The sequence below is a fragment of the Theropithecus gelada genome, chromosome 16, assembly GCF_003255815.1.
Source record: "Theropithecus gelada isolate Dixy chromosome 16, Tgel_1.0, whole genome shotgun sequence".
NCBI lineage: Eukaryota > Metazoa > Chordata > Mammalia > Primates > Cercopithecidae > Theropithecus > Theropithecus gelada.
The window spans coordinates 24,266,324-24,336,471 of NC_037684.1; the positions used below are offsets into that span (position 1 = coordinate 24,266,324).

Here is a 70,148-nt window from a genome sequence, read left to right on the forward strand (position 1 = left end):
TTGCAGATGAGGCCAGACAGAGGGCTCACTTGAGACTCCAGAAGTCTTCATTCTTCCCAAATTGACTCATTCTCAGTTTCCAGGGTATGGTGGGCAGAATAATGGCCCCTCAAAAATGTCCACATTCTCATCCCCAGAACCTGTAAATATGTTACTTATGTGGTAAAAGGGATTTTGCAGATGTAATTAAGGATCTTGAGGTGAGGAGAATATCCTGGATGGTCTGGATGAGCTCAGTGTCATCATAAGTACTCTTATCAGGGAAAGAGGGAGTCAAGAGACTCACAGAGACATGAGGACAGAAGCTGAGGTGGGAGTGATGTGAGGATGGGGCCATGAGCCAAGGGATGCAGGCAGCCTCTAGTCAGTGGAAAAGGCAAGGGATCAATTCTCCCCTTGAGAAGGAACCAGCCCTGCTGACCCATTTCAGACTTCTGACCTCTGAGCTCAATTTGTTTGTAAGCCACTAAATTTGTGGTAATTCGTCACAGCAGCAATAGGTAACTAATGCTAATTAATTGCAAACTAGTTACACAAGGCTTTGGGGTGAGAGGCTTTGTGGGCTCCAGTGGGGAACCCAGTGAGTCTTCCCCTCCACTTTCTTTCATCCTTACCCAGCATTAATTGCACATCCATGATGTGTCAAGCACATACCAACTTAATCATCACAGCCCTGCCTTCAAGGAGCTTCCAGTCTAGTGGGACTACAGACATGTAAACACACAAGAACCATATAGTAAAAGAGTGATTTTTGATGGTTGGTATGTACAAGCTGCAATCTGCATGGGGACAGGAGCCAGAAGTAAGGGAATACTTGGCTTTTGGAGCCAGAAAGGAGTGAGGTCTTGATCCTGACTGCTCATTTTGTGATGCTGGACAAGTTACTTATGGGGGACCTGGTTGCTCCCTGATCCACCTGGGGAGGTGAAGCGGGTGCTGCATTAGCTCATTGCATTATCCCTGTGAACCAGAGCCTCAGAGTGAGTGTGGGACAGGGGTGGAGGCTGGGGACAAGGAAGGATGCAGGTATTACTATGCCCTACCTATGCCTTAGTTTCCACATCTGTAAAGTAGGAAAAATAATCACTCCTATCTCATGGGGTTGTGAGAATTAAATGATGGTGCATGGAGACTGCTTGACACAGTGAGTGACGCCTAGTAAGTGCTCCAAAAACAGGGAAGGCTTTACGGAGGAGCTAGAACTTGAGCCAGACTTGAAGGCCAAATAGGAACTTGTGGGACAAACAAACAGGAGGAAGCTCTTCTGAGCAGGAAAAAAAAAAAAACAGCATGAGTGAGGCACAGGGATAGGACGTGAACCTTTTGGGGAATTGCAATGAGATTCAGGCAGCTGAAGCCTAATGTGGCCAAGAAGCAGGAGAGGTGCTTGGAGAGTAGGCAGAGGCTGGACCACCAAGGACCTTTTATGTCTTTCTAAAGATGCTTTTATCCTGAAGCCAATAGGGAGCCACTGAAGGCTGTTGAAGAGAGGAGTGACTCAACTACATTTTTATGTTGGAAACAAATCTGTTTTCCAGGTTGGTTCCAAAGAGAGACAGGAACTGAGGGAAAGGATCCCATTCCAATTCAACCTGTTGGGGCAGGGAGGAGAAGGTGTTTCCTTTTTCTTTTTCTTTTCTTTTTTTTTTTTTTTGAGACGGAGTCTCGCTCTGTCACTTAGGCTGGAGTGCAGTGGTGCAATCTTGGCTCACTGCAACCTCCACCCCTGGATTCAAGTGATTCTCCTGCCTCAGTCTCCCAAGTAGCCGGGACTACAGGTGTGCGCCACCACACCCAGCTAATTTTTATCTTTTTGGTAGAGATGGGGTTTCACCGTGTTGTCTGGGCTGGTCTCAAACTCCTGGCCTCAGGTGATCTGCCCACCTCAGCCTCCCAAGGTGTTTCCAATGTCCCCAACTGTGAACCCAGAGATGATCTCTGGAGGAAGGGGTTTCAGGAGAATCACAGCAAGTCAAAGGAAAAGATCCAAATACCTATTATCCATATGAGGAAACTGAGGCCCAGAGAATGTCACGCAGTAGTGGCAGAGACAGGACCAGATCCCAAATGTCCTGACTCACAGCCCAGTGCTTGCTCTAAAGTACCCTGACAGCCACAATCGCTGGATGAATAGCCAAGCTGCAGATGGAAGACTAAAGCAGAACAGGCAATCTCCCACATTGACTCTTTGGAGGGACAGTGAAGAGAGACTCTTGTGCTCTTGTCCAGTGTTTCTGGGGACCTGGTTGCTCCCTGATCCTCCTGGGGAGGGGGAGGGGGTGCAGCATTAGCCCATTACATTATCCTATGAAATGGAGCTGCAGAGTGAGTGCAAGATAGGGGCAGAGGCTAGGGGGCAGGAGGGGATGCAGATGTTATTATGCCCTACCTCTACCCTATGCCTGGCTGATGCTAAATTATCCTCAGTGCCACGGAACTGAACCTGTGACAACACAATAGACTAAAAATAAACTGGGCATTTACCACTTTAAAGCCTTAGAGCCAAGTCTCCCCATTCAGTTGCAATGCCCCAGTGAGGCAGTAGACTGACCCCACGTGACTTTTGGGAATGAACACTGAGACCATCAACCCTATCAATGAGGGTTAAAAAACAACAACGAAGTACCACCTGACAACTTCAAATTATTTATTGATTCCTGAAAAGGAAAATGAAAGGAAGCTGGCCAAAGCCACGGAGTGCCAGTTGAATAAGTTATCAGGAGTCTTCTTGGATTGACGATGTGGCTCCGTTTGCAGCACTTAGCATCTTCTGCCTCAGAGGAGAGCTCCTGGTGGGCGCTCAGCCTACCTGCTTCAACTGCAAGCTCACTGAAGACAGACACGCCAGTTTGGCACTGTGCCTGACTGGCAAGAGGGCTCTTTTCCTCTTTTGCAGACTGTTGATGCAGCCTCCTAAGTACCCTCTTTGCCTCCCGTCTTGGCTCCTCCAGTCCACCCTACAGTCTTCCTAAGACACTGACTGATCATATCCTCTGATTCTGCTGAAATGCTTCAGGGACTCTCCACAGCTACAGCAATGACTCCCCAAGTATGCCCTGGGGCACATCAGTCCCAAGAGATGCTCCTGAAGAAACAGCTTGGGGCCAAAATAAATTTAGAAAATGCTCTTTACTGAAGTCCCTCAGCCCTTGGAGATTCACATTCCACATGAGCGTAATACGGGATCTGAGAAGTCTTGCAAGGTTAGCATGCAGCCAGGTTAGCGTATTTGATACAGTTTTCCCAGGCTTTTTCCATCACAGGCAATCTTTTTGCAAGCAGTGTCTACAAACAGCCCAAGACATAGTCCCACAGAACGTACTTTGGGAAGCAGTGAGCTGCACGGTAGAGCCCGAAGTTCAGTCAGGGAGGGGAAGGGCAGCGGTTGTGTGATGAGTCCCTGCCCAAGGGAACATGGTCTGTGGGAGCACTGAGGTGGCCGCGATGGCTCAGGCTGCAAAAGGGAAGGTGCTGGCTGTGTGCAGACACGACAGAGATTTGTGGGTCAGGAAAGTCCATCGGCAGCTCTCCTCTCTGCCTTCAGTCTCTTCATCTGGACACAGATATCCTGGGCATGTGTGTGTTTCTGGGCCTGGCACATCCTGAGTGAATCTTGGCCTCTTGAACCCAGCAGCCTCCTGCTGCAGAGTCACTGAGATGCTATGCAGTTATGACATACCCTCCCACCACAAAAGAACATTGCAGCTTGTCCAGGGGATGGTCACAGAGGCCAGTGCTCCACTGGATCCCCAGCAGCAGGAGCCTTCTGTGGTAGTAAAAGCATGGGCATCAGAGGCCGAGTCCGGGGTTCCCATCCTGATCCATCACTGACTAGGTGCTGTGGGGCCTTGGGTAAGTCACTCAATCTCTCTAAGCCTGTTTCCTCATCTGTAAATTGGGAAATAATAGCTGCCTTCAGGGTTGTTGAGCCTGCAAGGTTTGTTGTCCTGTGGTATCAGCCTCACCACCTCCAAAGTTCTCGAAGATCCCGAAGGTAGGATTAAGTCTCAACATTCATTCATTCATTCCATGCAAATACTTGTCAGTCACCTTCCCCGTGCTAGGAACTGGAGAAATGGTGCTGAGGAGAAACAGGCTGGGTCTGCGCCTGTGGGGAACATACATTCTGGTAGAGATTAAGTAATTCATTCATTTATTCAATACTGAGCAGCCACTGTGGGCCCGGCACTGTGCTGAGCTCAGGCCTCCTGTAGGTTTTCAAACAGAGTTTACAAAGTACTTACAAAGCACTTTTGCCATCATTGGTTAGTTTGTTCTTCGTGACAGTCTGGTAAGATAGGAAGTAGAGATTATCACCCCATTTGGTAGACAAGGAACTAGAGGATCAGGAAGATTAAGAGGAAAATTGAACTGGGAACCAAAATCTCTCTTCTCTCCATAGGCATTCACTGGAGGCCCACTCTGGGCCAGGCGCTGTGTTCACAGTGAGATGCAAACGTCCCTCTGGCTGTGTGGGTGGTGCTGACGGCCATTTGTTTGCCCCTCTATTGCTGCAGTCCCTGTTCCTCTCTGAGGCAATACCCTCTCCCAGCCAAGCCCTCAGCCACGGACTTTCCATACAACAGGGAGCATATAAGTTGATTCCTTGAATTCCACACCCTCAGCTGTCCCCCTTTGTAGCCCAGGAAATCCTTCCTGCACTTGACTTCAACACCTAAGGCCAAGGTTGGTTCCCCTACCACCAGGGGCCTCCTTTGGGGTAGAGCAATGCTCAGGGAAGACCAAGATGACTCAGGCCCTCCTCAAATGCCAACATGTGAACCAGAGGCACACTAGACCCTGAGCTCCCAGCCAAGTGCGTGCTCGCTGTGGGGGCTACTCTGGGCCTTGGCCAGGGAGGAGCAGGTGGGAACAAGGAGCAGAGCATGCAGATCTTCCAAAGTGGATAGAGTTATAAACTGGAGCGGGAGAGGAGGAAAGGGTAATGAGGGGGCTGAATGATGAGCCCACCATCATTTTACTAAAGGCCTGGAAACTGACAGCAACGTGGGATCTTGGAGGGAGGTGCTGAATTGGGGGTGGGGTGGGGTGAGGGGTGTCAATATCACTCAACATCCAACTCACTGTCAGCTTAAATGAGCAAACCCCAGCTGAGCCAGAGAAGACTGACATATCCAGCATTCCCCAGATCCATCTGAATATCTCCTCCTTCTCCTCCACCTCTTCCTTCTCCTCTAGGAAGGCCCCTCAAGTCATCTCCATCCCCACAGGCATGTTCCCCGTGTGCCTGCCTAGCTCTTGTGCCTATACCCTGTATCTTGGCTACTCTGTCTCCCTGTGTTCTGGGCATGCTCTATTTCCTCCATCAACCAGGGGCTCCAGGAGGTGAGCTGTAAGAGGTGGAGGTTCTTTTTTTTTAATTTATTTTAGATAGAGTCTCACTCTGTCACCCAGCCTGGAGTGCAGTGGTGTGATCTCAGCTCACTGCAACCTCCGCCTCCCAGGTTCAAGCCATTCTCCTGCCTCAGCCTCCAGAGTAGCTGGGACTACGGGCATGTGCCACCATGCAGGGCTAATTTTCGTATTTTTTTTTATTTTTTAATTAGAGACAAGGCTTCACCATATTGGCCAGGCTGGTCTCGAACTCTTGACCTTGTGATCTGCCTGCCTTGGCCTCCCAAAGTGCTGGGATTACAGGCATGAGCCGCTGCACCAGGCCCAGGTTGAGGTTTTTGAAGAGCATCACCTTTGCAGGTTCAGAGTATGGAATCTCCTTTGAAGCTCCCTCCACCTCGGCTCTCTTAATTCCCAGGCCACTGCCAGCTTCACCAGATCCTGAACTGTTCTGTGAGGTGTTTACAGCCTTTCTCCTGTGCTCCAGGCATGTGGCCTTCCACCTGGATTCTGTCTGCTCTTTCATCCCCTGGCCCTGGTTCCACCAACAGCTTCCTCCAGCCCTGTTGGCAGCAGTCTAATCTAAATCATGCTCACTGCGGTTTTCAGTACAAGGTTTTATCATCAGGTTATGTATGGGTATGGGTAGCCTGAAGGATGTGGGGTAGAACCAAGAGACAACTACCTGCCTGGGGAGAGCAAGCGGCGCTACTCTCACAGCTCACACCAATGCCTGCCTGACAGAATTTTTGTCTCCGTTAATTCATTTATCGCCAGGAGAAAGTCGAGCTGTCTCTTTCCTCTTTACAGGTGAGAAACGCTGCAGGCAGGAATCCAACCGTCATTCTTGACACCACCCTTATCTAATCCCCTGCCAACTGCTAGTTCAAGCCAGCATCAGCTCTCTCCTGGACCACTGCCACCGCCTCCTAACAGGATTCCCACCTCCGCTCTCATTACCCCCGATCTGCAGCCAACTTGAGATGATCATGTCACCCCTTCCACACCCAACACAACTCCAAAATGCAAAGAGGCTTCCTCTGTTCTTGGATCAAGGGTTTAAACATGATCTAGAAGGCCTTGCATTGTCAGTCTGCATCCACCTCTCATTCCTCTCTCTGCACTCCAGCCTTGTCTGCCGTCTCCCAGCACATTGTATATGCTCCCTCCTGCCACTGGGCCTTTGCAAATACTGTTTCCTCTGCCTGGGCTGTTCTTCCATCCCTTGGGTTTCAACTCAGACATTACCTTGTTAGAGAAGGCCCCCAGCTTCCCTCGCCGGTCAAATCCCCCGTACATACTCTTAGGGCATCATGTTCTTCGTTTTCTTTGCACTGACCACAGCTGTCATCCTGACTGCATTTGGGTGGCTATTTGATTGATGTCTGCTCCCCACTAAACTGCAGGCTCCATGAGGGCAAGAGCCAGCCTAGCCCAGTGCCTGGCACATAGTAGGTGCTCAATAAATAGTTGTTTGAGTGGGGCCTGAATAAGTGAGCAAAGCCTTAACCAAGCCAGGACCAGGAGCTCAGAGCCTTTGGCTCCACAGGAAGGGAAGATGGTTAAGTCCCCGAGGCTAGCTGGGGAAGCCACAGTTTGTGCCCTACTGGAAGAGGATGCCACCAGCTCTGTGCTTGGGCTAGCAATTGGTCACTATTTGAAAACAGAGTTTGCTCCATAGCAAGCAGCCCCCCAGAGACTGGGTGTGGAGGGTGAGGAGGAGGGTGCCAGTTAGAGCGGTGAATCCCGCCACAGTTCCACTGCTGCTGTGCTCTTGCAGGGGTCTGGTCTTTGGGTTTTGGAAGTCCAGTCCTTGCTACCTCTTTACATTTGAGATGGTCCTCCCCAGGCACACCCCAGAGAAGAGAAGTGGCTGGCTTCAGTCCCTTGCTTACATGCTTACAGGGTGGAGGGAAGGTGCCTCTGGTGGGAAAGAGAAGGATGAAGAGGAAGGAAAGGGAAGACAGAAGTGTCCATGAAAAACTCAGGAGAAAGGCTTATGAGAGGCAGGATATTGGCTATTTGCGGAGGCACCTCTAGAAAATGACTCACCCTCCCCTGGTTCTTGAGTGGCCTCAGGGAGGCATCACCATCTCCCTTTTTAGCAACCTCCCCTGGTAAGGAAGAGAGAAAGAAAAGGATATCTACTGTCCAGGCAGAGCCAGTCAGACTCCTCTGAGCAATCCTGGAGGGCTTCCAGGAGGAGATGAGCTTTATAGAAGCCACAGGCTACCTGGGAGGGAGCTAGTCCAGGCAGAGAATCATAGGGAGAGAGGACCACATCCCAGGGTAATAGATGAGAAGCAGGAGACAGCAAGATAAGGAAAGACAGTGTGACCAGAGTGGAGGGGGCATTGCAAGGGAGGCAGGAATCACCCTGTTACATTAACAGGTCTGGTTGTGTCACTGTCTGCTCAGAACCCTGCAGAGGCTCTCATTCCACTCAGAAAAACCACAGACCTTCCTCCCTGCTCTCCTCTCCTATGCCCCTCACTGCCACTCCCACTGCTGAAGCCGTGCTGGCCTTCCTCCTGGTCCACAGTGCATCGTGTGCTTCTTAGGCTGTTCCTCTGCCTGGAACCTCCTTCCCTACCCAGCTCCACTCTCACTCTCTCCCCTCCTGCGAAGCTCTGCTCAAGTCTTGCCTTCTGACGCTGTTATGTAAAACTGCACCCCTTCCCTAGCCCCATTCTTGGCCCTCCTGACTTCTTTCGCCTTGCTTTTTTCCCCTCCTCATGGAACTTATAACTTTCTAACATCCCCCATGATTTATTGACTCTCTCCCACGAGAAAGCAAGTTCCACAGAGCAAGAATAATTGTCTGTCGTTTTGCTGACATGTCAGCACAAAAGACAGGGGCTGACACACAGTAGGTGTCCAACAAAAATTGGTTCAATAACTAAGAAGGGTAGAGGAGGAAGCGGGGCTGGGAGCCTGGGAATGGAGTGGAAAATCATGTTTCCAGGCTCCTTGGTGAGTGTGGGAATGGAGATCCAGGGTGGGTGGGCAGCTCCCAAGCAGCCACCCAACAGGCCAGGAACAGAACTGTCTCACCCCCTGTTATGTCTGTCCCTGCTCTCCCTCCTCCCCACCTTCAGAGTCATCCCTGGGTGATGGTGCTGCTGGCATCTGGTATCCATCAGTCCCTTCCAGGAGTCCCTGTGAAACAAAGCGGGGTGGCTAAAGTGATCCCAGATTGGGGGCAGGGGGGTAGTCTGCAGGCAAGCTGCCCCTGTTGCTGACCTACCCCTCCCCACACCCCCCTGCCCAACCCTTCCCAGAGCTACCAGCCCGCAGGTTTCACCACCCCCAACACCCAACCACACACAACTCCTGGCTCCGGATTTGAGGGATGAGGAGTGGAGCTGGCAGGAGGGAACAAGAGCATGCAAATGGGACCTGACAGGGGCTGGGCACCTCGGGCAAAGAATGTAAATAAAAATCAGTAAATATTTAGGAGAAATGGAGCGGGAAGTGGGAGAGGGAGGGTGGAGGGGACGTGTTGGATTTCCAACAACATCTGGAGGGCAGTCCTCTCCTCCATCCTCCCCATGCCCCATTCCACCCCATATGGGGGCTTGCAGTTGAGAGAGGGTGGTGGCTCTTGATGGGGAGGTGAAGTGTCTGCGCTGGGCTGTCTGGATGCTGGGGGTGGGCACAACTTTGACAGTCTAGAGTGTTTGCCTGGCCAAGCACACACAAGGCCTCACCCAACCTCAAACTGAGTGCTTCCCTCTGGGCCATTCATGTCTTCCCTTCCACAAGGCCCTGCTGTGAGCCAGGAAGCAGGGATTCTAGGATGAAAAGACAAGGTCCCTCTCCTCAAGGAGCTTCTAAGAGAAACAAGAGCTTTAAGAAGGCCCCACATAAGGAAGGCCTTGACAGAAGTCAGCTTAGGGAGCTAGGGGGAGTGACATAAAGTAGAGGTCAGGGAGGACTTCCTGGAGAAGGAGGATTATGAAAGTACAGACAGACATGGTTGAGAAAAGGATGCGTGTGCAGTGGGAGGTGAAGTTCATTTTCAGGGAGAGGTAAGAGTATGGAACCTCTGTGGGCAGGGTGATACAGGAGGATGGAGCAGGGGGGCAAAGAGAGTTGAAGCTTAGTTACCCCCAGAAGAAAATCTAAAGTAAGAGCCCCAATGGGGCAAGATGAGGGATGAGGAAAGGGGCTTGAGGAGGTCTCTGCCCCCTACCCCACCATCCCCACCACCTCAGCCAAAGTAGTTCCACCTTCATCTGCTTTACTGATCAGGCTTCTAGGAAAATTTTATTTGAAGGGTCTCAATACTTTTGAAAAAAAAAATTGAAAACTACTGCTCCCTCAGGAAATAAAAGAAAAGCTTCCTCCTAAATGGAGGCCAACGCTGGAAAAATGGAAGAGCAGAAAGCAGAGGATCTACCTCGAGCTTCAGAGCAGTGAGCCTTCACATCCCCGGACTGAGGTTAGACCCTAGGAGGGACTTCTTAACAGGTTTTTCAAGCCTTTCTCTTGCCATCCAAATTGGGTCAGGCCTGGCTCACTGCGCTGCCTGCCCACCCCATGCTAAGCCGCCCTGGGCAAGAGTGCAGGGGCTCCAAAGAGGGTCCGAGGACTGGAGTGTCATCCTCCGCCTCCTGCTTCCAGTGTGGGGAACAATTGGCCTTTTGTCCAACAGAGGATGCCCAAAGGGTGAGGTCACTCCCGACATGGCTTTCTTTGTCCCAGAGCCAAGGAGACACCAAGGCTGAGTCCAGGCAGTCTCCCCTGATCCTCTGTCCCCAAACCCCTGAGCACTGCCCCCCACCCCTCACTGTCCCCATGAAGGGCTTTTCCAGGGCCACAGGAAGGAACACTTGAAGGGAAGGAGGCTGGTGCAGCAGGCACGGGTGGAGGTGAAGAAGGCATGAGATGGGTACAGAGGAGAAGGAAGGGGAGCTGGCTAAGTCGCCAGTTTAGAGGGTGATCCTTCTTCACAAGGAGTTCCAGCCACTCATGTGGCTTGCCCTACAAAAATGGTTCCAGGCTGGGCACAGTGGCACATACCTGTAATCCCAGCACTTTGGGAGGCCGAGGTGGGAGGATCGCTTGAGTCTGAGGGACCAAGGCTGCAGTGAGCCTCGGTCACTGGCCAGAGAGGCCAAGAGGATGCTGGGAGCAGGGCCAGCACCACTGCACTCCAGCCTGGGCGACAGAACAAGATCCTGTCTCAAAAACCAACAACAAAAAAAGGTTCTAAACCTGAAAGGGGGGAAAAAAGCCAAAGGGGTCTGAGCCCCAAGGCCCCCATTGCTTGCATCAGCTTTAGACCAAGAGGCCCTTGGGTGATGTGGATGAACTGGAAGTTCCCCAGGTATTGCCAGAGGAAGGGCTTTAAATGGGATTCCCCTGTCCCAGGGGCCCCTCCCCCATGGAGGTGAAGAGCTTCCTGAGACAGGGAGAGTGCAAGGCCCAGAGGACAGCACAGTAGGGGAGGGAGAAGGCAGGGGAAAGGTGTCTGTGGCCTGGAGGAGCCAAAGGACCAGAGTCTGAGCCAGAGCATCGCTGAGGAGCTGCCATGGACGGGCCTCCAGGAGGCTCCATCATCAGGATGGGCCGAAGACAGAAACAACAGACACGGGCCATTGGCAGGGGTGTTCTAAAAAAGGAGAGGTCACTGTGGTGCCATGAGCACTAGACAGGGAAGCAAGGCTCCGAGTTCTAGTCCTGGCTCTGCCTCCAACTCATGGAGGAACCCTGGACTGGCTTCCTTTCCCTGGACCTCAGTTTCCTCCATCTGTGCAGTGAAAGGCTTCCAGAGGCACAGTTCTAGTAGTCTGGACTAAGATGCTGGGGCAGCAGTGTGCTGGAGGGCAGAGCAGGGGCTCGGGATGAGGGGATCCTGTGGCCACCTGCTGGGACAAGCTGGGACCTGGCAGGACAGGAAGGGCTACCCTGAGAGCTGTGGCTCTTGGAGCAGCTGCCTATGAGGAAGTGAGACAGAGCTATGGCGGGAGCCAACCACAACTGGGGGCTGGCCAGGGGGGACAGTAGTGCTATGGGTGGGGAGTACAGCTATCTGGAGGCCACCAAGGTTGGGAGTGTGGAGGGGCGGGTCCACCCCCAGGGCTGAATGGGCGGCCAAAGAGGCCAAGAGGATGCTGGGAGCAGGGGCCAGTGACAGGACACGGAGCGGTGTGACCAGGTCATCCTCTAAATGTGGGTTCTCAGACTTTGGGAGTTTCTGTCCCAACACCCTGCCTCCTCCCCTCCCGCCCCATTCATTCTGGACCAGCCCCCACACCCCGTCTTGGTGGAATGTTTTGTGAGCTGAGAATAGCCATTGCCAGGGTCAAGGAAGGGAGGGTCGCCAGGGACTAATTGCCCTAAATAAATGAGCAATTAAGGCTCTTACAGGAAGAATCCAGACCCCCCCCCTCCACCCACCACCCTGAAAGATCACCATGGCAACCGCTACTGGCTCCACCCCAGGAAAGGGTGAGCCACTTGGTTGGCCCACATTGCTGTCATCGGGCAGTAGAGGGTGGAAAGGGTGTGGCTTCAGTCAGGGGAAGCAGGAAGGGCAGGGGTGACTGGTGTGACTTTCTGGCTAAGGTCTCTGGGTGACTTCTCCCAGTCAGACCGTGGGGAAGAGGCAAAGAGTATGGTGCACACTCCATGGCAGGCTCACCCAATCCCAGCAGCCTGCAGGACTGAGGCCCCTGTGTCAGGGGCTGGGGGTGTGAGGAGTTGCCAGGAGAAGCAGACCCTGCCAGGTGTCCATCTCCTCTCAGCACCCCTCCCCCCGACACACTTCCTGTAATGGCGTCTCCAATGGGGAGGCCATTAGTCCTGCTTAGGGCAGCACCTAAGTACTGTGGCTGATAAATATAACATGAGCCCATCGATTAGAATCCTCCTAGTCCTACAGCAGCTCAGCTCCCTAATGGCTCCCCTCTCCTCAGCACTCTGACTACCCACCTCTCATCCCCCACCCCAGGCTGATTTTCTGGTTTACTTGAGGCTGTGGGGCAAACGTGAGAGAATCAGAAGCGAGGTGATGGGGGCAACACCCAGAGCCCAGTCAAAGGGGCTGCTGCTTGGAGACAGGCTGGACTGGTCTGGGCCCTGAGGGGGCCTGGAAGCCCCTCTGTCAGTTAGGGGCAGCTAGGGGAGGAGCACCCATGAGTTCCCAGGGCCCCATACCTGCAGTAGGACATGGAGCGGGGAAGGCAGAGGGCCCCTACTTTCTGTGAGGCATGAGACACAGCTCCTGCCCTTGGGGGCTCTCCTGGTAACTCCTCAGAGAAACCTGCAGTGATGCCAGCTCTGGTCCTGTCACCACACCCTCTTCTCCCTGGCATCTCCCACCCACGCCCCTGCTGCACCTGTCCCCGCCCAGCCGACCCTCTCTGTCTTCATTTCACTCATCTCCAGGGCGTCCACGCTTCCTCATCAGATCAGGGTTCTGAGGGCAGGGGCTGTGTCTCCTGCATCAGCTTAGGGCCCCTAAGGGGTAGGGACTGTCTTTCCCAGGGTGGGGGCTCTGGAAGTCATGAGCCTTTTCCCCAAAACCACCAAATCTGGACTGAGGACTGCGTAGGGTAGGGTCTGCCACACCCCCTACTCCCACCATAAGGTAATCAAACCAATTAGGCCTTCAGACTTGTTAACCATCAGTGCTGGGTGGGAGCTGAGACAGCAGAATGAGACAGCTCTGCCACATCTCCCCCTAACCTGAGACCCCTCGAGGCTCTGGCCTGCTGCTCAAAGACATCTGGAAGGGCCTCAGCAGAAGTGCAGGAACAGCTCCCGCCTGGGCGCCAGAGGGGGCTTGCTGGGTGGGTGGGGGCCCAGGCCTGGGAGGGGGCCTGTGGTTTTGCAGAGCTGTGTCTCTGGATGGAGGCTGCCCGCAGAATCCTCTAACAGGAAGGCTGAGCTAGGCTGGCTGCAGCCAGGAAGTGAATCCTTAATGTGCCTCTGGCCTTGCTGCTGTGCAAACTCACCACTTAAACACTCAGCAGGCTGGGTGGGGACGAGCCACAGAGCCTGCCTTCCTGGGGGTGGGTTTGGTGCCACAGCACACTGTGTGCCAGGGATGCCAGGTGTCTGTAGGTGATGCCGTGTGTGCTCCCAGGGTACCTGTCTGCCTGAATAACATTGTATGAGAGGGGTGGGTGTGCAAGAGGCCAAGGGTGAGGCTGGCCCATTCTCTGCTGTGTCCCCTGTCCCCACCCCATGCCTCTCTTAAGAGATGTGTTTTTGTGGGTTGGGGGTTCGGGCTCCATTCTTCTCATGCACATGTCTAGTTGCAGCTGTAGGGGTGGTGATTAAGTTGCAAGAACTTCCTAATGGGCACTGGGTGGGAGACTAGGATGAGCAACACTTAGGGAAGTGAAGGTGCGTTAGCACATGTTCTTCAGAGAAACAGAACCAACAGAAGAAAGAAAGAGAGGAAGGAAGGAAGGGAGGGAGGGAGGGAGGGAGGAAGGAAGGAAGGAGAATAAATGAAGGAAGAAGAAAGGAAGGAAAGAAGAAAGGAAGGAAAGAAGAAAGAAGGAAGGAAGGAAGGAAGGGAGGGAGGGAGGGAGGGAGGGAGGAAGGAGAATAAATGAAGGAAGAAGAAAGGAAGGAAAGAAGAAAGGAGGAAGGAAGGAAGGAAGGGGAATAAATGAAGGAAGGAGAAGGAAGGAAGGAAGAAAGGAGAAAAGACGGAAGGAGGGAAGGAAGGAAGGAGAATAAATGAAGAAAGAAGAAAGGAAGGAAAGAAGGAAGGAGGAAAGAAGGAAGGAAGGAAGGAAGGAAGGAAGGAAAACAGAGATAGATATAAACACACACACACTCACACATAATACAGAAATTTATTCTAAGAAATTGGCTCACGTGATTATAAAGGCTGAGAATTCCCATGACCTGCTGTCTACAAACTGGAGGCCAAAGCAGGTTGGTGGTATAGTTCCAGTCTAAGCCCAAAGGCCTGAACCAAGAGCACTGGTGGTGTAGGTTCCAATCAAAGGACAGTAGGACCAATGTCCTAGTTCAAGCATTCTGGTAGAAGAGTGACTTCTTCCTTATCCGTGTTTGTTTCATTCGGGTCTCTGATGGACTGCATGGGGCCCACCCACACTGGGGACGGCAATCTGCTTTAATCAGTCTATAGACATGACACAAATGTCAATGTCACCCAGAAACACTCTCACGGATACACCAAAAATAATGTTTAACTAAATATCTGGGCACCCTGTGACCCAGTCAAGTTGATACATAAAACCATCACAGGATCTCCCCTTTGAAGAAGTTTCTGGAAGGGACGTTGGGTCTGGGAGACATGGATAAAAGGATAAGGGATAGGCAGATTCTGCTTACAAGGTGTGTTGACTCAGGCTGCCACACCAAAACACCACTGACTAGGTGGCTTAAACAACAGAAATTGGGCCCGGTGCGGTGGCTCACGCCTGTAATCCCAGCACTTTGGGAGGCTGAGGTGGGTAGATCACCTGAGGTCAAGAGTTTGAGACCAGCCTGGGCAATATGCCAAAATCCTGTCTCTACTAAAAATACAAAAACTAGCCAGGCATGGTGCTACATGCCTGTAATCCCAGCTACTCCCAGTTACTCGGGAGGCTGAGACAGGAGAATCTCTTGAACCCAGGAGGTGGAGGTCGCAGTGAGCCAAGATTACGCCACTGCACTCCAGCCTGGGTGGCAGAGTGAGACTCCGTCTCAAAAAAAAGCAACAAACAACAACAATAACAAAAACCAGAAATAGATTTTCTCACAGTTCTGGAAATTGGAAGTCCAAGACCAAGGTTCCGGCCCATTCAGTGTCTGGTGAGGGCTCCCTTCCTGGCTGCCTTCTTGCTATGTCCCCACAAGGCCCTTCCTTGGTACATGTGCTAAGAGGTGGAAGTGGGCAGGGAGAATGGGGATGTGGGGGCAAGAGGAGCTGGGAGGTGCTGGGAGAGAATGCTCTAGTGTCTTTTCCTCTTATAAAGGCACTAATCCTGTGGCATCAGGGTCCCACCCTAATGACCCCATGTAACTTTAATGACCTCCTTAAAGGCCCTGTCTCCAAATACTGCCCCACTGTGGGTTAGAACTTTCACATAAATTTTGAGGGGACATAGTTCAGCACTAGGTAAGGAATATCTCTCTCTTTCCCCCTGACACTGCACCCTCATTTTAAAAGATAAACTTGTTCAGATTTCCCATTCCAACTGGCCAAGCAAACTACCTCCTGCCTCTTCCCCAACTCCTCACCCCTTCTCCCTTCTCTCCCAGCCTCCCCTTCCCCAGCCTCTCTCTGCATTCTGAGGCTGGGGCTGGGGCAATCAAGAGGCTTCAATAGCCTGAATTCAGCCCCCAGCCCGGGCTATATTTAGCCTAGTGGCTCAGACACTGGACAAAGCCACTTCCAAGAAGCTGGTGGGGACAGAGTTGAGAGGAGGCTGCCCTTCCTGCCCCTTTCCCTTCCTGATATGGATACCCCTTGGTTGCCCTCCTGGGGTTACCAGGAATGCTGTTCACAGGGCATGGGCTGGGACTTTGTGTGCACTGCATTCTATTTCTAGATCATCCACTGGGAAGGGAGTTCTGAGCCCCCTGCCCCAGCCTGAACGAGCACATTCTGCAGTGTTCTCCTTTCACATCCTGCCCATGCATCAGAGTCACTTGGGAGCTTTCAAAGCTATGGATGCCCAGGCCCCACCCCTAAAGATTCTGATTTAATTGGTCTGGGGTGAGGCCCTGGCATCCTTCTTTTTCTTTTCAAAACCTCCCCTAGGCGACTTGAATGCACTGCCAGGATGGCAGATCACGGTTCTAGATCTTTACCACTCAAAGTGTGGTTCCTGGATCAGCGGCACCAGCATGGTGAGGAAGGGAGGGCTTGGCTTGTTGGAAATGCACATTCCTAGGCCCCGCCCCAGCCTGCTGAATCAGAATCTGCCTTTTAACAAGGTCCCCAGGGGATTCCAGTGCGGGCTGAAGTTTGAGAATCACTGCTGCAGAGCCCCGCACTGTCATGGGCAAGACTCCAGATCTGTGTCTCCAAGGGTTTTGGTCAGGCTAGAGCAGTGAAGGGCCCTGGTGCTCACCCTGCCTGCCCCCGCTTTCTTCTTAGGACGAGATTCTGGCTTCTTGGGATTTATATCCTGTGGGGGATGCCTGGGTCTGTTTCTCCCAGGCCCATAGGGAGCCAATCTAAATTCTCAAGTTCTGGTTAGCTGAGAGTGTCTGATATGTAATTCACACTTTGCCTTTACCCAAAACGCTTCCCAACTGTCTATAAGACAAAATGCAGATTCCTTAGAAGAGCATGGAGGCCCCGCCAAGGTACAGAGCCTTACTCCTGCCACTATCCCCACCCAACACCCAACGCTAGAACCAGACCTAGCACCTCCTGGCTGCCAAAACCCATACTGCTCCCTTAAGGATACCTCCTGCGCACTAGAGCATTTGGCATTCGTTGTTCCCTTAGCTGGAATGGCTTTATCTCTCTCTCTTTTTTTTTTTTTTTTTGAGACACAATCTTGCTGTGTCGCCCGGGCTGGAGTGCAGTGTCACGATCTTGGCTCACTGCAACCTCCGATTCCTGGGTTCAAGCAATTCTCCTGCCTCAGCCTCCCAAGTAGCTGGGACTACAGGCGCCCGCCACCACGCCCAGTTAAGTTTTGTATTTTTAGTAGAGACAGGGTTTCACTATGTTGGCCAGGCTGGTCTCGAACTTCTGACCTCGTGATCTGCCCACCTCGGCCTCCCAAAGTGCTGGGATTACAGGCGTGAGCCACTGTGCCCAGCCGGCTTTATCTCTTCTTTTCCTATCTGTTTAATAGGTTCCTATTTATCCTTCAAGTCTCAGATAAGGTCACCTCCTCCGGGACGCCCTCCTTAGTCCTTCAGGCACAGTAAGTGTTCCAACGGCTATTCGTACAGGCCCCACTCCCGGCACCTATTACATTGTGTCTGTCTATCTCTATCTCTTCCACTAATCTCTTCAATCAAAGAGGCAGTCCCATTCGTCTGTGTAACTCTAGTACCTTAGCCCAGCACCTGGACAGAAGTATAAGTAATAATAATAATAACAGCTAATATTCATTGAGTGTTCATTCTGTACTAGGCACCATACAAACCACTTCCTATGCATTATAACATGCATTCTCACAGCAGCCCTACAAGATAGATGATTTGTTATCTTCATTTTATTGGTGAGAAGTCTGAGGCTCAGAGAAGTGAAGCAACGTGCCCAAGGTCACACAGGAAATCATGGCAGAACTGGGATTTGAATTCAGTCTGGCAGGCTCCAGAGCTCATGTTCTTTACACTCTATGGCTACTCAGCAGAGCTCCTGAGATGGATAATGCATTAATGAATGAACAACTCAATGACTCCTAGGTGGGAATTTCCTAGTCACCTGTTCATCAACACCTTCTTCACGGTTACCAATCTCCTGTTTCTATCTTCCTTGTTACCTTCATCAGCAAGAATCCTTTGTAGGAATCAAGCAATGAATTGGTCCTGGCTCAGTTGACCTGTTGCAGGGATCAGGATTCTATTCTCCGGTTGCTGTTTTTGGTGAAATGAATGTCGGGGTTTAGACTGCTTGGGTTCAAATCCTGGCTGTACTGCTAACTACCTGAACAACCTTGAGGTGGGTTACTTCACCTCTTCCAGCCATTGAGCAAGTCACTTGACCACACTAAGCTTCTGTTTCCTGTATTGGCAATAGCAATGGTACTTACCTCTTAGCACAAGGATTAAATGAGATAATGCACGTAAAGTTCTGGCCCCTAGCAAAAGCTCAGTTAATGTTAGCTGTTATTATTCTCCATGGCCTGAGAGGAGTGCTACTGGGGGAAGCTGAACTGCCTGGTTCAGACTTTTCTCCTCATTCTGCCGGAAGATCAGGGATAGCCACATCCCAGGACACCAGTCTTGATGAGGAAGATGGTTGTCACATGGTGCCAGAATTCCTTTACTCAGCCATGCTTCTCCCTGATAAATCCACGAAGACCTCCTGAAGGGGAGAAGATAATTTTGAGATTGCTGGAGATATTATTCAAGAGCTGGCTCAGCGGGCTGAGGACTGAGGGCGCAGGGAAAGAGGCAAGGGTCCCTGAGCCTGCAGCCCCCACAAGCTCCAACAGATGCTCTCTCCTGGTTGGCTGCCTGCCCACCTCTCCACTCACCCAGCAGCACTCGAGGAAATCCCTCACATCATCCAAGCCTCATGCCTTCCTTCATGGCCCTGGGACAGACCCTTGTTGGCACCATCCCCCGGGTGGGCACCGAAAGGACAGAGAGCAGGAAGAGGGGACCTTTGTCCAAGCCCCAGTGGCAATGGCTCCTCGGGTCAGGGCTGGGCCAAGGGGCCAATGCACAGCCTCCTCCCTTCATCCTTCTCTGCCCCATGAGGAATGCCTTCTCAGACTCACCAGCTTGGCGGTCGACTCTGCTTCACAGAAGGGGCTGTGTCCTGCCATCCAGTCTCCTCTGAAGCCCCCATTGTCGGGCCAGGGGGACTGGGGCAGGCAGGGGCCACATCTCAAAGGCCTGAATGTTCTCAGAGGTGGGAAGGCCGAGACGCCTCCCGGAAGCATTGGGCCAGGGGACACCTGGGTCTTCTCTGTCTCTCTGCACTGAGCCCTGGCTGGCCACAAAGAAGGGTTCCCAGGAAGTGGGACAGTTATGGGACATCCTCTGCATTTGCCTGCATTGGGTCAGGTTGTTCATCAATCTGGTAGATAGGCTAGAGAAGGGGGAAAAAAACCGAAAACATATAGTTAAAATAATATAGGCTCTTTGTGTAAAGTCCTGCTGAAGACCAAGCATGGTACCATGGATTTCCCAACCATCACAACCCACCTTGAAACAGCATGATAATTATCATCCTCCGGATATTTGCAGATGGGAAAATGAGACACAAGGACATTCGGTAAGCTGCCCACAGTTACACATGCAGTAAGGGACAGAGCTTCTGGGTTGAATCCAGGAAGATTCATTGCAGAGCCCATGTCTCCAATGACTATGCAAACCAGGAATGGCAGAATGCTCATGGGGAACACAAAGATAAATAATGCCCCACCTTGGCCGGGTGTGGTGGTTCATGCCTGTAATCCCAGCACTGTGGGACGCTGAGGTGGAAGGATGGCTTGAGCCCAGGAATTTTTTTTTTTTTTTTTTTTTTTTTGAGACGGAGTCTCGCTCTGTCGCCCAGGCTGGAGTGCAGTGGCGCAATCTCGGCTCACTGCAAGCTCCACCTCCCAGGTTCACACCATTCTCCTGCCTCAGCCTCTCGAGTAACTGGGACTACAGGTGCATGCCACCGCGCCCGGCTAATTTTTCGTATTTTCAGTAGAGACGGGGTTTTACCGTGTTAGCCAGGATGGTCTTGATCTCCTGACCTCGTGATCCTCCCGCCTTGACCTCCCAAAGTGCTGGGATTACAGGCGTGAGCCACTGAGCCCGGCCGAGCCTAGGAATTTAAGACCAGCCTGGGCAATGTGGCAAGACCCCATCTCTACAAAAATTTTTAAAAAGAGCCAGGTGTGGTGGTACACGCTGTGGTCTCAGCTACTCGGGGAAGCTGAGGTGGGAGGATCACTCAAGGCCAGGAGGTTGAGGTTGCAGTGAGCCGTGTTTGCACCACTGCACTCCAGCCTGGGCAACAGAGCAAGACCCTGTCTCAAAATAGTAATAATAATGCCCATCTTTTGCCCTTCAACAACCCCTGAGGCACCTGTAAGGATCCCACAGGTCTCCCAAACACAGCTGAAAATTCTGTGCTAAATCTTCTCCCAGGTTCCTTCCTTAGTGGGGTCTCCAACCTCTGATTCCTAGATTGCTTTAGTCTGGGGCCTGCTTGGAGGCAAAGGACAATGCCCACCCACCCCTTTACTGCAGCTCCACCAGCTTCCACTAAAGCCCCCTCCAGGCTGGGTGGAAAGTGCTAGTGCATTTTTATTCTGGGGCATGAGGCCAACACTGCTGGAGGAAATAAAGGCTCTGAAAGGAAAATACAAGATGTCACTGATGGTTTTGATAAAAGCACAAAGACTTGCTCATCTAACCACGTGTGGTCCATTTCAAAGTAATCATTCCATGAGGCCCCCAACACTTTGGGAAATTCCTGCTCTGGGCCATTCTTTGAGCTAGCAGCTCAGGCTTCTGGTGATCCTGGACAGAGCCAAAGCTCCCTGCTGTGGTGGGTGAACCTGAATTTTGGGGACAGCCAGGAGCCACTTGAGTCCAGCACGGCAAGTGAGAGGAGCCTCCTCCAGATGGACAGGTAAGCATCGCTCAGAACATAAACACAGGGCAGACATTACCCTGTGTGCAGTGCCAGGTGACGTGGCAGTGGGTATGACCCAAAGATGACTAGGGGGTTCAGGACACTTGCTGTTCAGTGAGGACAAGACCCATTCCGGAGCAGTCTAGGCCAATGTGGACAACACATGTGTGGCCTCCTGCAGGGTGGGTCTTCCCTCTATAGGAGGCTCCAGGAGAGGGCAAAGAGTAGAGAAAGTCCTGCCACAAGACTCAAAATCAACTATGCCCAAGAGATTACCTCCAGCATGTAGAGAGGGGCTTATAAAATCCAGGATGACTTCCTGAAGGAGGTAGGCTTTGCCCTGGGCTTAAAAGGACAGGTTGGATTTGGACAGAGTTGAAAAGGAAAGGGATTCCAGGTAGAGGGGACAATGGTTGGTGCCATTTTGATGAAAATAAATAAATCAATAAAACAAACCCAAGCCGAGCATAGTTGTCACAGGAGGTTGAGAGGTACTGCAAAGTCATGTTTAAAGTTCTGGCTGAGAAGTGAGACTTGAGCGCATCCAACCTCCGCTATTTACTAGCTGTATGGCTTTGGGCAGATGGCTTAATCTCCCCTAGTCTCAGTTTCCCCATGTGAAAACTGAAGATAATAATAGTGGCTTTCTCCTAGGAAGTTCTGAGGAGCTGGTGCTTGGTTACCAGCCCATGGTAAGGGCCCAGCCAGTGCCAATTCTTGATCAACTCCTTAAGAGGCTCCTAAAGAGACCAGGAGACTTAGTTCTCAAAAAGGGGTCCCAAGCTACTCTATGAGTCATGGAAAACAGGTGAAATGCCACCTGCCCTTCTCCCAACAGGGCTAGTGGGGAGGGGAGGATCCTTGTTGTCCTTGGAAGTCTATCATCACAGCCTTGGCACATCGTCCCCGGGGATGTCTCCTGCTTCCAATCCATCACCAAATCCTGTGGGTCCTTCTAAAACAATTCTCCCCCCGCGCCTCGTCCTCCTCTCTGCCTCCACCCCAAAAGCAGCAGCCTCCTGAGGGTTCACCCTGGCCTGGTTTCTCCCCTCACCAATCATCATCCTCACCATGGCCTCCAGAATGATCCCCCCAGGGCAGAGCAGATCATACCTTTCCCCAGCTCAAAAACCTTCCATGGTTCCCACTGCTTGGAGAATCAAACTCAGCCCTACCTACCTTTCCAGGCTCCTTTCCAGACCCTTCAGTCACACTGGGCCAACCACCTCCAGTTCCATTTGCCTGAAAAGTCCTTTCTGCCTTCTCTGATGGTTAAATCCTAGACATCCTTAAGGTCCGGTGCAGATACCACCTCCTCCCTGGAGTCCCCCCAGACTCCACTCCTTAGCAGGGACTGTAGCTCACTCATGGCCATCTTTTTTCTATAACTGGGCGTGGACTATGCATGAAAGCAGGGGCCCCAGGCTGCAACCGCCCAGAAGGACTGTCAGGGACCACCCTCAGGGCTGACATTACTGCTGAAGGAGGCTGTACCCCACAAAATCCCTGGAAGAGAATAGGGTGGGGCTGCAGAAACCTCTACAGAACCTGGCACGGATGCCAGCAGCCCGGATAGAGCCCAGGCGGCTGTGTTGGCACCACTCTGCTGCCGGAGATGAGGGTGAGACAAACAGCAATTAGCCAAACACAGGCTGGGCTCGCAAGGCTAATTACCAATTAGACGGGGCCGAGCGATTAGCAACAAGAAAGAGACAGTCAGCAAACAGTCACTGGCGTGGCAAAGCGGAAGGTGGGAGAGGGGGTCATCTCTGATTCTGCCAATAGGCCTGGCCTCCTGGCAGTTCGTGTAGCTCTGTTCTAGGGGAAAGGGTTTCCAGCAATGCAGGGGACTGGGGAGGGACCTGAGACCCTCTTGGGGGACTTGGGCAGGTTTCGCCTTCTTTTTGATTCCCAGAATTATCTTCAGAGTGGAGCTCAGAGTGCTTCTAGGTGGTGCAGGGGTGATGCTGGTGGGAGTTTTGACACACTTGGCCAGGTGAGCTCAGCGGAACCTTAGAACCTCAGAGCAGTTGGAGCCTCCCTGCCAGACGCCCATTGGGATGCATTTGTGTCTGGAGTTTTGCCTGGCATGGCTGCAGGGAGGGAGGGAGGAGGGCCAATAGCTTCCTTCCTCTCATCTTGGCTCAGCATTTCTTCACTATGTCTCCTCTCTCTCCCTCCCCTCCCCCACCTTCCTCTCTTCCCTCTGATCTTTTTCTCTCTCCCTCTCTCCTTCCCTCCCTCCCTTCCTCCATCCCTCCATCCCTCCATCCCTCCATCCCCCCATCCCCTCTGTCTCTCCATTGCTGACCTCTCTGGCTTTCTGTCTTTATCTCTGGCTCTCTTTGGGTCTCACTCTCCCACCCTCCCTGAATCCCACGTGGACCCCACAGTCCCTGCGTTCACTTAGGGTGGGGTCTTCTCCACTGCAGGCAGAATTGAGACTGGACAGACACAGTGAGTTCCTGATCACCAGAGCCAGGTCACTCTGGGGCGAGCTATTCCTGGGCTGGGAGAGGGTGGAAGGGGGAATGGGCCTCCTCCTGCTTTGGGATGCTTATGAGGGAAACAGTGATGTGTGTGAATGATCCTACAGGAAGGCTAGGTCAGCCGGTGCAGTGGCTCACACCTGTAATCCCAGCACTTTGGGAGGCCGAGGCGGGTGGATCACCTGAGGTCAAGAGTTTGAGACCAGCCTGGCTAACATAGCGAAACCCCGTTTCTACTACAAATACAAAAAAAGTAGCCGGGTGTGGTGGTGGGCACCTGTAATCCCAGCTACTTGGGAGGCTGAGGTTGGAGAATTGCTAGAACCCTAGGGGTGGAGGTTGCAGTGAGCCCACGTGCCACTGTACTTCAACCTGGGCAACAGAGCAAGACTCTGTCTCAAAAAAAAAAAAAAAAAAAAAAAAAGAAGGCTAGATCATAGGACTCCACCTCAGACAGATTCAGGGCCAAAATCAAGTCCAACTCGGAGTCTGGTTACTAGTCTCCACTTGCCATTCACTTCTTACCAGTCCCTGGTCTACTTGGAGCCTGGGGGCCCTGCTGGGCCAGGAACCTCAAACTGCTGAAATGGCAGGACTTCCTGAGTCCAGATGGGCCTTCCCAGGCTAGGCTTGCATGGGGGGAGGGGGTGGTGGTGGTGGTCGTGTCTTGGCGGGGTTGGGCACAAGCAAACCAGTGCAACCTGTCTCAGCCACTACCCATGGGGTCTGTGTTGTAGACCAGATCTTCTGGGGCCCATGGGAATTAGAAGGAAAGGACACCACTCTTGCAGAGATGGGATGACTCATAGAGATAGGGATGGGAGAGGAGAGGGGTTCAATGAGGGGAGGGATTCAGTGAGGAAAGAGGAGGGCAGGTCCATTAGTGAAGAGGTCTCTGAAGGAAGATGAGGGCTCTGATCTGGAAACAAGCTCAGGAATTGCAGACCTGGCCAAAAGACCTGTATGTGCATCTCTGTTCATCTTGGCAGCTTCCACAGCAGGCACACCACACAGGAGATCAAAGCACCCTGGGCTCTCATCCCAGTGTGGGTGGGGCTCCGGGGGCTGCCCTTGCCCCCAGGGACAGGTGGCACATCCCTGCTTCCCCCCACTTTTGCTATGTCCGGAGCCCCCCCACCCCGGAAGGTGGAGATCTCCCTGGCTTGCTTGGGGAAGAAAAGAATGGAGCATCTGCCAGCAGGAATGCGGAAGAAAGGGAGGGGCCATCCTGGGGGGAGCACAGGGGAGTGTGCGCCTGGATGAGGAGGGCAGTGCCTGGGCTTATGGCCCTGTGTGTGCAGTAGTATGAGCCTGACCCTCGCCCCCACAGACCACACAGTTCCCCGACTCCCTCCTGCTGTGGTCAGAAGGCCGATGACCAGTCCTGTGGTCAACATCTCTGGGCTCTGAACTCACCCCTCAGCTATGCCCCCTGGACAATGGGGTTCTTTCTGCACAAGATGGGCACGAGGGACCCTGTCATGGACTAGTGACCTGAGGGACAGGGCTGCCCCAGGGCATGTCCCAGCTTTGGTCACTCTTGTGGACATTGGCTGGCCTTGAGCCAGGGTGGACCAAAAAGAAAGAGACCTCTCCTTTTTGCCTGTCCCAGGAAGGCTTCCTGGAGGAGGCAGTTCAGTGCTCCCCCCAACTCTATTACGTGCCAACCTATGGGTTTTCAGCTGGCATGCATGAGGCCCCTTCAGCACAATCAGGAGATTGAACAGGCACCTGCTGGGAAGCTTACCTGTCTTCTGTGTCGACGCTCAGGTGCCTTGTGGGTAAATACCAAGTGGATGGCTGGGAGTTCAGCTAGAGGAAGAACCAAATCCAGATCTGATGGGAGAGATGCTGCTGTGCCCGCAGGGAACCAGTCTAGGAACAACCTTTGAGGTTGGGAGGGGGCAGATGAGGAAAGGGCTCCTCCCATCAAGAGAAAACTAGAAGGGCTTCCTGGGGGGAAGATCAGGAGGACCGCTCAGATAGGGATTGTCTGGGCCTGGGGAGATACCTTGTAGGGACTGAATGGAGGATGAAGGTGCAGGGAAGACCCAGAACTGGCATAAACACACCAGTCTCAGCCCCGCGATTGCACAGCGCAGGAGGAGGAAAGCACACTATCTTAGCCCAGGTTTCTGACTTGAGCCCAAAGCCCTTTCACATCCTCTTCCCCCTTCCCCTGCAACCCACACCCCTGGGCGGTCAGAGATCAGTGGGGGGCAGGAAGCGCCATTCCAGCCGCTCAGCCCCCTCGGCCGGACAGCTGTTCTGCGCAGCTGCTGGGGGCTCTGGGGGCTGCGGCGGATTTGATTTGATTCAGGCCCCAAAATAGCCATTGTAGCAGGAAGCGGCCCCTTCCCCCAAGCCCTCCAGGACACTCCATCCGGGGGCTGAGTTGACACCTTAGAAGTTCTGCCCCCTCCCCGTCCCCCCGCACTCATCCCCTGGTCTCTGGAGACCCACGTTTTTCTCCCCTTAGCCCACAGCAATTCTCTTCCTTGCGCCTCCCCTCTGTCCAGTGCATGTCTACGCTCCCCTCCTCCAGGAAGCCTGCCCTGGTCACCCCTGCCCCCACCGCGCCTGTCCGGGCTCTGTGCCCACACACGATCCCAGCTCTCCCCCACCCCAGCCCTGCTCTTTGGGGGCTGTCAGGGGGAAGTCTAGGGCTGGGGGCCTGTGGCCAGGCACGGGCGGGCTGCGGAGGGCACACAAAGACGTGGGCTGCCGTGGCCTTTGATGAGTAATCGCTGTTCCCTGGAGCCACGATTCCACTCGGTCGCTTCAGCCCCCCCGGCCCCCTCCCCCATCTAGCTCCTCAAATAAGACTCGTTTTTGTTCTGAGGACACAATGCGAGAAAATGTCACCCAGGGGGCGTGCCCCATGGCCCCAGCCCTGACAACCAGAGCTCTTAATCACCCTGCCTCCTTCCCCTGCAGCGTCCCTCCAGCAGCTGGCCGAGCTGCGGGAGGGGGTAGGAAGAGGGGCAGGGGAACCAGTTACCACCTTCTGGGACTGAAACTTCTTCCAGCTTGAGGTCTTAGATGTTCATTTTCGGCCGGGCGCGGTGGCTCAAGCCTGTAATCCCAGCACTTTGGGAGGCCGAGACGGGCGGATCACGAGGTCAGGAGATCGAGACCATCCTGGCTAACACGGTGAAACCCCGTCTCTATTAAGAAATACAAAAAAAAACTAGCCGGGCGAGGTGGCAGGCGCCTGTAGTCCCAGCTACTCGGGAGGCTGAGGCCGGAGAATGGCGTGAACCCGGGAGGCGGAGCTTGCAGTGAGCTGAGATCCGGCCACTGCACTCCAGCCTGGGCGACAGAGCGAGACTCCGTCTCAAAAAAAAAAAAAAAAAAAAAAAAAAAAAAGATGTTCATTTTCCTCCCTCCCTTCACTTGGTTGGCAGCTGGGTGTGCAGCCCCTGCACAAGCACCTCATAAAGGCCTGGACCTTGGCGCTGGGTTCTTGGTTCTGTGTCCATCAAAACTCACCAAGGCCCTGGAAACAGGAGAGGTGGAGGGGAGCCTCAGAAGTGCACCAAAAGCTCTGGAAGGTGGCTGCACCAGAGAACTGCGTCGAAGCTTTGATAAGTGCTGTAAGAAAGTGAAAGAGAGTGGTAGAGGGTGACGGTGAGGGACAGGAGGTCATGTCCTCTCTCGAGCCAGGATGTCAGAGATGATCTTTGAGCTTATCTGAGATGATCTTTGAGCTGAGGCCTTGATCGAAAGAGGAGCTGGTTTGCACAGATTTGGGGAGAGAGCCTCCTATGCAAAGGCCCTGTGGCCTGTGGTGGGGTTAAGGATTGGCTTGGGCCGGGCGCAGTGGCTCACGCCTGTAATTCCAGCACTTTGGGAGGCCAAGGTGGGTGGATCACTTGAGGTCAGGAGTTTGAGACCAGCCTGGCCAACATAGTGAAACCCCATCTCTACTAAAAATCCAAAATTAGCCGGGCATGGTGGTGCCCACCTGTAATCCCAGTTACTTGGGAGTCTGAGGCAGGAGAATCAAACCTGGAAGGTGGAGGTTTTTTTTTTGGTCTCAGAAAAAAAGAGTGGGGGGCGGGGATTGGCTTGGAGGGACAAACCCTCCCCCGTCCATTACCTCTCTAAGCATTCCTTCATTTGCCCCAAATAAATAGTCTTTACTGCCCCTCCCCAAATATAGTCTAAGTAAGAAAGATATGCTTGCTGTGTAGACCCAGCTTCTAGACAAGTTCCCCGGCTCCCTTTCCAACCAAAGACTGCCTCTAAACTACTATTCAGAACAGCTGAAACCTTCACTGTGGAGGCCTTTTCCCGTCTTGATTCTCACATCTCATACACCAGCCAGTCTGGTCTTCTCTTCCTCCAGTACCTATGCTCACCTTCCCACTTTTCTCTCTCTCCCCCGCCACTCCTCCACCGAACACCATTCCTCATTCGTGTACTTCAGCAGCCTCTATCTGGTCCCTCAGCTCCACTGTTGTCCTCTACGATGCATTTTCCATGGAGCAGACAGAGCAATCTTTATAAAATGAAAATCAGATCACGTCACTCTCTTGCTTAAAAGCCTCCAAAGACTTCTCATTGCTTTGAGAATGAAACGCAAATTTTCCTGTAAGTAAAAATAGGGAGGATGGAAGGATTCATGTAAGATAAATGTTTGTGGATTCTCACTGTATGTGAGAGGGACCAAAAAATAGATGACAATGACAACAACGATGATGATGATAATATATCATTCTGAGGAGTCTGATTGATTGATGAAATCTGTGTACCTGAGATCCAGTAAGAGAGAAATCATCCCAACTCTATATTTTTGGTTCCCAAAGCCCTACTTGGTCTTGTCTCCACCCATGTCCTCCATCTCATCTCCTACTATTTTCCCTTGTCCTTGCTCAGTGGGCTCCAACAGAGAAAAAAGGAAGAGTGCAATTGAACGTGCCATTTCCCAGGCCATTCATGCATATGCATTCATTCATTCAGCACATGTAGGAAATCCCTACCACACATCAAGCATTGGTTAGATGTGGAGGTACGGAGCTAAATAGGGGCTTACAGTTTAGTGCAGGAGGCAGACAGATTATAAACAAATTATAAAGAGGGGTGACAGAAACCTTGCCTGGGACACTTGGGAAAGGCTGAACAGCCTTGAGCTCAGTCTTCAAGGAGAAGTCCAAGTTCACCAAGCAAAAATCAGTGTCGTAGTTCTTGGCTGAGGGGGCAGTGTTTGCAAAGGCAAGAACCCTGAAAGAACACAGGCAGATGAGAGGGTGGGGAGCAGTGTGGTGTGGATGGGCCCAGGAGCGTGCTGGGAAATGAGCTTGGACTGGGAAGCAAGGGTCAGACCGTGAATGGACTTGGAAGCCTCATTAGGACTTTGGATTTATCTTTAGGCCATGAGGCTACAGCCAAGATTTTAAAGCAGAGATGTGCATAATCAGATTTGTGCTTTAGAAAGAGCTCTCTGGCAGCAGCATAGATAGATGATAGATTGGAGAGAGGACAGACTGGAGTCAGAGAGACCAGCCGGTTCCGGAAAGAAACCATGAAGGCCTGAACTAGGGCAGGGGCAGCAGGAGAGAGGAGAGGTGGGCATATTCAAGGTAAGCCTGTCTGGACTTTTTGGCTACATGAATATGGAAAGAGAAAGTGCGAGAAGAGAAGGGTTGATGTTTATAACCAGACTTCAGGCTTGGGGGATTGGCAGGGTGCTGGGCCACCTCTGAAATGGACAGCAACCTGGAGTAGGGGTGGAGAGCTAAGCCTTGGGGTGGAGAGCTAAGCCTTGGGCACATTGGGGTGCAGTACCCAAGGGATGTGTGGGTGGAGAGATCTGGTTGAGTTGGAAACACAGTCTGTGCTTGGAAATAAAACATGCCCTGGAGAGAGAGGCCCAGGTGATGCCAAGAGTGTGGATCTTGGCAGAGGTCTCTTAGTTTCCCAGGGACTCTGCCTCTCACACCTGCCAGAGGAATGTCCCTGCATTGGGGGTGAACGTAGGGGCAGGAAACTCTGTAATGGGACCGGCTGGTGGTGTGCACTTGCAGAAATCAGGAAAGGCTGAGGGTAGAGGGGAAGGGGCAGCACTAGGAATCACTGGACTTCAAAATCCCTATAGTGATGCCTCAGAAAACATCTGGCTAAACAAAGCTTGCACTTTACAGATGAGAAACGGAGGCTCAGATGAGTAGAATGACTTTATTCAAACTGCGCCCCCCAGTTTGCCCACACTCTGGGTTGGTGAGGTGAAGTAAAGATTTGCTTTTGATTTACGCACAATCTGTATTTCCGTAGAGCTGGAGTCCCACTGCCCACCACCACCATGTACGGCAGAGAAGGAAAGAGCCAGAGCCCAGAGCACAGGTCAAAGGGGAAGTGTTCCGGGGGAGGCTGGGCGACCCGCTGACCATTCTCCCTTCCCACCTGCTGATTCCCACCTGCTGAATGCTCCCTGTCCCTAGGGCCGGGGGCGGGGGAAGGCGGGGGTGGGTGCGCACCCTGCAGTCCACTCAAGGACACTGGCTCCTCCTAGCGGACAAAAGGAGCATTACTTTTTGTCCCGGGTCAGCTTGGAAGGCAAGTCCCTGGAGCATAGGACCTCAGTACACTCTGACTAGTCACCAGATTGGGCCCAGTTCCAGTTCCTCATCCCCAACAGAAACTCTACCTCCCCATATAGGAGACATTTACTCTGGCCGGAGTTGAGACTTGACCCTAGCAAGACCCCTTCCACAGTGTATGGTGAGGGAGCAGGAGGCTCGAGTTCACCCACAGCCTGCCCTGTCCCATCCAAATGCTTCCGGCAAGCCTGAGAGCTCCTTGAGGGCCAGAGGGCTAGCTCCTGCTCTGTTTCCTTAGAGTCTGACACAGTGCCTCTCATGTACTGGGTGCTCCACACCTAGCCCCTGCCTCATCCCTTCTGGCTCCAGGTCCCTGCAGACCTGTCTCCTTCCCTGACCCCTCTGCCTGGCCTCAGAGGACAGAGGGGACTCAGAGTCCTTCCCAGGGCTTTGCAGCACTTCCCAGAGCCCATCTGTTTTCTTTTTCCACATGGGCTTTTAGGAGCTGAAAGTTTTTACCTATTGGAAAATCCTGGGGGAGGGGGAGGGTAAGGGGTGTGATTTTCATGACCTTTCCTCTCTTTGTTCATGTTGAATTAGTTGTAAGTCACCTTGAAAAAAAAAATGGTGAAAAAAATGGAAAGAAAGCCTGGGCACAGTGGCTTATGCCTGTAATCCCAGCACTCTGGGAGGCCGAGGCGGGCAGATCACCTAAGGTCAGGAGTTCAAGACCAGCCTGGCCAACATAGTAAAACCCCATCTCTACTGAAACAAACAAACAAACAAAAAAACAAACAAACAACAACAACAACAAAAAACCCAGGTGTGGTGGTGCATGCCCGTAATCCCAGCTACTCCGGAGGCTGAGGCACGAGAATTGCTTGAACCTGGGAGGTAGAGGTTGCAGTGAACCGAGATCGCACCACTGCACTCCAGCCTGGACAACAGAGCAAGACTCTGTCTCAGGCCGGGCGCGGTGGCTCAAGCCTGTAATCCCAGCACTTTGGGAGGCCGAGACGGGCGGATCACGAGGTCAGGAGATCGAGACCATCGTGGCTAACACGGTGAAACCCCGTCTCTACTAAAAGATACAAAAAACTAGCCCGGCGAGGTGGCGGGCGCCTGTAGTCCCAGCTGCTCGGGAGTCTGAGGCAGGAGAATGGCGTAAACCCGGGAGGCGGAGCTTGCAGTGAGCCGAGATCTGGCCACTGCACTCCAGCCTGGGCGACAGAGCGAGACTCCGTCTCAAAAAAAAAAAAAAAAAAAAAAATACTCTGTCTCCAAAAAAACGAAAAGTTAGTTGTGTGGCATCCAATTAGGATGAAATATCTTATCATTCCTGGCTATGACTACATTTCTGAGGATGCAAGAAGAAAAGAGTCCTGTGTGAGGAAGACATCCTGCCCTGGGGATGAGCTTAGATATGCTTATAACAGCACCTAGCATTTACAAAGCCTTGAGGTGTGCTTTTTTTTTTTGAGATGAGGGTCTCACTATGCTACCCAGACTGGCCTTGAACTCCTGAGCTCAAGCAATCCTCCCACTTCAGCCTCTGGAGTAGCTGGGACTACAGGTGTGTGCCACTGTGCTTGGCAACCTTGAGGTGCTTTTGTGCACCGCTTTGAAGCATGAGAGCTGTGCTCATTTTGCAGAGTAGGGAACTAAGGCCAAATGTATTGCCCAAGATCACAGAATTGGCAAGGATGATTCTCAAGTTCAGTGGCCCTTCCCTACAACAGAAGCCTCCCTTTACATGATCTGTGACCTTTCAGAAGCCTGTTTGGTTATAACCTCAGGCTTAGTGACTTGAGGAGAATGGATTCACAGGATGGACTCAGATACAAGGTCCATCCTCCCTCCCTTCCTTTTACATCCCTCCTTCCCTTTCTTTTTTCTTTCCAGTGAATTCTGTGCTCTGTGTGTCAGGCCGTGGACTCTGAAGGCCAGGAGATCCTCTTTAGTCACTTCGGGCTGAGCATTGGCAGTTGCGCTGTGCCAGGCAGGGAGTAGCATGAAGGAAGGGAGGAGCCAATGACAAACAGCTGGTCTACCCAGGTCACTGCCCAGGAGTGACCTGTGGACTTAGCCACAGTTCAGGGCCCTGAGATGATGAGGACGGTGTCTCCCTCTGTGTGTGTTGGATGACAGTGGGGGGAGTAGAATGGTGTTACCGAAGTCCCTGGAGAGCTGGAGCCATGAAGGAGGGGTGGTCCTAAAGAGGCTGCAGTTGTTACTGCCAAAAACACAGCCCAAAGTAAAGGGAGCAAGGAAGAAACACTCCAACTTCCCTCCCAGGCCATTCCCTGCCAGGGCCTCCCTTTGGCTAAACATACCTGGAAGCAGCTGGCAAGTGAGCCAGGTTGATGTAAGCCCCAGGGACTGTCCTTTCTGCTCACAGTGCAGGACACCAAATGCATCTGGGGATTTGGGGTTCAACCAGGAAGAACCAGCACACTCATATACACTTAGTATTCCCAGGGTGTAACACAGTGTCTGATACAGAGTAGGCACTCAAGAAATACTTGTGAAATGAATACATAGAGTAGGGGTAATAACACCTACCCAGTGAGGTGGAATAATAAAATAATAATAATATAATTCAATAATAATGATCTGGAACATCCACTGAGCTCCAGCACTCTGCTCGGGAAATCATACACATGATTTTCAAGGGACAAGCATATGCCTACAGAGAAGATGTTCACTAAGCATGTTTACTTCCCCTTTCCTCTCCTGAATTCATTGTTTTATCAAACAATGCCTAGGGACCATGTACCTTGAGCACAGCATGGCCTAAAATATAGGGGACTCAAAGATAAATTGACATGGTCCTGGCCTCCAGGAGTTTGGGGAGTGGACAAACAAGCTGAGATACAAGTGACCTGGTGCTAAGGCAGTCACCTTGTGTGTGGGGAAGGCACGGCACTTCCAAATTTCATTGCAATAAAGAAAGCAGGTGAGAGGAAGAGAATGAGCAGGATACAGACTCTGGGCATCCGCATTAGCGGGGATCTGAGAGCCACTGTGGAGGAAGGCAGGTTACCAAGGGAAGGCAGTGTCAGGACAGGAAGAGACTTGAGCCCACACTCATCCCAGAGACCAGCCGACCAGCCTGCTCCTGCCTCCCTTCCTTCTTTACTTCCATCACCATGAGAAGTCCAAGCCTGGGTGGTCACCCAGCATCACACTGCCTCTCATGCCTCCCACTGCTCTGCATGTTTCCAACCCCATTCAATCCCCTATTCCTCCCTGCCCCACCACGGTCCTCCCAGCTCGTCCACGGGCCCTCTGGAGCTCCTGGCCTGTGATTGGCAATTTCTCTTCTGTCTTCACCTCTGCCCAGGACACCGCCCTGCTTCCTGGCAGCCTCTTCCACAGCCTTCTCAACCGGGGCTTAGAGAGAAGTAAGAGTTGGCTGGGTGAGGTGACTCACCTCTGTAATCCCAGCACTTTGGGCGGGCAGAGGCAGGAGGATCACCTGAGGTCAGGAGTTCGAGACCAGCCTGGCCAACATGGACAACATGGTGAAACCCTGTCTCTCCTAAAAATACAAAAATTAGCCAAGCATGGTGACAATCAATCACCTTACCCCTTACCCCAGGCAGCCACCGATCTGCTTTCTGAAACTATAGATTAGATTGGTATTTTCTGGAGCTTCATATAAACAGAATCATTACAATTTACAACATTTTGAGTCTGCCTTTTTTCACTCAGCATAATTTGAGATTCATTCATGTTGCTGCTTGTAGCAGTAATTCCCATTCATTGCTCAATGGTATTTCATTTTTTACCACTGATTTCCATCTATTCATTTTCTATATGTATTTCGGTTGTTTCCAGTTTGGGGTTATTATGAAGAAAGCTGATACAGGCCAGGCATGATGGCTCATGTCCATAACCCCAGCACTTTGGGAGGCCAAGGCAAGGGGATCGCTTGAGCCCGGGAGTTCATGACCAGCCTGGGTAATATAATGAGACCCCATCTCTAAAAATAATTTTTTTAATTAGTCGGACAGAGGGGTGCATGCCTGAAGTCCCAACTATTTGGGAGGCTGGAGTGGGAGAATCACTTAGGCCCAGGAGTTCCAGGCTGCAGAGAGCAGTCATCATGCCACTGCACTCCAGCCTGGGCCACAGAGAGAGTACAAGTCTTGTATGGACATTAGTTTTTGAATAAATATATAGGAATGAAATTGCTGAGTTGTACAGTAAATATATGTTTAATTTTATAAGAAACTGGCAATAGTTTTTTTGAAGCGGTTGTGCCATTTTCCACTCCTACCAACAATGTTCCAGTTACTCTACATCCTCACCAATAGTTGGTACTGTCAAAATTTTAGTCATTGTAGTGGATGTGTAGTAGTAATCTCCTTATGGTTTCAATCTGCATTTTCTTTTTTTTTTTTTTTTTTGAGACAGAGTCTCGTTCTGTCACCCAGGCTGGAGTGTAGTGCCACGATCTTGGCTCACTGCAAGCTCCGCCTCCCAGGTTCACGCCATTCTCCTGCCTCAGCCTCCTGAGCAGCTGGGACTACAGGCGCTCGCCACCACGCGCGGCTAAATTTTTGTATTTTTAGTAGGGATGGGGTTTCACTGTGTTAGCCAGGATGGTCTCGATCTGCTGACCTTGTGATCCGCCCGCCTCGGCCTCCCAAAGTGCTGGGATTACAGGTGTGAGCCACCGCGCCTGGCCTACATTTTCTTGATGACTAATGATATTGGGCATCTTCTCATGTATTTGTTAACCATTCCCATATCTTCTTTGATGAACTGTCTGTTCAAATATTTTGCCTATTTTTAAAACATTTTAAAAATTGAGTTTGTATTCTCGTTACTAAGTAGTCCTCAACAGTTCTTTATGTGTACCGAATGCAGGCCTTTTGTCATGTAAATATATTGGGCATATTTTCTCCCACTTTGTGGCTTTTTTCCTTTACAATGTGTTTCAAAGCAGAAGTTTTAATTTTAATGAAGTCTAATTTATCAATGTTAAAAATTTTATGATTTGTGCTTTTAATTTTTTAATTTTTTTGAGACAGAGTCTTGCTCTGTTGCCCAGCCTGGAGTGCAGTGGTGCAATCTCAACTCACTGCAACCTCCACCTCCTGGGTTCAAGCGATTCTCCTGCCTCAGCCTCCTGAGTAGTTGGGATTACAGGCATGTGCCACCATACCCTGCTAATTTTTATTTTTAGTAGAGATGGGGTTTTGCCGTGTTGACCAGGCTGGTCTTGAACTCCTGACCTCAGGTGATCCACCCACCTCAGCCTCCGAAAGTGCTGGGATTACAGGGGTGTGCCGCCATGCCTGGCTAATTTTTTTACTGTTTGTAGAGATGGGGTTTCACCATGTTGGCCAGGCTGAGAGAACCATTTTTTTTAAAAGACTACCCATTAACCATTGAATAACATTGCCATCTTTGTCAAAAATCAGTTGACCATACATGTGTGGGTTTATTTCTGAATTCTCTGTCCTGCTGGATTGAGAACCAATACCATGCTTTCTAGGTTACTGTAGCTTTACAGATTGATGTACACTATATCCTTCAGATACACTAAAGCCTCCATCCCTGCTGTCTTTTTCAAAATTGTTTTTGCCAATTCTGGGTCCTTTGCAATTCCATATAAATTTTAGAATTAGCTTGTCGGTTTCTACAAAGAACTTTCTGGAGTTTCATATGGCATTGCTTTAAATCCATAAAGCATTTTGGAGAGAATTGGCATTTTAACAATACTGAAATTTTTCATCAGTGAATAAGGTATATCTTTCCATTTACTTAGGTCTTTATCAATTTCTCTTGGCAATATTTATAGTTTTTATCATACAGGTATAATTAAATTTGTTCCTAAATATCACATTTTGATGCTATTATGAGTGGTATTTAAAACATTTCAGGCTGGGCTGGGCGCGGTGGCTCATGCCTGTAATTCCAGCATTTTGAAAGGCCCACGCGGGCGGATCACAGGTCAGCAGATCGAGATCATCCTGGCTAACGCATCTCCACTAAAAATACAAAAAATTAGCCAGGCATGCTGGCGGGCGCCTGTAGTCCCAGCTACTCGGAAGGCTGAGCCAGGAGAATGGCGTGAACCCGGGAGGTGGAGCTTGCAGTGAGCCAGAGCTTGCAATGAGCCGAGATTGAGCCACTGCACTCCAGCCTCGGTGACAGAGCGAGACTCCGTCTCTAAATAACATAACATAACATAACATAACATAACATAACATAACATAACATAACATAACATAACATAACATATTTCAGGCCGGGTGCAGTGGCTCACACCTGTAATCCCAACACTTTGTGGGGCCAAGGCGGGTGGATTGCTTGAGGCCAGGAGCTCGAGATCAGCATGGCCAACATGGAGAAACTCCGTCTCTACTAAAAATACAAAAATCAGCCAGGTGTGGTGGCGCACACCTGTAATACCAGCTACTAGGGAGGCTGAGGCATGAGAATTGCTTGAACCTGGGAGGTGGAGGGAGGTTGCAGTGAGCAGAGATGGTGCCACTGTATTCCAGCCTGGGCGACAGAGTGAGACTCTGCCCCACCACACACACACACAAAAATTCAATGGCCAGATGTTTGTTGCTGGTTTTCGTATATTGACCTTATGTTCTGCATCCCTTCTAAACTTACTTACTGGTTCTAATAGCTTTTTCTATATTCTTTAGGATTTTCTACATACACACAATCACATCATCTGCCAATAAGGACAGTTTAACTTCTTTTCCAATCTACATGCCTTCTATATATTTTTGTTGCCTGTTGTAGGCTATTGTCCTGGCTAGGACAATGTTGAATAGAAGTGATAACAGGCTTGGCGCAGTGGCTCCCTCCTGTAATCCCAGAACTTTGGGAGGCCGAGGCAGGTGGATCATCTGAGGACAGGAGTTGGTGACCAGCCTGGCCAACATGGTGAAATCCCATCTCTACTAAGAGTACAAAAAAAAAAAAATTAGCCAGGTGTGGTGGCATGTGCCTGTAATCCCAGCTACTCAGGGGGCTGAGGCTGGAGAATTGCTTGAACCCAGGAGGCGGAGGTTGCAGTGAGCCAAGATCGCGCCATTGCACTTCAGCCTGAGCAACAGAGAGAAACTCTGTCTCAAAAAAAAAAAAAAAGTGATAACGGTACCTTCTTCACTTTATTCTTGATTTTAGGAGGAAATGTTCCATCTTTCATCTCTTCCTTTTTGTCTTAATAGCGTCTTGTTCTTTCCTTTTACCTGAAGATATTAATGATAGGATGTATCTGTTTAGATTTCCTATGCTCCTTACCTTGTCTCTGATTCAGCCAAGTTTTTTTTTTTCTTTTTTTTCTTTATGTGTGTGTGTGTGTGTTTTAAGACGGAGTCTCACTCTGTCCCCCAGGCTGGAGTGCAGTGGCGCGATCTCAGCTCACTGCAACCTCCGCCTCCTGGGTTCAAGCGATTCTCCTGCCTCAGTCTCCTGAGTAGCTGTGATTACAGGTACGTGTCATCACGCCTGGCTAATTTTTGTATTTTTAGTAGAGATGGGGTTTCGCCATGTTGGTCAGGCTGGCCTCAAACTCCTCACCTTGTGATCTGCCTGCCTCAGCCTCCCAAAATGCTGGGATTACAGGTGTGAGCCACTGCACCCAGCCTTTTGTTTTGTTTTTGTTTTGCTTAGTTTTTGTTTGTTTTGGTTTCCTCTTTCATGTTATGGCTTTTCTCAAATGGACTTAAATCATGTGTGTCTGATTATTTATAAATAAGAGAAGTATTGCAGATGGCTGGTTAGTCCTCAAATCTTTTCTTCTTGTCTATTAGCTGCCTGGCTAGAGACTACAGTTTTCAATCCTCCTTTGTGACTACATCAGGTCATGTAACCAAGTTTTCAACAATGAAATGGAGTGGATAGTGTATGTGCTGCTTCTGCCTCATTTGCTTAAAACGAAATTGCTGCCCTGAATTTCCTCTACTTTCCCTTTCCTGCAATCTAGAACAGACGTCCCATGCTTAGATAATCTTTTAGGGGATGGTAAACCAACAATAGGAAAGGAACCTGGGTCTGTGAATGGCATGTGGAGCAAAAAGAAATTAACTTGCATCTTATCTAGTCCACTGTATTCTGGGGTCTCCTTGGAACAGCAACTTAGACTTTAATATCCCAACTAATATAAGCACTGAAAAGCTGATTGGAAGCTTATGTGGATGAGTGTGTGAATGTTATCCAGAGGTGGCTTTTACTCTAAGGAAGTTCTCCAGGTGTAATCCAGGTAACCCTGCCGGTCCTTGAGACACTTTCAGGGGGTACTTGAAGGCAAAATTATTTTTGTGATGATACTAAGTCATTATTCTTTATACTTTCATTCTCTCCTGACTGCCCAGTAGAATTTTTCAGAGGCTGCATCACTTATGATAGCAAAACAAATTGAATGAAGAATCCAAGATTGGCAAAAATGTCAAACGATGTCACTCTTCTCACTAAATAGTTTTGTTTGGGAAACTATCAATATTTTTTGTAATAATATGTAAACACGTAATGGGTTTCTTACTGTTATTCTTTCTTTTTTTTTCTTGTAGATAGTCTTGCTCTGTTGCCCGGGATGGAGTACAGCGGCACAGTCACAGCTCACTGCAGCCTCAACCCCCTCACGCTCAAGCAATCCTCCCACCTCAGCTTCCCAAATAGCTGAGACAGGTGTGCCACAATACCTGGCTAATTTATTTTTTGTAGAGACAACGTCTTTCTATGTTGCCTAGGCTGGTCATAAACTCCTGGAGTTAAGTGATTCCCCTGCTTCGGCCTCCCAAAGTGCTTACAGGATTACAGGTGTGAGCCACTGTGCCCAACCTGTTATTCTTAAATGGATAAGTGAGTAACATTTAATATTTTTGTTTTAATTTGAAACATGTATAATTCATATTTTAAGGCTCTTTGCAGTACTTAACAGCTTTAAAAAATATGAAGGCATCCTAAGATCAAAAAGTTTAAATATCTGTCATGTTTGCTGCTGCTGCCAGCCACCCATGCATACCATCCAGGGGTAGAACAGGCCCACTCTGCCCAGTACCATGCTGTTTTGGTTACTATAGCTCTGTAGTACAATTTGAAGCCAGGTAATGTGATTCCTCCAGTTTGTTCTTTTTGCTCTGGGTCTTCTGTGGTTCCATATAAACTTTAGGATTTTTTTTCTATTTCTATGAAGAATGCCCTTGATACTTTGATAGGGATTACATTGAATCTATAGATTGTTTTGGTTAGTATAGGCATTTTAACAACATTGATTCTTCCAATGCATGAACATGGAATAGTTTTCCATTTTTTTGTGTCCTCTTCACTTTCTTTCACCAGTGTTTTATAGTTTTCATTGTAGAGATCTTTCACTTCTTTGGTTAAGTTAATTCCTAGGTATTTAATTTTTGGCCAGGCATGGTGGCTCATACCTATAATCCCAGAACTTTGAGAGGCCTAGGAGGGGGGATTGCTTGGCTCAGGAATTCAAGACCAGCCTGGGCAACATGGTGAAACCTTGTCTCTACAAAAAGTACAAAAATTAGCTGGGCATGATGGTATGCACCTGTGGTCCCAGCTACTCAGGAGGCTGAGGTGAGAGGATTACTTGAACTCTGGAGGCTGAGGATGCAGTGAGCCAAGATCACGCCACTGCACTCCCGCCTGGGTGACAGAGCAAGACCCTGTCTCAAAAATAAAAATAAAAATACATAAATTTATTTGTGGCTATTGTAAAATTGCTTTCTTGATTTCTTTTTCAGATTGTTTCCTATTGACATATAGAAATACTGCTGAGTTTTGTAGGTTGATTTCGTATCCTGCAACTTCACCGAATTTGTTTATTAGTTCTAATAGCTTTTGGGCGGTCTTTTGAAATAACTCAGTCAGACCAAAACTGAAAAAAAAAAAAAGAAGAAGAAGAATAAAGGCATGGGACACCATAAGAAACCAAATATTAAAACTGGGGCATTCCAGAAGGCAAAGAGAAAGGCAAAGTCATAGAAAACCTATTTAACAAATTAATAGCTGAAAAATTCCCCCACATCTTACAAAAGATATAGACATCCAGATATAAGAAGCTCAAAGATCCTCAAATAGATTCAACCCAAAAGGTCTTCTCCAAGGCACATTACAGTCAAAAGTCAAAGACAGAGAATTCTACAAACAGTAAGAGCAGGCCAGGCATGATAAGCCATACCTATAATCCCAGCACTTTGGGAGGCCAAGGGAAGGAGATCCCTTGAGCTCAGGAGTTTAAGACCAGCTTGGGCAACACAGTGAGACTTCATCTCTATAAATAATTTAAAAATTAGCTAAGCATGGTGGCGTGTACCTGTGGTTCCAGCTATTTGGGAAGTTGAGGTAAAAGAATCTCTTGAGCCCAGGTAGTCGAGGTTGCAGTGAGCCATGATCAAACCACTGCACTCCAGCATGGCCAACAGAGCAAGACCCCATCTCAAATATATATATTTAGCAAGAGAAAAGCATCAAGTCACATAAAAGGAAATCCCCACCAGACTAACAGATTTCTCAGCAGAAACTTAGCAAGCCAGGAGAGAATGGAATGATATATTCAAAGGGCTGAAAGTGGGCGAGGAAGGAACTTCCAGTCAAGAATACTACTATACCCAGCAAAACTATCCTTCAAAAATAAAGGAGAAATAAAGTCTTTCCCAGACAAGCAAAAACTGGGAGAATTAATTACCTCTAGGCAGGTCCTACAATAAATTCTTAATGGAGTCCCACATCTGGAAGCAAAAAGACAATATCTACCATCATCAAAATACATGCAACTATAAAACTTGCTAGTAGAGTAGGTACCTGAATGAGAAAGAGAAAGGATTCATACACTACCACTACAGAAAACCACCAAACTGCAATGATAAACAATAAGAGAGAAAGAAAGGAACAACAGATATACAGAACAACCAGAAAACAACTAACAAAAATGACAGGAATAAGTCCTCACCTATCAATAACAACCTTGAATGTAAACAGACTAAATTCCCCACTTAAAAGACATAGTCTGGCTAAATGGATTTTGTTTGTTTGTTTGTTTGTTTGTTTTTGAGATGGAGTCTTGCTCTGTCACCCAGGCTGGAGCGCAGTGGCATGATCTCAGCTTACTGCAAGCTCCGCCTCCCGGGTTCACACTATTCTCCTGCCTCAGCCTCCAGAGTAACTAGGATTACAGGTGCGTGCCACCACACTGAGCTAATTTTGTATTTTTAGTAGAGACGAGGTTTCTCCATGTTGAACAGGCTGGTCTCGAACTCCTGACCTCAGGTGATCCGCTGCCTAGGCCTCCCAAAGTGCTGGGATTACAGGCGTGAGCCACCATGTCTGGCCTGGATTTTTTTTTTTTTAATGATGCAACTATATGCTGCCTACAAAAATACTCACTTCAGCTGTAAAGACATATTTAGAGTGAAAGTAAAGGGATGAGAAAAGATATTCCATGCAAATGGAAAACAAAAGCAAGCAGAAATAGCTAAACCTATATCACATAAAACAGGCTTTAAGTCAGAAACACTGAAAAAAAAAGACAAAGAAGGTCATTATATAACCATTAAAGGATCAATTCAGGAAAAGGATATAACAATTCTAAATATATATGCAACCAATATTGAAGCATCCAGGTATATAAAGCAAATATGATTTGATCTAAAAGAAGAGGTAGGCCAGGCACAGTGGCACATGCCTGTAATCCCAGCACTTTGGGAGGCCAAGGTGGGAGGATCACTTGAGCCCAGGAGTTCAAGACCAGCCTGGGTGACGTGGCAAGACCCCATCTCTGCAAAAGTACAAAAAATTAGCCAGGCGTGATGGCATGCACCTATAGTCCCAGCTACTGGGGAGGCTGAGGTGGGAGGATTGGTTGAGTCTGAGAAGTCAAGGCTGCAGTGAGCTGAGATCGTGCCATCGCACTCCAGCCTGGGTGACAGAGTGAAACCCTGTCTCCTAAATAAATACATAAAGAGATAGACTCCAATATAGTAATAGTTGGGGACTTCAACACCTCACTCTCAGCAATGGGTAGATCATCTAGACAGAAATCAACAAAGAAACATTGGACTTAAACTATTATATTCCAGACCAAATGGACCTAACATTTACCCAACATTTCATCTAACAGCTGCAGAATATATAATCTTCTTATCAGCACATGGAACATTCTCCAGGATAGACCATATGTTAGGACACAAAACAAGTCTTAGAAATTTTTAAAAAATCAAATCACTTCAAGTATCTTCTCAATAAAAGGAGAAACTTTGGAAACTAAAAACACATGGAAATTAAGCAACATACTTTTTTTTTTTTTTTTTTGAGACAGAGTTTTCTTCTTGTTGCCCAGGCTGGAGTGCAATGGCGTGATCTCAGCTCACTGCAACCTCTGCCTCCCGGGTTCAAGCCATTCTCCTGCCTTACCCTCCCGAGTAGCTGAGATTACAGGCATGTGCTACCATGCCTGGTTAATTTTGTGTTTTTAGTAAAGACGGGGTTTCTCCCTGTTGGTCAGGCTGGCCTCGAACTCCCAACCTCAGGTGATCCGCCAGTCTCGGCCTCCCAGAGTGCTGGGATTACAGGCATGAACCACCATGCCTGGCCCATTTTTCATTTTATTTATTTATTTATTTAATTTTTTGACGGAGTCTCACTCTGTTGCCCAAGCTGGAATAGTGGTGCAATCTCGGCTCACTGCAATCTCCACCTCCTGGGTTCAAGTGATTCTCCTGCATCAGCCTCCCAAGTAGCTGGGATCACACATGCGCACCACCACAACTAGCTAATTTTTGTATTTTTAATAGAGTAGGGTTTCACCACACTGGCCAGGCTGTCCTTGAACTCCTGGCCTCAAGTGATACACCCATGTCAGCCTCCCAAACTGCTGGGATTATAGGCATGAGCCATCGCGCCTGGCCAACAATATACTCTTAAATGACCACTGGGTCAATGAACAAAATTAAGAAGCATATCAAAAAATTTCTTGAAACAAATGAAAATGGAAACACAGGCCGGGCGCTGTGGCTCATGCCTGTAATCTCAGCACTTTGGGAGGCTGAAGTAGGCGGATCACCTGAGATCAGGAGTTTGAGACCAGCCTGACCAACATGAAGAAACCCTGTCTCTACTAAAAATACAAAATTAGCCAGGCGTGGTGGCGCATGCCTGTAATCCCAGCTACTCGGGAGGCTGAGGCAGGAGAATTGCTTGAACCCGGGAGGCAGAGGTTGCGGTGAGCCAAGATCATGCCATTGTACTCCAGCCTGGGCAACAAGAGCGAAACTCCATCTCAAAAAAAAAAAAAGAAAAAAAAGAAAATGGAAACACAACATACCAAAATATATAGGATACAACAGAAGCAGTGCTAAGAGAGAAGTTAATAGCAATAAGCACCTACATCAAAAAACTAGAACGTTTTCAAATAAACAACCTGACAATGCTCCCCAAGGAACTAGAAAGGCAAGAACAAACCAAACCCAAAATTAGGTAAAGGAAAAGAATAATAATGATTACAGCACAGCACAACAAAACAGAGTGAAAAAAATTTAATCAATGAAATTAGACATTGTTTGTTTCAATGGATAAACAAACTGCTAGCTAGACTCACCAAGAAGAAAAGAGAGGAGACCCAAATAAATAAAATCAGAAATAAAAAATGAAACATTACAACTGTTTCGAGAGACATACAACAATTCATCAGAGACTATTATGAACAACTATACACGAATAAATTGGAAAACCTAGAGAAAATGGATAACTGGACACATACCAATATTGAACCAGGAAGAAACAGAAAACTTGAAGAGACCCATAACGAGAAATGAAATTGAATTAGTGATAAAAAGTCTCCCAAAACAGAAAAGCCCAGGACCAGATGGCTTCACTGCTGAATTCTACCAAACTTATAAAGAAGAAATAATACCAATTTTTTCAAACTATTCCAAAACAACTGAAGAGGAAGAAATTCTTCCTAACTCATTCTGTAAAGCCAGAATTACCCTGACACCCAAATCAGACAAAAACACAACAAAAAAAGAAAACAGCAGGCCAATATCCTGGATGAACATCAATGCAAAAATCCTCAACTAAATACTAGTAAACAAAATCCAACAGCACATCGAAAGGATAATACACCATGATCAAGTGGGATTTATTCCAGAAATGCAAAGATGGTTCAACATACGTAAATCAATAACCGTGGATGCATCACATCAGCAGAATAAAGGACAAAAACCATATGATCATCTCAATAGATACAGAAAAAGCATTTGATAAAATTCAACATCCTTCATGATAAATATTCTCAACAAATTAGGCATAGAAGAAACATATCTCAACATAATAAACTCCATAAATGACAAACCTACAGCAATCATCATATTGAATGAGGTAATAGAGGAATGCCTTTCCTCTAAGAACTGGAAGAAGGCAAAGATGCCCACTTGCATTACTTTTTTATTTATTTATTTATTTGTTTATTTTTGAGATGGAGTTGTGCTCTGGTTGCCCAGGCTGGAGTGCAAATGGCGCAGTCTGGGCCCATCGCAACGTCTGCCTCCCGGATTCAAGTGTTTCTCCTATCTCAGTCTCCCGAGTAGATGGGATTACAGGCATGCGCCACCATACCGGGCTAATTTTTTTTGTATTTTTAGTAGAAACGGGGTTTCTCCATGTTGCTCAGGCTGGTATTGAACTCCTGACCTCAGGAGATCCGACCACCTTGGCCTCCCAAAGTGCTGGGATTTCGGGCGTGAGCCACTGTGCCCCACACACTGTCATCACTCTTAATCCACGTAGTACTGAAGTCTTAGCCAGAGCAATCAGGCAAGAGAAAGAAATAAAAGCCATCCAAATTGGAAAAAAGGAAGTCAGTCAGACCAGTGTGAAGGTAGTGAGTGATCTCAATCTCACAGTAAGTTACGGATTGAACTCCTTGTTCTACTCTTTCCCCACTTCTCACTACTGCACTTGAGTAGTCTTAAAAAAAAAAAAAAAAAAACAAGGCAAATTGTCCCCCTTTGAAGATGACATGATACCTCACATATAGAAAAATCTAAAGATTTCACCAAAAGGCCGGGCGCGGTGGCTCAAGCCTGTAATCCCAGCACTTTGGGAGGCCGAGGCGGGTGGATCACGAGGTCAGGAGATCGAGACTATCCTGGCTAACATGGTGAAACCCCGTCTCTACTAAAAATACAAAAAACTAGCCGGGCGTGGTGGCGGGCGCCTGTAGTCTCAGCTACTTGGGAGGCTGAGGCGGGAGAACGGCATGAACCTGGGAGGCGGAGTTTGCAGTGAGCCGAGATCACGCCACTGCATTCCAGCCTGGGAGCACAGCGAGACTCCGTCTCAAAAAAAAAAAAAAAAAAAAAAAGATTTCACCAAAAATCTCTTAGAACTGATAAATTCAGTAAAGTTGCGGAATACAAAATCAATATACAAAAACGGAGGAAAAAGACCTCTACAATAAAAACTACAAAACTGATGGAAGAAACTGGAGAGGACACAAACAAATGCAAAGACATCTCGTGTTCATGGATTGGTGGATTGAATAATTAATATTATTAAAATGACCATACTTTTTTTTTTTTTTTTTTGAGACAAAGTCTCGCTCTGTCACCCAGGCTGCAGTGCAGTGGCACAGTCACAGCTCACTGCAGCCTTGACCTTCCAGGCTCAAGCAATCCTACCACCTTGGCTCCCGAATAGGTGGAACTACAGGTACATGCCACCACATCCAGCTACTTTTTATTTTTATTTTTTTGTAGAGATAGGGTCTCACTTTGTTGCCCAGGCTAGTCTCAAACTCCTAGGCTAAAGCAATCCTCTGGCCTTGGCCTCCCGAAGTGCTGGGATTACAGGCGTGACCACCACGCCCAGCCTTCACGTTCTTATTCCTATGTGGGGGCTAAAAGAGTTGATCTTATAGAGGTAAAAACTAGAATGAGAGCTGAGCGCGGTGGCTCACGCCTGTAATCCCACCACTTTGGGAGGCCGAGGCGGGTGGATCACCTAGGTTGGGAGTTCGAGACCAGCCTGACCAACACGGAGAAACCTCGTCTGTACTAAAAATGCAAGAATTAGCCGGGCGTGGTGGCGCATGCCTATAATCCCAGCTACTCGGGAGGGTGAGGCAGGAGAATCGCTTGAACCCGGAGGCGGAGGTTGCGTGAGCCGAGATCGCGCCACTGCACTCCAGCCTGGGCAACAAGAGCGAAACTCCATCTCAAAAACAAACAAAAAAGCAAAACAAAACAAAAACAAGAAAATAAACAAACACGCACACGGAGGTGGGGCGGCGGAGCGGCGGCCGGGAGGAGGAGGGGAGAGGTAAGAAACCAATGATAAAACAAATGAAGCACATTGTTAACAATAGGTGAATCTGAGCCAAAGTTAAACGTGCGTTCTTTTGCACTATTCTTGCAACTTTTCCAAATAAAACGTTTCTTTAAAATCATGTTCAGGGGACCTGGATTCCAAGCCGAGCCCCTTTTCTCACTCGGTGCATGACCCTGAATGAATTCCTTCCTCTCGGTTGGTCTCAGTGTTTCAGCACAGATGGTTCTCTCTGGGTCTGGTAATCAATGTCTCACAACTCTGAGGACGTTTGCAGACAGGGCTTTGGAAGGAAGACGGCCCTTCGTTTCCCCCAAAGGGTCTCAGCCCGCCGCTGATTTCACCACGACTTCCCCCAGAGTTCTACCTGTCCTCTTTCATCAGTCATAAACTTGCCCCTACTGATTTTTGCCACCAACTGGACGCCCACCTCCTCTTTCCCGGAGCCCTAAGGCTCACCTTTCCTCAGTCTTAGCCGCTATACAGGATAGGCACGTGCATTTAGCCCCAGGAAACTACAGCTCCCAAAAGGCTTTGCGGCAACATCGTCGCGGTCATCACCAAAGAAAAAACGCTTTTCTTCGCGGGCCCGCCGCTGCATAGCCTTTTGGAAGTTGTAGTTCATCTGTTAAGAGCCGTGGAACCAGGGTGAGGTTCTAAGCCACCCTTCCCAGAACTCGCAGCTCTCGTCCCCACCAATAGGAAGCCTGGATCTTGGAAAGCGGGCGGGGCAGAGGAGCGCATGCGCAGTACGCGTGGTTGGGGAATTCATGTGGAGGTCAGAGTGGAAGCAGGTGAGAATGGAGGGGGCGGCAAAGGCCAGTCTCTGGGCGTCTCTGCAATCCTGTGCTCCATGATGCGCACTTTGGGCGAGGAGAGTGCGTGCGTGAGTCCGACTTGTGAGGGAGGGGAGAAGGGGCTGAGCCCGGGACGAGCCAGGGGTTGCTTAGAGTAAGGGAGGTGTCCATGGGGGCAGGGTGAGGAATAATCCAGAAGCCATTAGAAATGGAAAGGGCCAGGTGTCCCAGCCTCGGAGAATGAAGATTTAAATGCACTGGACGAGATAAAGGTAGTCTCAGGAGTTGAGGTCTGGGAAGTAGGGAGGGAGGATTTGAGGCTGGAGCGGGCAACGACGGTGGGGCGGAGCGTTAGAAAGTTAGATGCTAGAGTGATTTCTAGTTAGGTCAACTGTGCTTATGCCCACCCCGCCTCAGCCCCACCCTCCCAGTTATTCCAGAACTCTTTGTCCCTGTGCAACTAGTTAGAGCCTTTCTCCCAAATGGGTTCTTAAGTTATCTTGGCCCCAGGATGTCATCCAGCTCCTGCTTCCATAAGAAGCAGGTCGTTCCTAATACACAATGTTGAGAAGCAGTATGGTGAGGAGGAAAGCTGTGTGTGCTAGCATTAGACTGTTGGGTTCTAATTCTGGTTCTACCACTTAATAACTGCAATCTCGGCTTCTCATGTAACCTCTCTGTGTGCCTCTGTTTCCTCTGTAGTAATATGCTTCATAGGGTAATTGTGAGAAGTAAACAAATTTCTTTTATTAGGCTACCTGATATAAGTGTTAGCTGTAATGGTTACTTTTTTGGTTGGCATCAACATGTAGCACATTTTTCGAGTTATTTTTTCAAACCATAATTGCAGCAATCCAACCACACAGCCTCTTTTTGGGGGCCTGCTTGTCCAGGAAATGAGAGGGTGGTTTAGTATGGTGCTAAGTTCTCTATGGATTTCAAGCCCATGCATTGTTTTCATTATTGAACCAAGTGTCCCAGACACGTTACTTTAAATGGTTGAGAAAAAAAAGAGAAATCAGCCAGGTGTGGTGGCTCATGCCTGTAATCCCAACACTTGGGAGGCCGAGGCAAGGGGGACACTTGAGCTCAGGAGTTCAAGACCACCTAGGGCAACGTAGTGAGACCCCATCTCTGCAAAAAAATGAACAAAATTAGCTGGGCGTGGTGGCTAGCTAATTTAACACTTCTGTGGACCCTGCTACTTGGGAGGCTGAGGTGAGAAGATTGAGCCTGGGAGGTCGAGGCTTCAGTGAGCTGAGATTGCGCCACTGCACTCCAGCCTGGGTGACAGAGCAAGACCCTGTCTCAAGAAAAAAGAAAGAAAAGAAACTGGGGGAAAAAAAAAGCGGAAGAATTGATAGTACACTTTACAAGCTACAAAGCATTATTAGGTATCCTTCAATGGATGATTTAGCACTTTCAGGAATGGGGAAATAAATAGCCTGGTTGAAAAGTGACTGTTGTGTGTCAGAGAGGGCCTTCTCTGAGGATTTGGCATCAAGTTTGATTGTATTTTGTTTTTATCCCCTTAGGTGTGAGAGGGTCCAGCAGAAGAAAACATGGCTGCCAAAGTGTTTGAGTCCATTGGCAAGTTTGGCCTGGCCTTAGCTGTTGCAGGAGGCGTGGTGAACTCTGCCTTATATAATGGTGAGGCATGGAGGGACAGTGGGTCACTGCACTTTGCTGGGAGATTTCTGTTGGTCTGCATAGCCCATGTGACACTCCTGATGGTAGCTGCTGTCGGTGAATATGTTTGTGGCCAAGAGGGCTCATCTCTTGCCATTTCATACCCTAGGACTGCACTGTTACCAGAGCCCCTGACCTTTCAGTCATAGGTTCTCTCAGAGCCTTTATTCAAAAAGAGCCTCCCAGCCCACTTCCTAGTTGGGTGTGTCCAGTGGCTCCTGTCAAGGTGAAGTGAAGCCGCACCACCCAAATGCTGCTGCGCAGTGTCTGGATTGCCCTGGCTATCTGAAATGGAGATCTCATTTGTTCTCCTCTTCTTGCATGTGGAATAACAGCAAAGGCTGCAGATCTGTTTGGGCGACCTTGTCCGGAACAGGAGCTTTTGCTCTGCTGAATTTGGATAGTTTCAGAAGAAATATCTTTGAGATGCACTGCCCAGCTTTTAACAGTGTAGGGGGGGGTTAAGCTGGGTTTTCTTTCACTTTACTGTGGAAGCTTCCTCATTGGTCAAGCAATGGATTTGACCTGACTGTATCTGTAGGACCCCCTTTAACTCTGACATTCTAACAGTTTCACATGCTGCAAAGCAGCAGTAGGTTGACCCATCTGGTGTGTGGCTGGCTGACAAGAGGAGCTTTACTTTCAGAGTGAAGATTTGGACCAATGATAAAGTTCAGAGAGGCAGCTGATTCGAAAAGCCTGCTTGGCTTATATGACACATCTTAGCAGTTCTGTGATCCTTTTGGCCACACCTGCCACTAGACAGTATTTGCCGTCATAAATTTCTCTCTCTGCCAAGACAGCTCTATAACCCCTTAAAACTTTAGAGAAACAGAGCTATTAGGAAGAAAGAGTGGGACCTCCTAAATGTAGGATTCCCATAATGAGGGTGCTGCTTCTGGGAGCACTAGGTTACATTGGAGCCCCTTGGATATGTGGTAACTGGGAAGACCTCAGTGAGTTTTAGAAGTTTTGGTAGGTGATTCCTGGAAATATGTTGGTGGGAGTTCAGGGATAGAATGGTCATTCAGAAAATCAACAGCCAGTTCCCTCAAGGAGAAAGGATGCTAAGGAACAGATCCTATTTCCAATCCTTGGGGACATGTGGAACAGGAAGTGATTGCTTAGTTTTGTAGCTATTTAGAAGTCTCTAGAGACCAGGAGTTGGGGAAGACAGAGAGAAGAGGGGAGACTTAATAAGTGAACAGAAGGCCGGGCGCAGTGGCTCAAGCCTGTAATCCCAGCACTTTGGGAGGCCGAGACGGGCGGATCACGAGGTCAGGAGATCGAGACCATCCTGGCTAACATGGTGAAACCCCGTCTCTACTAAAAAAAATACAAAAAACTAGCCGGGCGCGGTGGCGGGCGCCTGTAGTCCCAGCTACTCGGAAGGCTGAGGCAGGAGAATGGCGTGAACCCGGGAGGCGGAGCTTGCAGTGAGCAGAGATCCGGCCACTGCACTCCAGCCTGGGCGGCAGAGCGAGACTCCGTCTCAAAAAAAAAAAAAAAAAAAAAAAAAAAAAAATAAGTGAACAGAAAGCACCAGGGCTCTTTCAAAGACATGATCCTTTTGTTTAAAGGATGAGAAGATTTTTATGACATGTCATTATCCTTTCTTCCTAGTGGATGCTGGGCACAGAGCTGTCATCTTTGACCGGTTCCGTGGAGTACAGGACATTGTGGTAGGGGAAGGGACTCACTTTCTCATCCCATGGGTACAGAAACCAATTATCTTTGACTGCCGTTCTCGACCACGTAATGTGCCGGTCATCACTGGTAGCAAAGGTGAGTCTTGCCTGTGGTTCAGGTAAAGTAGGGAGTGTGGAAGAGGTGCTGTGCTCTTTTGTGTTGCCGGAGCATCTGTGGGATACCAGGATCCAAAAGAGTTTGGACTGTACATCACAGGAATGACTGGACTACTTGCCCTGGAGAGTTCAATATGGAATCTTAGAAATATCCACTTATGGCTGGGTGCAGTGGCTCATGCCTGTAATCCCAGCACTTTGGGAGGCCAAGGCAGGTGGAGCACCTGAGGTCAGGAGTTCGAGACCAGCCTGGCCAATGTGGTGAAACGCTGTCTCACCTAAAAATACAAAAATTAGCCGGTGGTGGGGGGTGTCTGTAATCCCAGCTACTCAGGAGGCTGAGGCAGGAGAATCGCTTGAACCTGGGGAACGGAGGTTGCAGTGAACTGAGATCGTGCCACTTTACTGCAGCCTGGGCAACAGAGTGAGATTCTGTCTCAAAATAAAAAAAAAAAAGCCTGCTTCTAAACTTCCCACCTCTTTGGGATTTCTTTCTGTACTGTTTTGCAGTTGTTTTCAGGATACATTATGTACCTATTTCTAAAACTATTGATAGGAGCTTCCAGAGATCAGGGAGTTGTCGGTATTAATACATTGCCCACCTCTCTTGGTGCACAGTTCAGGGCTCTGTCTCATGGGCGCTTGGTCCATATTGTTGACGTCTGTAAGCAAGCCATGATGGTGCTTTGGCTCCTTGCAGGCCTGAATTGTCCAGGGGAAGGTATAATTCTCTCCCTGGATCCTTTAACTGGCCCAAGTAATGAGAAGCAGAACATAGATGGGTCTATTAACCCCGTATATGTGTTACACATTTGACAGAGTGCTTTTTGACTGTTTTTTCCTTCAGTTTTCCCCAACATTTCCTCAAGGCCCAGAAAGCAAATGAAGTTGTCCTCATTCTCATAGACAAGGAAATAAGCTCAGGTTGGCTAAGGCTTAGAGAGGCCACATCATTAGTAAATAGCCCAGATCTTTGGACTACTAGTCTAACACGGTTTCCACCAGACCCAAACTAACCTCTCCAAGGCTGACTCCTGACTTGGCCACAATCACCAGAGCTTGAAAAGGCCTCACCCTACAATTCTTAGCATTGGCCTGTCTATTGTCTTAAAATGTTCAGTGTTGCAAGCGTTACATGGCGCCTGGTAGACATATAATCTGAATTACATGTATCTGAGGGCATTCAGGGGATACCAAAAAGCTGCTATCACTGAATGTTCTAAGAAATTATAAACTCTTTGTGATGCTCTGTTGGGTTCTCTGCCAAGGAAACCAGGCATACCTATTCCTTGCCCTCTAGGATCTTATAATCAGCAGATTTGCTTATAAATTGTAGCCAATTTGGAGCCAGGCACAGTGGTACGTGTCAGCTACTCAGGCTGAGGCAGGAGAAATGCTTAAGCCCAGGAACTTGAGTCTAGCCTGGGCCACATAGCAAGACCTTGTCTCTAAAAATAAAAAATAAAAATTACCAGGCATAATGGCTCACACCTATAATTCTAGCATTGTGAGAGGCTGAGGCAGGTGGATCACTTGAGCCCAGGAGTTTGAGACCAGCCTGGGAAACATGGCGAAACTCCAGCTCTACAAAAAGTACAAAGATTACTGGGTGTGGTGGTATGTGCCTGTGTAGTCCCAACTACTTGGAAGGTGTAGGTAGGAGGATCAGTTGAGCCCAGGAGGTCAAGGCGGCTACAGTGAGCCTTGATCTTGCCACTGCACTTCAGCCTGGGCAACATGTGACCCTGTCTCAAAATACATAAAAATTGTAGCAAATTGGAGTAGGAGAGGCCATATAAAAGACCACTTGTGGCTAGGCGCGGTAGCTCACACCTTTAATCCCAGCACTTTGGGAGGCTGAAGCAGGTGGATCACCTGAGGTCAGGAGTTTGAGACCAGCCTGACATGGTGACACCCCGTCTCTACTAAAAATACAGAATTACCTGGGCATGGTGGCGTGTGCCTGTAATCGCAGCTACTTGGGAGGCTGAGGCAGGAGAATCGCTTGAACCTGAGGTGGAGGTTCCTGTGAGCCGAGATCATCCCATTGTACTCCGGCCTGGGCAACAAGAGCAAAACTCCGTCTCAAAAAAAGGAAAAATAAAAAAAAAAACACTTGTTTTCCTACAGTGGTTTTTATTTTTAACTCCAGTGTTTGTCCCCTACCCTAAGATTTACAGAATGTCAACATCACACTGCGCATCCTCTTCCGGCCCGTCGCTAGCCAGCTTCCTCGCATCTTCACCAGCATCGGAGAGGACTATGATGAGCGTGTGCTGCCGTCCATCACGACCGAGATCCTCAAGTCAGTGGTGGTGAGTGAACAGGGGCCCTTAGCCTCAAGCCCAGAGCACCTCCCCAGAAGGGTGCCAGGTGGCAGGAAGCGCTTGGCAGTGGGTTGGTTGGGATGTGGCTGCAGTTTCCTGGTTCCTTTTCTGCTTCCTCATTCACCTGACCTGCCCTTCTGCTCCTCCCTTTGAAACCAGGCTCGCTTTGATGCTGGAGAACTAATCACCCAGAGAGAGCTGGTCTCCAGGCAGGTGAGCGACGATCTTACAGAGCGAGCAGCCACCTTTGGGCTCATCCTGGATGACGTGTCCTTGGTAAGATCCTTCGGGAGACCGAGGGGAAGGGGCTGCAGTTCTCGTTAGGCGCCTGGCTCCATTTCTGGGCAGACGCTATTAGATCCCTGCTTCTGCTTTGCTAGATGTGAGACTTGAAAACACAGAAACATGTTGAGGCGAGGCAGTCTCTGTGGGTTTTTCAGTTGAGGGTTCTTTTGCCTTCCCCCTGCCACACACATTTTTCTTATGACCTCTGGTTGTATCCAGATAGTCCCTAACCACTAAATGTTTTACATTCTCCAAACTGTGTTACCCAGAAAGTGATGCCTTGTTAACCCTGTTTGACACAGGCAGAAACTGTCTGGTAGAGACCAGAGAACAGCTCGGGTAGTCTTTATCCCTAGCACAGACCTCCCAACCTGACCCCTGGGAGTTTCCTAACACTTACGGTCCAAAGCTCAGTGATGGAAGTTCTGGGAACCCTAGTGAAAGGTGATAGAGTGTAAACGAATGGTTCGATTCCCCCAGGCCTGGTATAGGGGGCAAGGGACATCTCTGAGGCGTAAGCTATCCTCTTGAGACACTATAGCTTGTGTGTTTATATGACATTGGATGTCATAACTCAGACAGAAAGCAATACAGGCAGGATAGCGTTTCAGGTTGAGGAGGGTGAGGGGAAGGGTCGTGTTTCTAGATTCTCTGGGAAAAATCATTTGGAGTGATTTGTTTGGGCAGTGAGGTAAAGTGCTTCCTGTTCAGTTCTCCCGTGCATTCAGTTCTCCCGTGCACTGCTTCCCCCAGCATCTGTGCAGCTGTTTAAACAGCCACTGGACAACACCCAGTGCTAACCCCGGGGCACTGCTCCACCTTGCGCCGCCTGCTGGAACCCCCGGGGGCTTGGGGCTCCCTCTGCTGGCAAGAGGCCAGGCTGCAGCCGTTCTGCAGGCCCTCCCCTGGTAATTACCGTGAACCTGAACACCTTGGCTGGCTGTGAGAAAACGCTGCGTAAAAACCTAAGGGAAAAGTTGGCATTTTACTAGACTTTAACCACATACTCCATTCTGGGGAAATGTGGGCTGACCACAGGAAACCCTGTCTAAGAGGTGTGAGAAGAAAATTAGGTTTCATGGGGAATTCGCTGCCCTCAGCTGGCCCTTTTAGAAATAAATTTTATTCCTTAATTATACATTTCATTTTTCATTTCTCAGGATCAGATTTTCTTACCCAAACTTTGACTGAGAGGCTAGAAATGGATCAGGCGAAGTACAACAGCTGCAGTTAGAGTTCGGAGCTTAAACATTCTGGGAGAGAATGAGACCAGGATTTACTCATCAGGAGCAGTTCGGGGCTGCTTTTTTAAAAGCGGAGGCCGGAAGAGCGGAGGAAGTGAAACAACTAGAATCTGATGGCAAAACCAATGCTCTCCTCTTGATTCTTTTTCAATAAAAAGTAGGATGAGGCCGGGCGCGGTGGCTCAAGCCTGTAATCCCAGCACTTTGGGAGGCCGAGACGGGCGGATCACGAGGTCAGGAGATCGAGACCATCCTGGCTAACACAGTGAAACCCCGTCTCTACTAAAAAATACAAAAAAAATAGCCGGGCGAGGTGGCGGGCGCCTGTAGTCCCAGCTATAGGGAGGCTGAGGCAGGAGAATGGCGTAAACCTGGGAGGCGGAGCTTGCAGTGAGCTGAGATCCGGCCACTGCACTCCAGCCTGGGCGACAGTGCGAGACTCCCTCTCAAAAAAAAAAAAAAAAAAAAAAAAAAAAAAAAAAAAAAAAAAAAAAAAGTAGGATGAATAAGTAAATTGCTGTAGGCTGGGCATTAGGAATGCTGAGGTCCCTTCCCATTGTTTGTGCTATGGTTAGGGACAGTCACGTCAGACCTGACATGATTAGGGAAGGTCTATGGATCATCAGACTTCTAAACCCTCAGCCCGACCAATGACTTTACCTGCTTTCTCTTTCTTTTAAACCCTTTAACAGAACCATTCACATTGGGAATAGCATGATTTGCGTTCCACCACCCCTCGTCCTCTTCCTGTTCAGTGGTGGAGCTGCTGTGGGAAGAAGTAGACTGGTTAATCCATAAGCAGAGAGCATCAGGCTCTTGGATCCCTAGGAACCAGCAGCCTCCCTCGCTCTCAGGGGCCCCGTTTTGCATCTGGCCTTCCTTGGGCTTTGAACAAGGCATCAAAGGCCTTTGGAAGAGCACTAGTCAGTGGCGGGGGTCTTAGAACCCACAGTTCTCCTCTGGGGAGGTGGTCGATTGAATAGATGCCTTCTGGTGCCCGTGGGCCCCATCAAAAGCCCCAGGCGCCATTTGCTGCATGAGGTCGCTCGCTGCACTGGGAGTGACAGAGTAATGTACAGGAGCAGTTGGGCAGCCAGAGATGCTGGGTGTAAACTCAGTTTGGATACAGATACAGAGATGGAAGAGTGTTCTGGCCTCACAGATGCCTCCAGCTGCTAGAGCCATTGCTGGCCTCTTCCTTCCAGCGGCCGTGGAGGCGTCCCAGCAGTGCTGTCTAAGCAATCACACTGCCTCATCTTGTGCTCACTCTCTCCCCTTAGACACATCTGACCTTCGGGAAGGAGTTCACAGAAGCGGTGGAAGCCAAACAGGTGGCTCAGCAGGAAGCAGAGAGGGCCAGATTTGTGGTGGAAAAGGTGAGCATTCAACCAGATGGCAGGAGCCTCTCTCCCCTTTCTCCTGCACTCAGCTTCCCCATTTGCTGGGTGGCCTGGAAATTCATCATCTGTCATCCCTTCTTCCGGGATAATCGGAAGGGGCTTGAAGGAATTGTACTTCTGCAATTGGTTCCAGAGTCTTCAGGGGCTAGTCAAGGATATGTGGAGTTATGTTCCGAAATCACCGAAGGGTAATTTTTCTTCCACTTCTCTGAGATCAAAAACACTCTCTTACAAATGAAAATGTTTCTCCTGGAGTATTTTCAGCTTCACTGAGAAGTCATTTTTAACCATAGTTACATAGTGAAAGCTGACAGCAAAAAAGATCAAACGTTGCACCAGATGTGCTTTCGTCACTGGATTTTTTTCTAGGGCTAAATCCATCCAGATGTGTCAAAGAATGCGATGGGACGCAGTGTATTTGCGTAGCAGCCTGGTCTTTCTGGTATTTGCAAAGACATGTCTATTGTTGTCCCCCTCTTCCCACCACCAGTATCCCTAATTGGTGGGGAGATGGAGGCAGCAAGAAATAAAATGGGAAAAGAGGAATAGATTTAATTTTGGAGAATGAAAACACTGTGTGGGCAGGGACTTGCGTTGCTTTGTATCTTCCATAACTTCAGAGATTATAACAAGTCTAGTATAGTGCCTGGCGATAGTAGGTATACAGTAAATGTTTGTTAAGCAAATAGACGCAGGGCCCAGCCATTTCAAAATTGTATGTAATTTCAGGGAGGCTTAATACTGTCCTCTTCCTCACACTCCTGAAGGTCACACATTTCAGAGAACTGTCTTCCTCTTAATATTGGTAGGGCAGGCCTAGGAGGTTTCACTGTGGGTGCCTGGATTCTGGTCAGGAATCAGCCTAGCCCACAGGCAGCTCTAGGAACAGTCACAAGTGCATGCTGCTCTTCCTTAGCCATCCTGAGGTTTTTTGTTTGTGACAGCAGCTCCCTCTGTGGCCCAGGCTGGAATGCAATGGCATGATCATAGCTCACTGCAGCCTTGACCTCCTGGCTCAAGTGATCCTCCTGCCTCTGCCTCCCAAAGTGCCAGGATTACAGGCATGAGCCACCACACCTGGCCCTGTCCTGGCTTTGATGAAGTCCTTTAGACTTGGGGCTGGAAGGAAAGATGAGCCTTGAGGGTTGATTCCATTTTTCTTTTGCTTCTGTTTTCCTTGGCCTTGGATCCTCCTGGCTCAGAGTAGAGTTGTTAAGCTAGATTGCAATTAATATTAATGAGGACTTTGAAATAAGACAAATATTCATGCAACCAACAGAAATGTATCTCTCCCATGACGAGTGAGCATGAAAGGGAAGGGGAGGACTGGTGGGCTGTGTGCTCTGCCTCCCCCCGCCATCAGGAGGAGGTAAACTCCCCAAGTTCCTCCAGGAGCCTGGGAAGGTGGCTTTCTGGTGAAGGGCCTTTGGTTGTAGCCTGACATGCGGTGCCCTGAGGTTTGGTCTTAGTCTGTCTCCACCTCCATTCTTTTAGGCTGAGCAGCAAAAAAAGGCAGCCATCATCTCTGCTGAGGGTGACTCCAAGGCGGCTGAGCTGATTGCCAACTCACTGGCCACTGCAGGGGATGGCCTGATCGAGCTGCGCAAGCTGGAAGCCGCGGAGGACATCGCATACCAGCTCTCACGTTCTCGGAACATCACCTACCTGCCAGCGGGGCAGTCTGTGCTCCTCCAGCTGCCCCAGTGAGGGCCCACCCTGCCTGCACCTCCGCGGGCTGACTGGGCCACAGCCCCGATGATTATTAACACCGCCTTCCTTCTGCCCCCACCCCAGAAATCACTGTGAAATTTCATGATTGGCTTAAAGTGAAGGAAATAAAGGTAAAATCACTTCAGATCTCTAATTAGTCTATCAAATGAAACTTTCATTCTTCTCACATCCATCTACTTTTTTATCCACCTCCCTACCAAAAATTGCCAAGTGCCTATGCAAACCAGCTTTAGGTCCCAATTCGGGGCCTGCTGGAGCTCCGGCCTGGGCACCAGCATTTGGCAGCACACAGGCGGGGCAGTGTGTGATGGACTGGGGAGCACAGGTGTCTGCCTGGGTCCACGTGTGGCCTCTGTCCTGTTGCTGATGGAAGATTTGCGGATGAGGGCACATGTGGCTGAACTGAGAAGGCGGCAGGCCTCCGTCTTCCCAGCGGTTCCTGCGCAGATGCCGCTGAAGAGAGGTGCCGGGGAGGGGCAGAGAGGAAGTGGTCTGTCTGTTACCATAAGGCTGATTCTCTTTAACTGTGCGACCAGCGGAAACAGGTGTGTGTGAACTGGGCACAGATTGAAGAATCTGCCCCTGTTGAGGTGGGTGGGCCTGATTGTTGCCCCCCAGGGTCCTAAAACTTGGATGGACTTGGATAGTGAGAGAGGAGGCCTGGACCGAGATGTGAGTCCTGTCGAAGACTTCCTCTCTACCCCCCACCTTGGTCCCTCTCAAATGCCCAGTGGAATTCCAGCTTGAAGGATTGCATCCTGCTGGGGCTGAACATGCCTGCCAAAGATGTGTCCGACCTACGTTCCTGGCTCCCTCGTTCAGAGACTGCCCTTCTCAGGGGTTCTATGCCTGTGCTGGGAAGGAAGCAACCATGGGAAGGAAACAAATGTGTATAAACTGCTGTCAATAAATGACACCCAGACCTTCCGGCTCAGCCATGAGTTGGTTTTTTTGTTTGTGGGAGCTGTGGGATCAGAACAGAGTGTTCTAGCAGTTTTTGTGTGCACATGTTTGCATTGCCAGCTGGGACAGCATCTCCAGTAAGGCAGAAAATGCTTTGTTTTCAGAAAACACTTTGTGCTGTGTTCCAGATCCATCCCCAACCCGAAGGGAATCTCTGTGGTAGCAGGTGAGGTTTGTCATGGGATGGGCTAGTAGGCGGTGAAGGTGGGTGGAGGGCAGTTAACTTGTTCTGTGTGTTTTGGTGCCGCTACTCACTGGGAGTTACAGGCCTGCCCACCAACTGCCAGCAACACCTTCCGCCAATGCTAGGGAAGTGGTTGACGTAAAATAATGTGTCCAGTAGTCCTCAGTTAGATGGCTTGGGGTGCTCTGCGGTAGGTTTTTTTTTTTTTTTTTCTCTTCTTTTCTTGTTTTCTTTCTTTTTTTTGAGACAGGGTCCCACTTTGTTGCCCAGGCTAGAGTGCAGTGGCATGAACATGTCTCACTGCAGCCTTGACCTCCTGGGCTCAAGCGATCCTCCTGCCCTAGCTCCCTGAGTATCTGGGACTACATGTGTGTGCCACCATGCCCAGTTAATTTTGTATTTTTTACAGAGACCAGGTCTCACCATGTTACCCAGGCTGGTTTTGAACTCCTGGGCTCAAGTGATCCTGCCTTGGCCTCCCAAAGTGCTAGGATTACAGGCGTGAGCCACCGTGCCCAGCCAGTGGGTTTGTACTGCTTATTGTGCTTTGCTTTGATGATAGGGAAATTGGAAATGCCTTGGCATTTGAGGGGAGCTGAGTTTGTGCATTTTGGATGGTGGGGAGGGAAAGCTGGCCTCAGGTTGAGAAATGAACTGTGTCAATCACCCACCCCAGATCCTTCTAGGAACAGAGTGGAAACAGCATGCAGTGAGTGGACTGACTGTGCTTTAAATCTGCTCTTCATTTAATCCCCGGGCTCACCACCTGGCCACAGAGAGGGGTCTTTAAGAAGACTCCACAGGCTGCTCTCTGACCTGGCGTCCGTGTTTCCTCCCCCAGAGTGATCGGTCCACCACCTGTCAGCTGGGGAAGAGGGAGACCCGATGCACAGATTTGGGGTGGAGCCAGGGATTGAGTTCTCCCAATCCCTGCATCCTGCACCCCTCCCAGGGCCTCCCAGCAGCCATCCCGGGAGCAGACAATAGTGTGTGATGGGCTCCTGACCCTCCGCTGAACCTCAAACCTTCCTCCCGTGAGCTTCCCCCCGATCCAGCCCATCTCCCTGCCACCTCCCCAGCATCATTTATCTCAGGCCTCAGGATATCTCTTCCCACTTTGGCTTTTGCTATAAGAATAGCGAGGCTTTCAAATGATGAGGTGCCTGAACTCAAAGCGCGTTAAAGATTGGAGCAGAAAGAGCCTAATTCCTAAATAAGTTCCAGACCGGCTTCCACTCTGCGCCCTTCCTCCTTTTCCTGCTGTTTATTGCTTTGGACACCCTTTTGGGGGTGGGAGGGCGGGAGGCTCCTCTGTCTTTCCCAGGCTCTTTTTAAAAGAGCAGTTGTGTTTCCTGCATTTGGCGGGAGATTGGGTTTCAACCTCCAGGTGTCTGTAGGGGAGCCCTGAGCTGCAAAGCTGCCCTGCACTGCTTTGAGGTTGCTGGTGCCTTCAGGTCAGCCCTTTCAGTGGCAGGCGGGCCAGGTTTCCTGCTGGCTTTGCCATTAGCCTCCCTGCCAGGGATGGCAAAGGCACATCCCAGTGGCAGCCCAGGGGCCTCATTTTGCCTTGACTTCCGCCAAGTAATTCTTTTCACAAATGTTCAAGGGCTGTTAACCAGCTTCTTAGCCCCTGATGGCCTCTGGGTTTCTCTAGAAGCTGCCACAATGGGCCTTTATCAGCTCGGGATTCTCTGGGCCTTAGATCAAAAACCATGTCCTGTCCTGGCCAGAGAAGGGAGAGCAGGAAGTGTCTTCCTCCCTCTCCCCTTTGGTCGGGCTGAATAGTTCCCTTGTTCAGGCTATGAAGGGCGAAGAAGGCAGTGCACCCTGGGCAGGGAGAGGAGAGAAAAACCCTCAAAGGGTTGCCGTTTTCCTGACTTCTGCTAGTTTTACACAACTTCCGCCAGTGTGGACTGATGGGGAGGAGGAGCGCTGTGTTCATCTCGATGGGTTTGTTTGAAATACAGGGAAAGACAGTGGAATAGTATTCAAATCCCACCTTAGCAAATAATCTAGTTACATTCCAGCAGTCAGCCCGGGGATGTGCAGTTAGGACCTCCCCTTGACCTCTGCCATCCACCAATAATTGTGCCAAAGCAGCCCACCCAGATTGAAAATTACCTGGGTGAGAAGGCCGCAGGAAGCTGCAACTGATTGGTCTGCTTCTCGTGGATCTTCCATTCATTCTCTACAGTGCTCCAAAGTTCCTTTTTCTTTTTTTCTTTTTCTTTTTTTTTGACAAAGTCTTGCTCTGTCACCCAGGCTGGAATGCAGTAGCACAATCTCGGCTCACTGCAGCCTCGGCCTCTCAGGTTGAAGCGATTCTCCTGCCTCAGTCTCCCGAGTAGCTAGGATTACAGGCATGCACTACTACACCCAGCTAATTTTTGAATTTTTAGTAGAGGTGGGGTTTCACCATGTTGGCCAGACTGGTCTTGAACTCCTGACCTCAAGTAATCTACCCACCTCAGCCTCCCAAAGTGCTGGGATTATAGGCGTGAGCCAACACGCCTGGCCCAAACTTCATTTTTCTAAAGCAGATCTCGTCCCCTCCACAATCAAGAACCTTCAATCTAGTGCAATGTCTTGTCCTGACATTCAAGGTTCTCCGTGTACTGGCTACCCCTTTCTAGCCTAACAATATGTTATTGCTTACCTCACAAACCTACCTAGTGGTTCTCACAGGGTGAGGAGTGCCGTTTCAAAATACAAGTGGGCTGGACGCGGTGGCTCACACCTGTAATCCCAGCACTTTGGGAGGCTGAGGCAGGTGGATCACCTGAGGTTAGGAGTTCAAGACCATCGTGGGCAACATGATGAAACCCGTCTCCACTAAAAATACAAAATATTAGCTGGACGTGGTGGCGAGTGTCTATAATCCCAGCTACTCGGGAGGCTGAGGCAAGAGAATCGCTTGAACCCAGGAGGCGGAGGTTGTAGTGAGCTGAGATCGCACCACTGCACTCCAGACTGGCCACAGAGTGAGACTCCGTCTCAAAAAAAGAAAGAAAAAGAAAATATGGAGTTGTTCCTTCAGCCACATACATACAAATCTACAAGAAACGTGATATTGTAGACATCAAGGGAATGGATACTGTTCAAAAAGGAATTCCCCACAAACCTTTCCATGGCAAAACTCAAAGTCTACAGTGTTACACAGCAAGCTGTTGGCATTGTTGGAAACAAGCGCAAGATTCTTGTCAAGAGAATTAATGTCCTTATTGAGCACATGAAGCACTCTGAGAGCTGGAATCGCTTCCTGAAGCATATGAAAGTACATGATCAGAAAAAGACGCCAAAGAGAAAAGTATCTAGGTTCAACTGAAGCGCCAGCCTGCTCTGCCCAGAGAAGAACGCTTTGTGTAAACCAAGGGAAAGGCGTCTGAACTGCTGGACCTGTTCCCTATGAATTCATGGCATAATAGGCACAAAATAAATAAATAAAAGACTTCTGGACCATTAAAAAACAAAAACAAAAAAAAAAACAAAAACAAAAAAACAGAGCTGGAAGTTGAGACTCTGAGTTCTCCTCTCATGCCATAGGTCAAGTTATCTCCAGCTGCTCCAAATCAGGGTTTTCAGGGTCTAACTGGTCAACCCAACCACCAAGCCACCTCCCTCCCCAAGACCAATTCCTCAGAATAATATATATCTTGCTTCCTATGGGCGTCCACGTGCAGACTCTCCCCTCCCTGTCGCCTACTCACAGCCCACTCTCTCCTGCTTCTGTCTGGAACACCATGCTTCTCTCTTCCCTCCTCTAATTCCTGTCCCTGTCTCTGGGAAGCTCAGCTTAAAATCCCCCTGCTCCAGGAATTCACCTCTGGCTGACCTCTTCCAAGCCTTCCTTGTATATAAAATCTCCCTTAATAAAAGAGGCATTGGCTCTGGAGTTCTGGCAACACCAGGGTAGAGAATTTAATGAAATAGAGCGATAAGGCCTGCCCGGCCAGTAGGGACTGAGGTGCCTTGGTAAGGCCCAGATGCACATAGTCGAGAGACAGAATGGGTAGAAATGTACTGGGGAAACCAGTTTATAGCTAGGGGCAGGGGAAGGAGGGGTGGCTCTCTAGTACCCTCTAATCAAGCCACTTCAGAAGAGAAAATAAAGCTGAAAGGGTAAGGTTACTCTGAGGGAACTGAAAGCTGTTGCCATCCTTGGAGACTGGGACAACCCACTTGGATTAGCCAGAAAAGCTATAATCAATGAAAGGCTTGGACCATCTAAGTTTGGCTGAAAGAGGTGCAAACACTTTGGTCAGGAGTTGGCAAACTATAACCTGTGGGCCAAATACAGCCTTTCACTTGTTTCTGTATAGCACATGAGCTAAGAATGATGTTTACACTTTTTTTCCTTTCTGACGTTTAACTTGAATTTTTACACTTTTAAGTGCTTAAAAAAAGTCAAAAGAAGAATATTTTGTGACACATGAAGGCCAGGCATGGTCACTCACGCCTGTAATTCCAACACTTTGGGAGGCTGAGATGGGAGGATTGCTTCAGGCCAAGAGTCTGAGACAAGCCTGGGCAACATAGTGAGACCCCCATCTCTTTTTTTTGTTTTGTTTTGTTTTTTTTTGAGACGGAGTCTCGCTGTGTCTCCCAGCCTGGAGTGCAGTGGCGTGATCTCGGCTCACTGCAAGCTCCGCCTCCCGGGTTCATGCCATTCTCCCGCCTCAGCCTCCCAAGTAGCTGAGACTACAGGCGCCCGCCACCACGCCCGGCTAGTTTTTTGTATTTTTAGTAGAGACGGGGTTTCACCATGTTAGCCAGGATAGTCTCGATCTCCTGACCTCGTGATCCACCCGCCTCGGCCTCCCAAAGTGCTGGGATTACAGGCTTGAGCCACCGTGCCCGGCCTGAGACCCCCATCTCTTAAAAAAAAAAAACAAAAGATAAAAAATTGGCACAGGGGTGCGTGCCTGTAGTCCTAGCTACTCAGGAGGCTGAGGCAGGAGAATCACTTGAATCTAGGAGTTTAAGGTTTTAGTGAGCTATGATCAAGACACTGCACTCCAGTCTGGGTGACAGAGGAGACTCTGTCTCTAAAAAAATAATAGGGGTTAGTACGGTGGCTCACGCCTGTAATCCTAACACTTTGGGAGGCAGAGGCAGGTGAATCACCTGAGTTCAGGAGTTCAAGACCAGCCTGGACATAGCGAAGTCTCATCTCATTTTAAAAAATAAATATAAATATAAATATTGTATAACATATGAAAATGTGAAATTCATACTTTAGTCCATAAGTAAAATTTTTTTGGAACATAGCTATGCTTCTCAGCACTACAACAGCAGAGCTGAATAGTTGCAACAGAAACCATATGGCTTGTACAGCCTAAAATATTTGCTACCTGTCCCTTTATGGAAGAAGTTTGCTGACCCATGGCTGGGCATGGTGGCTCATGTCTGTAATCCCAGCACTTTGGGAGGCCGAAGCAGATGGATCACCTGAGGTTAGGAGTTCGAGACCAGCCTGGCCAACACAGTGAGACTCCATCTCTACTAAAAATACAAAAAAAAAAAAAAAAAATTAGCTGGACATGGTGGCAGGTGCCTGTAATCCCAGCTACTTGGGAGGCTGAAGCGGGAAGCAGAGGTTTCAGTGAGCCAAGATCACGCCCCTGCTCTCCAGCCTGGGCTACAGAGTGAGACTCTGTCTCAAAAAAAAAAAAAAAAAAAAAAAAAGGAAGTTTGCTGACCCTTAACTTAGGGGATTTGATAGCCTTGGAGAAGAGAGGGAAGAACCCCGGAATTTGTAAGTCTCAGGCACCAGGAGGGGCTGAGGGATTTAAGTCAGATACCAATGTAATTGTCACTAGTTTTTGATTGTGTCCAAGGCTATGGTGATCTGAGAAGCAAAGTCACACTGGGGCCCTGGCACACAGATTTATAACACCTGCTGTTCTCTGTGGCTTACACATGTTTCTGAAATGGCAGTAGATGAGAACGAGGGTAGCAAACAGGTAGGAGTTAGGAAGGAAGGTCTCCTGGTGGTCTGAGGTTGAAAACCACTTCTTTTCCACTCCTCTGCTCTCCAGGGACTGTTTGCTGCTGGACTGTCTCTCCAAAGCAAGAAGAGGCCACCGCTAAGGAGGGGAGCCCAGTGCAGCGATGAATCCCAGACACTGGGGCCTCTGGAAGCTTTAGCCTCTGGGTGGAGGAGTGTCTTGACTAAGCCCATGTTGGTCCTGGACAAGTAGAGACCCCAAAAGAACCTACAGGTACTCTTTATTGTGAACTGTGCCAGAACTAGTCTTTAAGAGGCATTCAAGAATGAGCTTTCTGTCTCTGGCAAGCAATCGCTTCTTTCCTTTGTTGCCTCTGCCAAGCTCTTATGTGCAGTGCCACTTCCCTCTTCCATGTCCTACCTTTCCGCTGCTCAAGGTTCTCTTCAACACTTACTTTCTTCAGGATTCCTCTCCTGTCTAGCTCCACCCCCACTGAAACCACAACAGCACAGAACTGAAGAGGAGGCTTTCAGATCCTCAGGAGCACCCCTGCCTTTGGGCAAGGAGGGTGAGGAGGTTTGCACGATGTCCCACGGGGTATGAGTAGCAAAGCCAGGGTTGGAATGTAGGTCCCCGAACTCTCCATCTAGTGCTGTTCCTATCCCATCTCTCAGCTTCAAATGCTCCAATATTTGGGGCACCCTGGCATATAAATCCTTCCTTTGCATCCACAGATGGGAGGCAGCATGTGTCCTGTCCATTCCCTTCATACACACAGTTTCATCCCCAGCTAGACTGGAAAAGGGGGGAGATGGAGACAATGTCTTCTCTTTTGAAAGTCCCTTCATGGGCTGGGCGCAGTGGCTCATGCCTGTAATCCCAGCACTTTGGGAGGTTGAGGCGGGCAAATCACCTGAGGTCAGGTGTTCGAGACCAGCCTAACATGTTGAAACCCCGTTTCTACTAAAAATACAAAAAATTAGCCAGGTGTGATGGTGCATGCCTGTAATACCAGCTAGTCGAGAGGCGGAGGCAGGAGAATCGCTTGAACCAGGGAGGCGGAGGCTGCAGTGAGCCGAGAGCATACCATTGCACTCCAGCTTGGGCAACAAGACCGAAACTCTGTCTCAAAAAAAAAAAAAACAAAAAAAAAAAACAAGCCCTTCATCTTCATGCCAGCAAACTACAGCAATGCTTGCTGACACTGTGAAACTGTGCTGGGCTGGACTTCCCAGGGTTCTCACTCCAGAAGGCAGTTTAGTGGAACTAGTGCAGGTTCCAGAACTAGAAAGATGTGCGCTTTCACCAGGCGCGATGGCTCATGCCTGCAATCTCAACACTTTGGGAGGCCAAAGCAGTAGGATCATTTGAAGTCAAGAGTTTGAGACCAGCCTGGGCAGCACAGCGAGACCTCATCTCTACCAAAAAAAATCAAAAAATAAAAAATTAGCCAGGTGTGGTCATGCATACCTGTAGTCCCAGCTACTTGGAAGATTGAGGTGCGAGGATTGCTTGAGCACAGGAGTTCGAGTCTGCAGTGAGCTATGATTGCAACAGTGCACTCCAGTCTGGGCAATAGTATTAAATCCTGTCAAAAAAAAAAAAAAAAAAAAAAAAAAAGCCGGCTTGGTGGCTTATGCCTGGAATATCAGCAGTTTGGGAAGGTGAGGCAGGTGTATCACCTGAGCCCACGAGTTCAAGACCAGCCTGGGCAACATAGTGAGACCCTGTCTCTACAAAACAATTTAAAAAATAGCCAGGCATGGTGGCACACACCTGGGTCCCAGCTACTCAGGAGGTTGAGGTGGCAGGATTGCTTGAGCCTGGGAAGTCGAGGCTGCAGTGAGTTGTGATTGCACCACTGCATTCCAGCCTGGGTGACAGAGTGACAGAGAGACAGCCTGTGTCAAAAAAAAAAAAAAGGCCGGGCACAGTGGCTCAAGCCTGTAATCCCAGCACTTTGGGAGGCCGAGACGGGCGGATCACGAGGTCAGAAGATCAAGACCATTCTGGCTAACCCGGTGAAACCCTGTCTCTACTAAAAAAGCACAAAAAACTAGTCGGGCGAGGTGGCAGGCACCTGTAGTCCCAGCTACTCAGGAGGCTGAGGCAGGAGAATGGCGTAAACCCGGGAGGCGGAGCTTGCAGTGAGCTGAGATCCGACCACTGCACTCCAGCCTGGGTGACAGAGTGAGACTCCATCTCAAAAAAAAAAACAAAAAAAAAAGTCTGGGTTTGTATTCTGACTCTGCCACTGAATAGCTTGGGAAACCTTGGGTAAATTACTTAAATACTTTAAACAGCCTTATTTTTTTCCTCAAGAAACTAAAGATATGAATATTCACATTGTAGTGTTATTGAAGAGTATATGAGGTGATTGATGTGAAGATGCTTTCAGCCAGAGCCATGATGCATTTATCAGTTTTACACGAGGACCTTAGGCATTGCTGTTGTTAGAAGGAAGGGTTCCGCCAGGCGTGGTGGCTCACACCTGTAATCCAAGCACTTCTGGAGGCCGAGGCAGGTGTATCACCTGAAGTCAGGAGTTCGAGACCGGCCTGACCAATATGGTGAAACCTGGTCTCTACTAAAAATACAAAAGTTAGCCGGGCGTGGTGGCACGCACCTATAGTCCCAGCTACTCGGGAGGCTGAGACAGGGAAATTGCTTGAACCTGGGAGGCGGAGGTTGCAGTGAGCCATGATCTTACTACTGCACTCCAGCCTGGTCAACAGAGCGAGACTCCGTCTAAAAAAAAAAGAAAAGAAGAAGAAGAAAGAAGGGTTCCATGGCCAGGCGCTATGGTTCATGCGTGTAATCCCAGCACTTTGGGAGGCCAAGGCAGGTAAATCACTTGAGGTCAGGAGTTCAAGATCAGCCTGGCCAACGTGGCGAAACCCTGTCTCTAAAAAAATAAATGCATAAAATAAATTTTAAAAGAAGGAAGGGTTCCATGACTGTGGAAGTTTGAAATCCACTCTCCTAGAAGTGTTCCTCAAAGATTATTTTCATCTCTTAAGTCTCAGACTGAGCCAGGCAAGGCTGTGGCCCCTCTTCTCCACCAGATGGCAGCAACCTGCCTGCTACTAGCCGTGCCAGGCTGTGTCAACCAGCACAAGATGTTCAGAAAAATATCCCGGGGAAAGACTAGGAAAATGTTAGCGCCAGTACTGAAGACAAGTAAACAGGTCGAAGTGACCCTCTGCAGACGACTTCCTGATACAGAACCCCCTGGGCATCTGTGGCTGTAAATATACCAACTGTCCTGCCCCAGCCACCAGCCAAACTGGTGCTACCCATCTCTCTGCCAGGTGGGAGACCCACCACCCAGTTCTGCTTTAACTCCTTCTTAAACCAAGAAGACTCTCAGGGTGCTGGATACACAGCCTTCAGTAGCCTAAGGTGAGTATGGGGAGTATGGGCAGCTTACCCAGTTGTTAATGAATTAATATGGCACAGAGCGGGGCCGGGCGCAGTGGCTCAGGCCTGTAATCACTTTGGGAGGCCGAGGTGGGCGGATCACTTGAGGTCTGGAGTTTGAGACCAGCCTGGCCAAAATGGTGAAACCCTGTCTCTCCTAAAGATACAAAAATTAGCCAGGCGTGGTGGTGACACGGTGAAACCCCGTCTCTACTAAAAAAATACAAAAAACTAGCCGGGCGAGGTGGCGGGCGCCTGTAGTCCCAGCTACTCGGGAGGCTGAGGCAGGAGAATGGCGTGAACCCGGGAGGCGGAGCTTGCAGTGAGCTGAGATCCGGCCACTGCACTCCAGCCTGGGCGACAGAGCGAGACTCCGTCTGAAAAAAAAAAAAAAAAAAGATACAAAAATTAGCCAGGCGTGGTGGTGGGCGCCTGTAATCCCAGCTATGCAGGAGGCTGAAGCAGAAGAATCGCTTGAACCTGGGAGGCGGAGGTTGCAGTGAGCTGAGATCGTGCCACTGAACTCCAACCTGCGTGACGGAGCGAAACTCCCGTCTCAAAAAAAAAAAAAAAAAAAAAAAAAAAGACACAGAGGTGACATCAGATTCTCTTTCAGAGGCCCCAGGAGTTGTCTTCCAATTTCCCAAAACACTCATGAGGAAGGGCAACATTAAATCTGATAGGCTAAGTACTTGGGGAGGCTTGACCTTCTATCTTGTGGGTGCTTTTATCAAAGAACAGACCTGAAAAAGGACAAGTGCTGTGTATACAGTTGCTCCATTCACTCATCCAACAGGTATTATTGAGTACCTACTGTGTGCAGTCCTAGGCTACATGCTTCAAGGGATTCAAAGATGAATTTGATTCAGGTCTTTCTTATAGAAGTTAATATAATTTAGTCCAAATGACAGGTGATTGGGTCATGGGTATTGAAGTGTTGTATATGGAGTTTTTGTTTCTTCTTTTTCTTCCTCCAGATTTCTGTCCCTTATTGTTTGGCTCAGGCCAAAAATTAAATGATAAGGCCATGAAATGGGGAAGAAAGAGGGAAAGGAAATGGTTGGAAGGAAGCCAGAGAAGGCTCAAACGTTTGCCACAGGACTCCATGAAGTTGGCGGAGGACAAGCGAGCCCGGAAGGCTCAGCCCAGGAGCATTCTTGGCTTTGCCCAGGAAATAATTCAAGGGCGAGCTGGTGGTGTTAGGCAGCAACTTTTATTGAAGTGGCAGTGTCCAGCAGCAGCAAAGGTACCACTGTTTGCAGAACAGGACTTTCCCATAGGCAGTGTGTCCAGAGTAGCAACTCAGAGTCAGGGCTGCAGTCATAGTCATACCCACTCTTAATTATATGCAAGTGAAGGGGCAGATTCTGTAGACATTTTTAGAAAAGGGGTAGTTTTCCAGGTTATCGGGTCATTGCCATGGGAAGGGGCGGTAACTTCCAGGTGTTGCCATGGCATCAGTAAATTGACATGGCATGAAAGTGGGCATGTCTTATGGGGAGGTGTTTTCACCCTGTCCCTTTTTTAGCTAGTCCTCAATTAGGCCCGGTGTCTGAGCTCCACCTCTGGAGTCAAATCCTACCACCTGAGCTGAGTCCTGCCTCCTACCTCAAAGTGAGGTGTAGAATCAGGGACACTGTTATTGATGTGTACGGATCTTAAAGCATTTCTTCCATCATCTCCCATTGATTTTCCTGGAGAATTAGTGATCCTAGCTCTGACCTGTATGATCTTGCAAATACAGACTGCCTGATTCTTTAAATTGTCTTAAAAATAATACTTATTGGCTTAATACATATTGTTTTAAAAGATACAGACCGGGCCGGGTGCTGTGGCTCACGCCTGTAATCCCAGCACTTTAGGAGGCCAAGGCAGGTGGATCACCTGAGGTCAGGAGTTCGAGACCAGCCTGACCAACATGGTGAAACCCCGTCTCTACTAAAAGTACAAAAAATTAGCCAGGTGTGGTGATGGGTGCCTGTAATCCCAGCTATTCGAGAGGCTGGGGCAGGAGAATCGCTTGAACCTGGGAGGCAGAGGTTGCAGTGAGCTGAAATTGCGTTCTAGCCTGGGTGACAAGAGTGAGACGCTGTCTCAAAAAAAAAAAAAAAAAGATAGACCATGGCTGGGCGTGGTGGCTCACACCTTGTAATCCCAGCACTTTGGGAAGCCGAGGCAGGCGGATCACGAGATCAAGAGATGGAGACCATCCTGGCCAACATGGTGAAACCCCGTCTCTATTAAAAATATAAAAATTAGCTGGGCACGGTGGCATGCACCTGTAGTCCCAGCTACTTGGGAGGCTGAGGCAGGAGAATCGCTTGAACCGGGAGATGGAGGTTGCAGTGAGCCAGGATCGTGCCACTGCACTCCAGCCTGGTGACAGAGCGAGACTCCATCTCAAA

At 49.4% G+C, this 70,148-nt stretch overlaps 1 protein-coding gene and 1 long non-coding RNA gene across 5 annotated transcripts; both read left to right on the forward strand.

Moving 5' to 3' along the window:
- Positions 1-2,518: 2,518 nt before the first annotated feature.
- On the forward strand, positions 2,519-6,436 carry LOC112610335. Its single transcript, XR_003116313.1, has 3 exons — positions 2,519-3,852; positions 5,568-5,715; positions 6,166-6,436. It is a non-coding gene; the product is annotated as an uncharacterized LOC112610335 (long non-coding RNA).
- A 40,249-nt stretch (positions 6,437-46,685) lies between these two features.
- PHB (prohibitin) lies at positions 46,686-58,162 on the forward strand. Of its 4 annotated transcripts, none has more exons than XM_025363044.1 (7): positions 46,686-46,744; positions 48,283-48,397; positions 50,060-50,221; positions 52,414-52,556; positions 52,728-52,844; positions 55,378-55,473; positions 56,992-58,155. In XM_025363044.1, the coding sequence occupies exons 2-7, from the start codon at positions 48,310-48,312 to the stop codon at positions 57,202-57,204; spliced, it is 819 nt and encodes a 272-aa protein (XP_025218829.1). In that variant the 5' UTR covers positions 46,686-46,744; positions 48,283-48,309; the 3' UTR covers positions 57,205-58,155. The 4 variants fall into 4 exon arrangements, with proteins under 4 accessions (XP_025218829.1, XP_025218832.1, XP_025218831.1 ...); XM_025363046.1 differs by having other exon boundaries at positions 46,706-46,832; XM_025363045.1 differs by having other exon boundaries at positions 46,738-46,836.
- The last annotated feature ends 11,986 nt before the right edge of the window (positions 58,163-70,148 follow it).

Excerpts from the sequence above, each read along its gene's own strand:
- PHB (XM_025363044.1), top strand. The coding sequence starts at position 48,310 with ATGGCTGCCAAAGTGTTTGAGTCCATTGGCAAGTTTGGCCTGGCCTTA. Across the intron at positions 50,222-52,413 it reads GGTCATCACTGGTAGCAAAG|ATTTACAGAATGTCAACATC; the intron begins GTGAGTCTTGCC and ends CCCTACCCTAAG. Across the intron at positions 52,557-52,727 it reads AGATCCTCAAGTCAGTGGTG|GCTCGCTTTGATGCTGGAGA; the intron begins GTGAGTGAACAG and ends CTTTGAAACCAG.